Below are 72,089 nucleotides of genomic sequence, written 5' to 3' on the forward strand. Positions count from 1 at the left end.
AAAATAAATTCATTCATTTATTGATTTCTTACTTGATTTAAAGATTTTCTAACCTTACTTTATTGTAAAATAAATTGATCATGTGGATCTTATATACATTGAGATTATTGGCACGTGAGTTGTCCGTGCAGTTGAGATATGAAATGAGGGCACGAGGTGCCGGAAAAATATGATGATTTAATTATGGGCACAAAGTGCAGTGGAGATATGAAAAATGGGCTGAGACCCGTGTTTATGAAAAACATGAAAATGGACTGAGACTCGTATTTTTATGATTTTGAAATGAGGTGTCACATGGTGACTTTTTAATCGAAAGAATTATATTCAAAATATTTATTTGAAAGGATTTTTATTCGTAAGAATTATATGTGAAAGATAATTAATTGATGAACTTGATTTAACTAGGTGTAATTGTATTTATTAATTGTTGAGCGATATTAAATGGTAATCTTATTGTCTTACTGTGCATATCATTGGTTGTTTTATGTTGCCTTGTTGTGATATCACTGGTTGAGTTGTTGTTATCATTGCTAGTTATTTTCCAGTACTATTGTATACTGCTAGATTGCACAAGGTTATTAGACTAGTAAGTGTCTTGACTGTACCTCGTCTCTACTCCATTGAGGTTAGCCTTGATACTTACTGGGCACCGCTGTGGTGTGCTCACTCTACACTTCTGCATATTTTGTGCAGAGCCAGGTATTGAAGATAACGGACTTGAGCAGAGTTAAAGCGAGATCGTAAGGATTCAAGGTAGAGCTGCTTGGTCGTCGCAGTCCCTTGGAGTCCTTTCATTCCATTGTACTGTTAACTTGTAATCAAACAGTATTGTATATTCGATCCTCCTGATCATTCTATGTATTCAGTTAGAACTCGTGACTCAGTACTACCAGTCTTGGGAGGTTGTATATTGTAATTATTTTCGTTATTAGTTTTGATTATTTATTTAATTAAAACAAATGGCTTCAAAAATACAATAGAAATTGGCTTACCTAGTCTTAGAGACTAGGTGCCATCACGACTCCTGTGGTGGGATTTTGGATCGTGAAAAATATATCCATTTCAATCAATTCTTATAAAAGAAATTTCTCCAATAAATGCAATAATTAATATAAAACTATAAGACAACAAGCATTCAATAATTATGATTTAATTATGAAACAAACAATGACAAATAGCAAATTATTATGGAAATCAGGGAGAAAATAGGCAGTTTAATATTTAATATGCTAAATGTCAAATAACAATTAAAACACATAATTCAAATAGCATGTAACAATTAATGCAGGAATTCAAGAATTAATATATGACAAAGAATATGAGAGAAATAATTATTATAATAATTAATTTATGATTTAAAACAATTTATGATTTTTCAAGTAAGTAGGCAAACAATTAATTTCACGACGTATAGACACTCGTCACCTCGCCTATACGCCGTTCACATGCTTTTCACATAACAAATAATTTAAGGGTTCTATTCAAGTCAAGGTTAACCACGACACTTACCTCGTTTTGCAAATTCCAATCAATTACTCGACCACAACGTTTCCTTTTAAATATGTCTCCAAATGATTCAAATCTATTCACAAACAATTCGATATACTCAATATGAATCATAGGAATTAATTCCATATGAATTTACAAATTTTTCGGATAAAAATCCAAAATTTATTTAAATATTCGACAGTGGGACCCACGTCTCAAATCCCGAAAAAAATTGCAAAATCCGAACACCCGTTCTACTACAAGTTCAACCATACAAAAATTATCCAATTCCGATATCAAATGGACCTTCAAATCTTAATTTTTTATTTTTGGAAGATTTTATAAAAATCTGATTTTTCTTCCATAAATTCACGGATTCATGATATAAATGAGTATGAAATCATGAAATATAATCAATATAGGATAAGAAACACTTACCCCAATGTTTTCCCGTGAAAATCGCCCAAGAATCGCCTTACCCGAGCTCAAAAATGAAAAAGAGTTGAAAATGGGTCGTAACTCCATTTCCAGAACGTAAGTTCTATTTCTGGGATTTTTACTCATCGTGATCGCGAAAATTCGTTCGCGATCGCGTAGAACAACTTTTGCCCAGGTTCATTTTACTCTTCGCGATTGCGGGAATGGCTTCGCGATCGCGAAGCACATTTTGGTTGCACAGACTTTTAACTCTACGCGATCGCGTAAATGCTCATGCGATCGCGGAGTACATTTTTCCAGCCTTACGCGATCGCGTAAATGCTCATGCGATCACGGAGCACAATTGACGTGCCTAGCTCCTGCCTTCCTTCCTTCTACGCGATCGTATCTGGTCCCTTGCGTTCGCAGTGCACTCGAAGTTTACCTTCCGTGATCGCGTGCCTATATTCGCGAACGCGAAGGGTAAAACTCACTACTTACAATTTACTCTTCGCGATCGCGAAGCACAATGCACCAGATAACAGCAGAAGCTCAAAAACCAGATTTTCTAAGTTGAAAATCATCCCGTAGCCTATCCGAAACTCACCCCAGCCCTCGGGGCTCCAAACAAAACATGCACACAAGTCCTAAAACATCATATGAACTTGCTCGCGTGATCAAATCTCCAAAATAACACCTAGAACTATGAATCGGACATCAAATCAAAGGAAATTTTTAAGATAATTAACTCCAAACGCAGTTTGACCAAATGAATCGGACGTCTGAATCACGTCAAATCAACTCCGATTCTCACCAAATTCGGCAGACAAGTCATAAATATTATAGTGGACCTATACCGGGCTCCGAAACCAAAATACGGACCCGAGGTCAATAAATCCAACATTAGTAATTTCTTAAAAATCATTAAGCTTTCAAGCTTTTAATATTTTATCAAAATTCCATATCTTGGGCTAGGGATCTCGGAATTCGATTCCGGGCATACGACCAAGTCTCCAATTACGATACGGACCTACCGAAATTGTCAAAACACTGATCCGGGTCCGTTTGCTAAAAATGTTGACCAAAGTCAACTCAATTGAGTTTTAAAGCTCTATTTCATATTTTAATCCGTTTTTCACATGAAAACTTTTCGAAAAATTTTACGGACTGCGCACGCAAGTCGAGAAATGATACATGGTGCTTTTCGAGATCTTAGAACACAGAATTACTTATTAAATTTAAAGATGACAATTTGGGTCATCACACTATTCTTAGAAGCTCATGATTTGTACTACCGGTTCTTGGGGAATGTATAAGGTTAAGATAATTATTTACTTAAATTTCTTTAATAATTATTATTGGAACTGGATAGTTAAAAGTTGGCTTACCTAGCGGGTTGGGTTAGGTGCCATCACGACTAGTTGGATTTTGGGTCGTGACAAAATAATTGAAACACTAATCAATTGAATCTAATTCATAACTAATTAACAAAACCTAGAAATAATAAAGAAATGGGTTGTAATTCAAACCTAGAATTTTTAGGAGGTGGAGAAGGAGAGGGGCGGCAGTGGCAGCGGCGACGGCGGCAGCTGGGCGGTGGAGACGCGGGGTGGGGAATGGGATTTGTGTGAGGGAAATAGAGAAGGAGAGGGGAAGGTATTGAGTGAGGAGATAGGGGAAATTTGGAGAAGAAAGGTAAGAGAAATGGGGGTTCCCCCATTATTTCAATTCTGATTTCAGAATTACCGACCAAAGTTGGTCGGTAATTTTGGTCGGTACATTAAGTGTTGACCATTTGACCAAAATCCGACCAACTTTGGTCAGTTTTTTTTTAAAAAAAACTAAATTCTTTTTTTTTTGTTTTTTTAAAAAAATATTATAAACTATAAAAAATATTATAAACTATAAGCATTTATTTTATTTAACTATACAATTATTATAAATAATTATAAACTATAAGCATAATCTTTATAAATAATTATATTAACTATTTACTTTTAATAAATTATAATAGCATCTATCTAAGTAAATTTTCTAAGTTATAATTAAGTATATGAGTAATTTCTCACACACACTCTCACACACACACATACACTATATTGTAATTGATGCTAATAACTTCTTTTTTCATTCGTTCATCACTAATAATACATGACATAGATTAATCGATATATAGGTCGAGACGTTTTGATGAATCATCGATTAATATTCATCGATACATCTAAGTAAGTTATAAGTCGATGAATCAATTTACAAATAGATATATTTGATGATAAAGTATATATACTAATTAGTATCTTCCCAAGTCTATCCCTAAAAGAACCGGACCCTGTGGTTCTAGCGCTTTGTATATACGGCTATACCTATATATATATATACACACACACAAAAATACACTTTACTGTAATACTTTAACTATATATATATATATATATATATATATATATATATATATATATATATATATATATATATAGCTTGTTATAATATATGTTAGTGTGTATATATATAACTTGTTAAAGTTTGACCATGTTTGACCTATTAATTTAACTCGTTTACTTAATACTAATAACTTCTTTCATTTATTTAATATATATATATATATGTATATATATATGTATACTTCTTTTGTTTCTTTAATTTGTGATCCATATATATATATATACATGTCAAAGATGTTTAGTATTAATTCTTCTATTTTTCATTCATTCATCACTAATAATGCATGACATAGATTAATCGATATAGGTCGAGACGTTTTGTTTTTACTATTAGTCGATATAGGTCAAACATTTTGTTTTTAATAATCATCGATGCATCTAAGTAAGTTATAAGTCGATGAATCAATTTACAAATAGATATATTTGATGATAAATTATATACACTAATTAGGATCTTCACAAGTTTATCCCTAAAAGAACCCGACCATGTGGTCCTAGCGCTTCATATTCTTATATATATATACGACTATACCTATACATATACGCACACACAAACACACTTCATTGTAATACTTTAACTATATATAGAGCTTGTTATAGTATATGTTAGTGTGTGAATTTGGGTGTGGTAAAAAATTAGGTGTTCACATAAATTTACAAATAGCATGTTATATATAGTATATATTAGTGTATTAATTATTTGTATTACAAAAGTGTTAACGAATTACATTTATATTATTTAGATAGTAAATATAAAAGTAATTCGAAAGTTTGATCAATGTTGACGTAATAACCGACCAACTTTGGTCAGTTATTTTGCAGAAAATAATAATTACCGACCAAAGTTGGTCGGTAAATGCTTTCCCTACATTAACCGACCAACGTTGGTCGGTAATTTTAAATATAAATTCTTAAATTTTATAAAATATTTTAAATAATAAAATAATTATTAAAATTTAAAAAATTGGGTCCAGATTACTAACCAACGTTGGTCGGTAATCCAAAATTTTCTTTGGCTAACCAAGTTGACCAGCTGGGTCAATTTGTTGACCAATTTACCGACCACGTTGGTCGGTATTTATTTTTAAAAAAATGTAAAATATTTTTTTCCAGTTCCGTCCAAGCTAGATGATTTTTGGTCGCTTTTTTTGACCGACCAACTTTGGTTAGAAATTTTTGGTCGGTTTTTAGCGGATTTCTAGTAGTGATATACAGAACAAATTGGATATTAAGGATTCATATATTGCCCACCCGAACTAATTTTCTAGCTACAGAAAGCTAGCTTCCCCATCGAGCATAAGCATTCAGCGATGAGAAAAGAAGTTACTCTTCGTTTTTAGTAGATAAATGCATGCACACATACAGATTAAATTATTAAAAAGCATAAAGATTACAAAACATAAGAGTACGTAACATGCCTCACTTATTTACTACTACTACTACTAAACACTGGAAGTAGAAACAGTAGTGTACATCCATTTGATGAGGCGATAGTTTTTGCATAATTTTAGGGCAACCATTTCTTCAAGGTGCAGCCTCAACAGGACAGGTCATTTTGCCCTCGCGGCAGTATTCCATGCAGCAGTTGAACCTCTTCTCATCTGCATCATTAACAGATAAATCAAACGGGTGAAGAGAGGCATATTAGAGAAAGATCGTTTGACCCTTTTATTCTACTATTAACTAGGTCATGACCTCTTCTTTATCAAGTGCTGCTGCCAACATATTGAAAATGTACTCCCCATGGACTTTACAATTGTGACAGTTAAGGCAAAATTAGGCTTATTGTCAAGCAAATTATATTGCAACATCCAATATTAAATCACAAGATTGTGCGGATAATTGAAAACCTACCTGAAATTATAGAAATGTCGAGCTAGTTTGATTAACAAGCTGATCATAGGGGTTAGGTTGTCGAGAAGGCGAGAACCACTTTCACATGTTGACCCACTAACAACTGCACGTAACATTTTCGTCCTGAAAACTACAATTGTATATCATTTTACCCCAACTTCCTCAGTATAGTTTAGTTGAATTAATTTAGGCTGCTAAATGCTTAATTTTTGGTTTTAATTTAGTTTCCTGGACATCACTTCTTTTTCTTTTATATATTTATATCTTGGCCGGATTGTTTTCACCTTATGATATATATATTTCACTTGAGAATGCTGATAAACCTCTTTTGCTTCCTTTTCCTACTTATGTCGAACAAGTTTTAGTTGTGGGATTCTTGATTTTATAGCTTTACATCAATCAAATACCATAAATTTAGAAATTCATTTTCATGACAGTTGATGGATATTTAAGATGTGACAAGTGGATGCGGAATGACATTGTTGATACTCGAGAGTCGAAAATATTCTCATGGTTTGATCGATTCATTGGACGTGCAAAGAAACCAGAGGTGACATGGCCTTTCCCGTTTGTGGAGGGTAGGATGTTTATTCTGACTATTCGTGCTGGTATTGATGGCTACCATATCAATGTAGGTGGCCGGCACGTGACGTCATTTCCGTATCGAACTGTAAGCTACTTGCGCTCTTCCAAACAATTTTGCAGGCTTTCTTGGTAGACATGTGAATGTTCTGCTTACTGAGCATGTCTGTAGTGAAGGAGTGCATTTTTAAGACGTTGCACTTGAAATTGACTTGAGACTTAACACATTTTAGAGTCTTGGACTGCGTTCCAGTCATGATCACCATTGAATAGCCACTGCATACATTTTCCTTATACACAAGGGCACATTGGATATCAAACTACTATTCAAATCTTTTACCCATACAAAATGAACGGTAGACACAAACATGTCCTAGTATTTGATCCCTTTTCTGAAACCCTTAACCAGTTTACCGAATTTGTAATCCTTGGAATTAATATGATCACCAGATTTTCTGGAATTAATGTTTTAGTTTCCTCACTCATGTTATTACCCTACTATACTTGTGAGCCTTCAATAAATGTTCCCTATTCTTTCAGGGCTTTACACTGGAAAATGCTACAGGGTTGGCAATCAGAGGTGATGTAGATATAAATTCGGTTTATGCTACATCTCTACCAACCTCTCATCCAAGTTTTTCTCCCCAAAGAGTGTTGGACTTCTCAGAGAAGTGGAAATCTCTTCCTTTGCCCCAGAATCGCATTCAAATTTTTATTGGGGTGCTTTCTGCCACCAATCACTTTGCTGAGCGTATGGCAATCAGGAAAACGTGGATGCAGGCTTCAGCAATTAAAACCTCAGATATAGCAGTCCGCTTCTTTGTTGCATTGGTAAGTCACCCACATCACCAAATAAAAGATAGATTTGGCTCAACTGCATGTTAAGCATAACTGTTGATCCGCCCAAATAAGTTTGGACCTCAAATGCAGTCAAGTATTCCTCGTAATTACAACATTTTAAACTCCAATAAACTTTAATTTCGATGAGCTGATTAATGGAGATTGTCATAGGTTTAAGGAATAAGCTGTTTATTGAACTGCTTTCTTGATAAGTTGATTATTGGAATTAGCGAAACCAGACAAGTGTCTATGAGTTGAAAATCATTAATTTGTTGGATCATCTTTTTTCAGGCCAAATTTGTAAAAAACATGTCTGGAAGTCCATTAATTTTTGTCTAAGTCTCTTTACATATTTGGCCCAAAAAGAAGAAATACACAGTTGGAACAAATAGCCATTGCAGCTAATAAAGAAATTGAAAAACAAAGTTGAAGTAAAGCATGCATGGGATATTAATATAAGAAGTAAGTAGAAATACACAATTGGAACAAATAAATCACTCTCTATGACTATGTGCGAATTAACAGTTGAAAAATACCCTACTTGTCAGCTGATTTTTAAACTTTTATGCACTCCCACGTGCCTAAAAGAGTGTACTTTGTCACATCAGCATCCAGGGGACGAAGGCTATCAAACTGCCAAGTTAAGGGAGGTAATTAGGACAAAAAATATTGCCTGAATAAACGGTACCAAGTTTAGGGAGTCCTGGGGTGATGATCTATGCTGACCTTTCTAGGTGCTGAATCTTAGGTGAAAATGCTAAATGTGGCTAAATATGCAGAAACATTGTTATATTAGTGGTTAACAAGGTCTGGCAGACTACCAGTGATGAATGCCGAAGTTATAGAGAGGGAAAATGTATAGAAAAGAAGAGAACAATGGAGTATCATGGTAGCCCAATTGGTTAACTACCTGAACTTCCACCTTGCTGGTCGGGTTCGATTCTCCACCTTGTAATCCTCTCCCCTCAATGTAAAAAACAAAAAAAGAAAAAAGAAAAGAACATTTATCAAAATGCACTCTTTGGTTAAACTTTACATGTATTCCATATTTTACTAACATGTGCGACTGTAGTGGATTGATTACCCATTCTAGAACATCCAACTTTTTGAATAAAGAAAATAGAATTTGATGAGGGCAATTTTGCTCACCTGATCAGGAGGCACACTTCGTGAATGCTTTTAGAACATTTGATTATATGAATGATTGGTCTGAGTGGCATGATTGTGTTTGTTTACATGCAAAGCATGTTGAGTATTTTACCTCCGTAATTAATGACTTTGTGTGTGACTAACATTGTTTAAAGAGAAGAGCCTATAGAAAACTCAAGTGGAAGCAACGTATGGTGATGCTTAAGCATAAGGGAGAAGAGACAATTTGACATTATCATCTTTGCAAATAGCCAGTTTGGAGTTGAATCCCAATGCATCTGCTTATTTATGTATTAAAATTAACTTTGTAGAATCCACGAAAGGAGTTGAATGCTATATTGAAAAAGGAAGCAGATTACTTTGGGGACATTGTTATTGTCCCCTTTATCGACAGATATGAGCTAGTGGTCCTAAAAACTATTGCCATCTGCGAGTATGAGGTGAGTTCTGCACTTCCGCTCCATCTTCCTCTTCTTTCCTGAACTGCTTAGTCACATCCTAATATCCATCGACATGGCCCACAATATCTGTTGCAGGTTCAGAATGTTACAGCTACATATATCATGAAATGTGACGACGATAATTTCGTGAGGATAGATGCAGTCCTTAGAGAAATTCAACATGTTCCTCCTAGACGATCTCTTTACATGGGTAATCTTAATCTCTTGCATCGACCACTTCGAACTGGAAAATGGGCGGTATCATTTGAGGTACAGAGATTTAAATGATAATTGGAGTATAAATTCAAAATTCATGACTATTGTTTGTTGATTTCTTATAGACACTGATTTAATTTCAAAATATGGACTTGTGCAATAGGAGTGGCCAGAAGATGTATATCCCCCTTATGCTAATGGGCCAGGACATATAATATCAAGTGATATTGCCAAACATATCATTTCTCAATATCGGAACCGAAGCTTAAGGGTTTGTCACAGCTGAATTCTTTATTTTTTTTCCTAAATCATAAACATGATAAAAGTGTCAGTACTGAAATACGCATTTCCCCATCAAATTGACAGCTTTTCAAAATGGAGGATGTGAGCATGGGTATGTGGGTTGAGAAGTACAATAGTTCCGCTCCTGTACAGTACTGTCATAACTGGAAGTTTTGTCAATATGGATGTATGGAAGATTATTTCACGGCTCATTATCAGTCTCCACGACAGATGTTCTGTCTGTGGAACAATTTGCTCAAGGGTAAGGCTCATTGCTGCAATTTTTAGATTGACGAGAGCAATTGATGGGCGTCCTCCCCCAATTTGAATTGAAGCTTCTGACTCCCTAACTGGAGATCTTCCGCCAAGAAGTGAAGTTGTGCAGTTTTATCTGTTCAGATTACTGTTTTAGTTCAACAAATGATTTAACACCGAGCTTTGGTCATTCCCATGGATTTGTACATCTGGTTATTTACTGTCTACTACTTGTCTTTGTATAGGATTCGTGCCTCCTTGTACCATGAACGAACATACAGAGATCTAATGTTTTCCCCTTAACGCTTTGTATGAAGCTTTTACTCTGGGAATTCCAAGAAGTACTTTTTACTCCTTGAAATTTGCTTACTCTTCATAGTTCATACCTTTGCAGCCTTTGGTCTTCGTCTCTTTTAACTATTTGCATTTTGCACCCATACGCTTATTAAAAGTTATAAATGTTCACCAAAAAACTTAATAGTATTTCTTTTGTGTAGACTGGTTTACAGAAGAAGAGTTGAAAAGAAGAGATGGCCGTGACTCGTGAGCGATCAATGCACGCGTGTTACGCGGCGCCTTCCTGAAATTCCCTGGAAGGGCAACGTAAGGCTAGGCAACCGATGTCAGTACGGTTGATGTCCGCCAACTGAGGTCCCCTCCGTACGCTAGACTAGATTGTCAGTGCCGTACGGGAAAACCAATGTCATGAGCAATTGAAAGAGAGCAGAAAAGAGAATTGAGAATGAAAGAAAGCTTGATTGTATTGAATGAAAGCTATTACAGAAAAACAAGACGGTGTCGGGGGGGGGGAGAGACACCAGTACAGAGAATTGTTTGCTTGCTTGAAAGTTTTGATTGCTTGGTCCCCCTTAATAATGCTTAAAAAAAATAAACCAAAGTTACATGACTAGACCTATGAAAGCTGGAAAATCACACTTAAAGAAAATGCAGCAAAACTACTCTATATTTACAATGAAAAGGACTTAGTCTTCTACAAAGCAGCAGCAAGTCCGTTGGCAGCAACTTTGTCTTTAGCATCAGGGTCTGCGCGCGCGGCGCTGTTGGCTTTTGCCTGTGGCTGGGCGCTGGCGATGGCTATCGGTGGGGCGACAGAGGCACATGCGCGCTTGTCACTTGGAGCTGCCGAGACCACGGGGCCGACCGTGGCGACGGGCGTTGGGAGGCTGGCCAGGACGCCACGGGGCGCGTCCAAGGGATCATGGGGCATGGCTGGAAAGCCGCCCATGACATTCTCCCCCAACTGAGTTGGCGACGTCCTCGGCGCCTTCCTTGCAAGGTAATCATCAATCAGGCTCTTGTAGGCTTTGAGGTTTGTTCCCCTCTCCCAAGTATTCTCCTCTGCATCACATCCCTGCCATTTCACCAAGAACTCCTGGTGATCTTTTCTTGAGGCGTGAATCACTCGATCATCAAGAATAGCTTCAGCACGCCTTTTTCCGGTTGAATTGGGGCCTCGAATACTTGGTATTGTGAGTTGGCTTCATGAAGGATCCTTCATATCTTCCCGAAAAGGTTTCAGGAGACTGACATGGAAAACAGGATGGATTTTCCACCAAGCTGGGGTATCCACCCAGTATGCAACTTTCCCAATGCGCCTTTCAATGGACAAGGGTCCAATATATTTTTGCAATAGGCGAGGGTCATGGACCCCTGCAAACAAGTACCGCTTTGGGATTTTGACCATCACTTTGTCTCCCACCTGGTATTCCACAAAGCAACGATTCTGATCAGCATGCCTCTTCATCCGCTTTTGGGCTTTGACAAGATAGCTCCGCACTATCTCCAAATTTTGCTTCCATTCTTTTGAGAAGCTAGCAGCCCGAGGAGATTTTGACATGTTTGGTGCGTTCACTGTGTGTGGGAGTAGCGGTTGCTGTCCGGTAATAATTTCAAAAGCGCTTTTGTTGGTACTTGAGCTCTTTTGTGAATTGAAACACAGTTGAGCAGCATCCAGAAGCTTCACCCAATTCTTCTGCGATCCGGTCACAAAGTGCCGGAGATATTCCTCTAGTATGCCATTGAATCGCTCCGTCTGGCCATCAGATTGCGGATGAAAACTTGAGCCATGACTCAATTTTGACCCGAGGCACTTAAAGAGTTGGGTCCAAAAATTGCTAGTGAAGCGTGAGTCGCGATCACTAACAATGTCTTTAGGTAAGCCCCAATACTTGACGACATGAGAGAAGAATAGTCGAGCTGTATCTTCTGCTGATATATATTGTGGGGCTGCTATAAAGGTAGCATACTTGGAAAACCGATCCACCACAACCAAGATAGTTGTGAGATCTCCGACCTTGGGCAATCCGGTGATGAAGTCCAGGGAAACGCTTTCCCAAGGTCTTTTTGGTACAGCTAGTGGTTCCAAGAGCCCTGCCTGCGTCAAGCGGTCTGACTTATCTTTCTGGCATACTAGACAAGTCTTCACATACTGAGCGACATCATCGACCATTTGAGGCCAATAATATGCACGGCGAAGTAATGCCATGGTGCGTTCCTCGCCGGGATGACCGGCCCACAAAGTATCGTGGCATTCTGCAAGAGGAGTCCGTCGCAGATCTCCTCCTTTAGGAACATAAAGTCGGTTCCCTTTCACCTTCAGGAACCCATCTTCGGTGTAGAACTGGCGAGTCTTGCCCTGTCCTACCAAATCAACCAAATACTGTGCAGCAGGATCCTTGATGAGTAGATCATGTATCTGGTCTTTTATGGTGGTGGTTACTTCGCTTCCCTTTAGGGCGGCGAGTACACACATCGATGCTAGATCAGCTCTCCGACTGAGTGCATCAGCAACATGATTGGTCTTTCCACTTCGGTACTCCAGGTTGAAGTGAAATTCCGCTAGGAGTTCCTGCAACTTTCTCCTGGCATTGTACTCAACATTTTCGGGGAAGAACTGTAGGCATATGGCTGCCTTCAGTTCCGCCCATGTGTCGAGGGCATCTTCACCTGCCTTGATGGCTTCGTACTTCACCCGCCACCAGAGTTTGGCATCACCCTGAAGATACATGGCAGCAGTTGCTACCTTCTTAGCTTCTTCCAGGCTTCCCACGGCATCGAAGTATTGCTCGATGTCGAAAATGAAATTTTCCACTTCTTTGGCATTCCGAGCTCCACTGTATGGCTTTGGCTCAGGAATTTTCAGCTTTTGTGCCATGGGGGCGAGGTTCACACCACCCCCAAATTGGTTTCCGCCTCCTCGAAGTAGGCCTTGTAAAGCAGCATTGACAACACTGAGCTGGCCTGTCAAGTTGTCTATGGTTTGTTGCATGGCAGTCACCCTGTCTGCCTCTTGTTCCCTGTTGGCTAAATCCTCGGCACGCTCCTGCTGGAGGACCTCAAATTTACCAAAAATTTCAGCTGCCTCTGTGGCTGCTGTTTGCCGGTCTCCTTCAGAGTCGCGGCTGATGTTTTCTATGTCAACTTCGGCCTGGATGAGTCTGCGGTCCAGGTCGTCCAACCTTTGCACTAGGCTGGTCTTTAGATCGGGCACCATTTCCACGATGGGCCGTAATGCGTCAACCGTTCCCTCAAGGGTCGCGATGCGATCCCCATAATTCACCATGGTTAGAAATGGTGGTAATTGCAATGTGATCCCTCGTCCGATGTCAAGCCTAGGCTCTGATACCAACTGTTACGCGACGCCTTTCTGAAGTTCCTGGGAAGGGCGACGTAAGACTAGGCAACCGATGTCAGTACGGTTGCTGTCCGCCAACTGAGGTCCCCTCCGTACGCTAGACTAGATTATCAGTGCCGTACGAGAAAACCAATGTCATGAGCAATTGAAAGAGAGCAGAAAAGAGAATTGAGAATGAAAGAAAGCTTGATTGCATTGAATAAAAGCTATTACAGAAAACAAGACGGTGTCGGGGGGAGAGACACCAGTACAGAGAATTGTTTGCTTGCTTGAAAGTTTTGATTGCTTGGTCCCCCTTAATAATGCTTAAAAAAAATAAACCAAAGTTACATGACTAGACCTATGAAAGCTGAAAAATCACACTTAAAGAAAATGCAGCAAAACTACTCTATATTTACAATGAAAAGGACTTAGTCTTCTACAAAGCAGCAGCAAGTCCGTTGGCAGCAACTTTGTCTTTAGCATCAGGGTCTGCGCGCGCGGCGCTGTTGGCTTTTGCCTGTGGCTGGGCGCTGGCGATGGCTATCGGTGGGGCGACAGAGGCACATGCGCGCTTGTCACTTGGAGCTGCCGAGACCACGGAGCCGACCGTGGCGACGGGCGTTGGGAGGCTGGCCAGGACGCCACGGGGCGCGTCCAAGGGATCATGGGGCATGGGTGGAAAGCCGCCCATGACAGTAATAGTGCTCGTGTCAATTATATCACAACTAGTGGATATGCCCCCGCTCCGCGCTGTGTATTTATCCATTTTTAACTCACAGCTATTTGTATATATATATCAATTTTTAACTTACAACTATTAATAATTTGTATTCAGTTCTAAGTCAAATCCCGAAAAATTTTGCTGGTTGCTATTTCAATATTTCCATCACTGAAAGTAACTATTATCATAAGCAATCTCATTTAGAAATCATTTCACCTAAAAATGTAGCTTCAAAAAATATCATATTTAGTATCGGCGAATATTATATTCAGCACTGAATACATATGCAAGGACGTATAGAACACTTCCTCACAATTTCATCTTTATAGACCAAAAGAAATAGGCACTATGTCCATATATTAGACATGAAAAGATACAATCAACACTAAATATATCAGACAGGGAAACAATATTATTTCTTTGATCATCATCCCAAATACACGACAAAGTAGACATAGCTACAACCAGATCAATCAACTGCAAAATAATTAGCAATCATGACTACGAAATGGTGCAATGAGATGTCCTAATACATAAATAAAATATAGAAAATTCATATCTTGAGTTTGGAGTTCTATAATCTATAGATATTCTGCATAGTAACCTTGAAGGAGGATGAGAAAAGGCATAGAAATGAAAAGCTTTCTCTTCAAAAATGAGGCCGAAACCTCCATAACTTTGGTAGCACCTATAATTTTTTATCTTGAATTTACAGGTAAATTATCATTGAGATTGGAGGCCCTTCTTTCATGAATTGTAAGGCTTGTGCCTATGTAGAAATGTTGGATACTCTTGAACAAACCGAGCAATTTTCAGAAACAGATCTATAACTCCTGCCTCACTGGTAAATGTTTACATGTTGACCGCCTAGCCATTTTCCGACCACTCAAGGATATCTCTTCAGATAAGCTCCTGTGCAATAGAATCGAATTAACAACAATCATTTTACATAGCAGCCATAAGCATTAGAAAGTAAAAGAATAGATGTTCAAAAGTACATAAGATAAATTGTTTAGAGAATCGCCAACAAATTCAACAAATTGCAGCGCAAATATATGAGCTCAAGCTTTAACGAAGTAAATAGGTCCTCCATATTGCACCAGAAGGAAAATGTATTAAGATCGTATGAACTACAGAAGAAACATACAATGGATCATCAAATATACTCATAAATCAGATCAGGTAATTCAAGAACTGTAAGAGATATCTGCAAAAGAAAATATTACAATAAATATTCAACGTTATAATTCTCAAGATTTGAGAGGAAATACAATATATCAAACTTAAGAACACCGATGTAAGCCAAAGATGACATTAAGAGCGAGGATTTTTCAATATATAGATATATTAATCTCCCGTACCACATTCAACACAAAGAGAACATTGTTAGCCAAATTTAAGTAATAATAGATGTGAATTCAGTGTATCCAAGGAAAAGTAGACTCATTTCAACACAAGAATAGTCATGAATATAACACGACAATTCCTAAATAATGGATGGAAACTAAGAAAAGGTACAAAACTATTTCTTGAATCTCAATATTCATCACTGCCAAACACTATTTATGAATAAAACTAAAAGAGAAAGCTAAGGCCATCAATGTTTTAATTTCTAGAAGGCAATCAGGTCCTTCTAAGCTACTAATGAAAAGGACTACATATAGGTTCTTGAAGCAATTTACCCATCAAATCAAATCGAACAATTTTGTCGATTTCTTCATTCATACATAGTCCCAAACTCTGTCCCCACTAATGACAAAGTAAAGTGAAAATACCTTTGAAAAAGTGAAGAAGTGAAGGATGGCGATAACGTATAATAACGCTAAAAACGTAAAAACCTACCATCTTTGAGAAATTTCTTCACAGTCAGATCTGGATTTTCATGGGAAGTGGTAAAAACCTACGATCTTTGAGAACCTTCTTTGCAGGTCTAGATTTTTATCGGAAGTGGGAAGGTTTCTTGACGCATATGCAATAAAGAGAAACGGTTACAATAGAAAAAAAGGAGGGCAAGAGAGGAAAGGTGCAGCGTTAATGGAACCGGCAGTGGTAAGCCAATAGAAGTAAAGAAGCGACTGTTAGTGGAAAAAAGAGAGATAAAAATGATAAGCACATTAAGCGGAAAAAATAGGCAAAAAATGGGAAAGTGGCAAAAAAAAGAAGAAGAAATGAGATAAATGTAATTACTGGGATTGAGAAATGCCACGTAACCGGTCCAAGGACCTTCAATTATATATATATATAGATTTTAAATAACAAAGATATAAAGCCTATAAAGGTTGTGCGCTTTCTAACAGCTTAATTAATCTTTTAGATAAGATGGTAATACATTACTTCAACATCATACCAAAGAAATAAACTAGCTAGGCTCGAGTTCACCGTCATCCATGATATGTGTTTGACCCATGAAAAAGAATAAGACACGCACATGAAGAAGCATGCTAAAGACATAAAGTGAGATCCATCTTAGCACCAGGCACCAGCTAGTAGCATTCCTCTAATCCACATCATGGTGCATTAAACTGTAAGAATTGCACCCATTTATGTAGAAAGTTTTACCATTAACAAAGTCCATTAATTTCTCTCCACAAAATTTAGATTAAATTCTCTGTTGTAATTGACCCACAAGATCCCGAATGATAAATAGAGAAAGCAAGAAATAATCCGAAGTCAATGACTGGATAAAACAGGCCAGCATTTCTTGCTAGGGTTCTGATCATAGGTGATTTAACCATTTCATGAAATGGAAAAAAGAACCAACCAAAATGGGGAAAACCATAGAGCCGAAAAAATAGCTTTCTGATAAAGTAGCCATTTTGAGCCAATTCTCTCCGTCAAAATGGGGGAAAACCATAAAACTTCGCAGATAAAATAATGGCCATTCACATTAATTAACTTGTAATTGCACTTATTAGAAATGACCACATTTGAAAGAGAGTGCAGTAGCACGTTCAAGGGATAAATTCAGGAAGGTTGCTAATTGAGATGGTTTAGTCAATTATCCTTACATAGACCTCTAGATACATCTGTCCATATAAGTGTGAAATCATGATGCATGGTTAGAGGTGTTAAAACGAGACGACTATTCCTAAAAAATACATGAAAAAAGTGTAAAAATTGCATGGGGCGCCCTATTTGGTCGTTCTTTTTAACTTATATCCGTTTTGTTTTTCCGTTTGCATCCGTACCCATTTTGTTTTTGTTAAAAGCGTTTTAAAAAAATAATTTTGCCCTCCTTTAATAAAAGACTATTGACAAAACTTTAGACTGCAGGGCAAAATTTCAGCATGTTTTGGTATGAAATTTTAGCAAATGAACCAAATAACTTCAACATGCATTAGAAAAAACTAATTAGAAAATTACATACAGCAAGACAAAATCTTAAGCATGTTTAGTCTGATGTTTTAGCAAATGAACTAAAAAACTTCAGCTTGTTTAGTCTGATGTTTCGGATAAAACTCATGACAAAATTGTACGCTGCATGACAAAACTTAAGCATGTTTTGGTATGAAGGTTTAGCAATTGAACTAAATAACTTCAGCATGCATTAGCAAAAACTCATTAGAAAATTACATACTGCAAGACAAAAACTTAAGTATGTTTAAAGTGATGTTTTAGCAAATGAACTAAAAAACTTAAGTATGTTTAGTTTGAAATTTTAGCAAATGACCTTTAATTTCATCAAGATGCAACCTCAACAGGACAGGTCATTTTGTCCTCGCGGCAGTATACCATGCAGCAGTTGAACCTCTTCTCATCTGCATTATTAACAGATAAATAAAACCGGTGAAGACATGCATATTAGAGAAAGATCATTTGACCCTTTAATTTTATGCTACTATTAATTTTGAATAACAAAGATATAATTAAAGCCTATAAAGATTATGTTCTTTCTAGCAGCTAAATTAATCTTTTAGATGAGATGGCAGCGAGGGGCGTATTTATAGGCTAATATGTGGGGCCCGTGAACCAATGATCTTTTCGCGAAACTAGGTATTTTAGAAAGTTCAAGTCACCGTGGGAGCTAAGTGAGAAAGAGCCACTATTGACTCCTGAGCCACGGGGGTTCTTGGCCGGGGTGGGGTTGGGGTGTTGGGGCTTGGGAGGATTACCTAACAAAGTAATGATAAGTATTATGCTTTGATTCAATTATTTTAACATATACCTTAAGGATCCAACCCTTAAATTTAAGAAACGTAAGACTCGGAATTTACATTGTTTTAGGCCATTTGCAGATATTTTCCTTGTTAAAGTCTCTGAAGTTAAAAGTACCTCGCTTCGTTGCAAAAATTTGGAAAGCTTGTTAACAGATTTGGTTGCTAATAAATTTCCCCTTTCTCAAATAGTGATTTCTAGCGGGCCATTGTATATGGTCTCTGCATCGAAAAGGGATACGTAGAGTAATTTGATTGACATATGCTATATCTTGCTTATTCTTCAGGTAATCTGTAAAGTTACTGATAGCTTAATTTGTAAGAATTGCAGGATTTGATTTTACTGCCGAGTCTGAATTAGTTGGAAATGAAATTGCTAAAGGCATTGATTTGGCCGATGATGGTATCCATGCTGTTCTTTTGGTTTTGTCTGTACGAACCAGCTTTTCAAAAGAAGAACAGGCTGCTATCCAGTACTTTAGGGAGTTCTTTGGGGACAAAATCAGTGATTATATGATTGCCATCTTCACTCTAGCTTTATATGATTGCCATCTTCACTCTAGCTAGAATATCTAGTGAGATTGCTCTGACACCGTGAAATAATAATTTAAAGAATTGTAAATTGGGAATGAATCCTAATTGATGAAGATGATAGACTAGCAGAAGAGAGAAGTAGAAGAGAGAAATAGGATGTATTTCTGTTATGTTCTCTTGACCGTAAGAATACACTTACACGTACATATATAGTATCTGAATTCTTAACTACCTTAACTTATTAGCGTCCTAGTGGTTAACACTGTACATAGGAAAAATGACTAAAATAACCTTCTGTAATGTATCACTTCAATTCTCTTAACAAATGAACCTAATAGCTTTTGCTTAGACTTTATATTTGTATTAGAAAATTTATTAAATTGTATCAGAACCCATAACCTTTAAATCCTGACTTCGTCTCTAATCCAATGCAAAAGTAAGTAAAATTATTGTTTTCCCGTTACTTGGATTGTCAGAGGAAATGAGAGAAATTAAAATTGTACTACAATCTTTTTCAATAAAAACAAGAAACAAATAAGTTGCAGTAAAGATGAAAAAGTTCTTTGCAGCTTTATTCCTATCCTCCTCTGTTATACAAACTAAGTAACTAGTAAGAGAGACGGGGGATTTTAGACTGTATTTTCTTGTCTTGTGATTCCAAATAAAAAGATAAGCAATGTCGTGAATGGATAGGCCTCCCATTTTTCAATTTTCCCCGCACGGAAGAAATGGGCAAATAGCCACTTTTTCGGACCGCTAATTGATATTGTTGTTTTAAAATTATTTAATATTTAGCCGCTTTTTAAGGCAAAAAATAAAATTTGAACAAGAATGCCCCTAGATAATACACGAAAAAATTCCAGAATTTTTCTTTTAAAGTTTGAAGATTCGGGAGTTTGAACCGCACATTTGAACTTTAGGAATTTTTCAAACTCCAAGGCATTATATTGGAGTTCCACTTGTCAAAGTTGCGAATTCCAACACCTTGCTAGCGGTGAAGTACACAAATAATCCTCAAAAGTGGATGGTATTGAGTTTTTGTCCCTTCCGGCCCATGAGCAATACATTTAACTTTTTACTTTGAAATTCTGCTTATAGGACAAGCAGAGTTAAAACTTAAAGACCATCCAAAAAGTGTCATATTTCTACAATATTTTTAATTCCAAAATCTGGCAATCCGGGCTAATTTTTACGTTTACTAGTATTTTGACATGGTGTGACAACATACTCACATAATTAGCATAAAAAAACCCTAGTTATAGATATTGGCACTAGGTAGCCAATAAATGTATATCACAAAAATAATATGTATATCAAAGTGTGTATCCGAACATTTATTTTTCTTCTTTTTGTATATCAAAATGTATACTAAGATTTAATTTTTCTTCCTTGTATATCTAAAATACGAAATTATAAATATAGTTGCATAAAATTTATTGTTGTCTCTATATTAATGTATATCACAATGGAAATAATTTGTGTTGTTTATATATCGTAGTGCATAACCCATCAAATTAGCAAAATATATATTACAAGTTTATTTTCCTTCTTTGTGCGTATCAAAATTTATATTAAGATTTAATTTTCCTTGTTTGTATATCTAAAATATGAAATTATAAATATAGTTGCTTAAAATTTATTGTTGTCTCTATATCAGTGTATATCACAATAAAAATAATTGTATTGTTTGTATATCGTAGTGTATAACCCATCAAATAATAGGTATACCAAAATATATAATACAAATTTATTTTTCTTCTTTGTGTATATCAAAATGCATATAAAAAAATTATATTTCTTCTTTGTATAGCGCAATATATAACACAAAATGTTTGTGAGAACATTATCTCAATTCTCAAAACTGAAGAGAAGAAACTTCCAAAACGTCCCGAGTCAAGTCCTCCCTATGATCTCTACATCAGCTTTGTGCTTGATATTATGCCTAATAAGGCTACTTCACCCACCTAATTAATTTGAAGCATTTTTATTGAATCAAGTAATTTTCTGTTAAGTCTCCGACACGGGTTAGTCGTTGTTGTAAAATTCTGGCTATGGAGATTTCGCTTAAGGTCTCCAAGTCCGGTTTAAGGTTTCGGTCCTAATCATTGGTGAAATCCAAACTCTCAAACTTTAATTGAACACCTAATCAATTATATTTATTTATTTTATGAAAGAAACAGGACAGATAGAAGAAGAAATATGGGAAGAGAAAGAGAGGAAGATGAAAAAGAGAGGTAGAGAGGAGGTTACAGCGGGAGAATAAATTGGGAAGTAGGCATTTTTTTTAGGATATGGCTATACAATACTAATTTTTTGGGGCTACCTTTGCTAAATGTAATTTAAGGCCAATTTGCAAATTTCTATTGTATGTTGTCACGGGGTGACAATTTCTCAGGTGAAAGTTAAAAATAGCCAGATTTACAAGTGGTAATTGAAAAATAGCGATAATTTCAAAAGTAATCGAAATTTAGCCACTTTTTATGTAAAGATAAATCTGAACGAAAATATTGTTCAAAATCCAGAAAATATTCCAGCATAATATACTGGACTTCCAATATAATATATTGGAATTCCGGCATAGTATACTGGACTTCCAAGATAATATAATATACTGGAGTTTCAGTATAATTTGAGCAATTTTGTATTAGATTCACCTTATAACAATAGATTTTCATCTTTTAATCTAGAATTCCATCATAGTATACTAGACTTCCAGTATAATATACTGGTCCAGTATAATATGCTGGAAGTAATACACATGTTCAAATCTCCAATATATTATGCTGGAACTTTCCGCGTGTTGGAGTTTCAGCATAATATGTTGGAAGTTTATACATAGATGCATCAATCTTCAGTATATTGTGGTGGAACTTTCCGTGTTGCGGCAAAATAATGGGCTATCGGTTATCGGCTTTTAGATATACTAATCCGCTAGCCAACCAATAAGATATCGGGCGGTTCGGTATCAGATTAGCAATTATCGGGCGGCCTATCATCCAAATTAAAGAAACAATGAAAATAAAATCAGTACACTCTACTTATAATCAAAGAAGTGACAATGCAATTACTTCCTTCGCAAATACAAGACGACAACATTGAAATACTTCTGGTCGTCGGTTAGTGTGGAGGTGTGGAGTAGACGGCTGCAAGAAATGTGAAGAAATTGGCCAACCGCAAAATTGGCTTATCGGGCTTATTGGTGTCGGATTATCGAATTAATATTTAGTACAGAATTCTGAGTCATTCTCATTTCCTTTGAAGCTATAGAAATTTATGGTTCTTCCACTGTTTGTCTCATGCTTTGTTCTTGTCAGCATATTGTAAAGTTCTGACTTTTGTCTTCTGGTTTTGTTTGATGGACGAGTTAGGGGGACGTCATTCATACAGCTGCTGCCAATGTCGAAGTCATCTCTCATTTGAAGATGATATTATCTCTAAGATATTTCAGGTGAACGATTTCATCTGTCCATTTATAGTTACTTGATCACTATTGCCATGCACTTTATCTGCGATCATCTGGTTTATGAGCATTAACTATAGAAATTAGAAAAGATATAATTGTTGTTTTACAGGCAAGTAGTGGCAAAGCTTTCCTTTTTTCTCTCGTGAAAAATATTGTTCTAGGAACCAAAGAAGATAGACATCTTATTACTGGTCTTCACACAGTTGCTGACATACACTTGTGAGAAATGTAATGATGTATTGGGTTGGAAGTATGAACGAGCTTTTGAGCCAGCGCAAAAGTACAAGGAAGGGAAATTCGTACTCGAGATGTCCAAAATTGTTGAAGTTATATATATAAATGAAAGCCCATAACCAAAGTCATCTTTGATTTTATATCTCAGTACTTTATGTAAGTTTTTTTATCCTGTCTATCAGTTTTCACTCTCCACTTTCCTACAGAATTATAACAATCGTCTGGTCACTTTCGTTTCGCGTAATAACATCCGTTGTTTCTTACTCCCTGTTTTAATTTATGTGAACCTATTTTCTTTTGAGTTCGTGTCAAAAGGAATTACCCATTTCCTTATTTAGAAACAATTTACCTTTATGCAATAATTTATAGCCACACAAAATATATGTGCCTCATTCTACACCACAAGTTCAAAAATCTTCTCTCGTTTCTTAAACTCCATACTCAGTCAAATGGGTTCACATAAATTGAAACGGAAGGAGTTAATTCACTGAGTAATTGGTTACTTTGGTTTCTCGAGTTCTTCTGCATATTCACAATTATCTTCAGATGTACAAGTACGAGATTATGTTTGCGGTATCTTCTATTATCTTCATAGTAATAAAGAGATTTTTTGGTTACTGTGTGATAGTTTTGTTGGGTTTTATATAATAAGAGGTGCGAATCAAAAATGGAAGGAAAAGATTCGGAGGGAAACGAAAAATTTGAAATTGTTTCCTTTATTAATGCACTTTGTCTCTCATCGAAAAAAGAAAAGAAAATTTTTGTGCTTATATAGAGAAGCACATCTTATAGCTGTTAAATAGTTGAGAAGAAGTGGTGCCTCGCGTCGTCGTCATCGCTCGGCTTATCTTCGGCTTCGGCTTTGGACTTGGACTTGGACGCTGATTTAATTCTAGGAATTAAAATCTATTGTACTCCTCAAGGACTGACATTATCTCAATACTACTAGAAATTCGGTAAAAACCGACCAAAACCCGACCAACGTAGGTTGGTAATGACCAATAACCGACCAAAACGCGACTATTTACGTGTGGACGATATTTTAGAGGTCGGAAAAGCATACCGACCAAATTTGGTTGGAAATTACCGACCAACTTTGGTCGGTCAATTAAATTAAAAAAAAAGTATTGCAAAAAAACCGACCAAAGTTCGTCGATTTTTTCCGACCAAAGTTGGTCGGTATTTTAATTATGTAATCAAAAGATTCACCATCTGGGAATCGAACCGGGGTCTGTACTGTGGCAGGATACTATTCTACTACTAGACCATTGGTGTATTTTGTTTTAAGACTGTCTTTTATTTGATTTATACTCTTTAATTATATTTTCGCATGAAAATAACCGACCAAAGTTGGTCGGTTTTTTAAAATGACCAGCCGAAATTGGTCGGTTTTTTTAATATTAATTTTTATTTATTTAAATTGAAAAACCAACCAAAGTTAGTCGGTTTCTTGAAAAATATATTTTGCGGGACTCAAAAATAGTTTCCCGCATTTTTGCGCCAAAGAAAATCGAACTTTGGTCGGTTTCGTAAAAAAAAAATTAAAAAATAAAATATTTTGAAAATCGACCAAAGTTGGTCGGTCGACCTTGGTCGGTTTTTGCCGAATTTCTAGCAGTGCAATCTCATTACGTTAGTACTGGAAAAATTCAAGTATTTGGATTTCAAAGTCGCAAAGACACCGATTGATGTAAATATGGCTCTTACAAAGAATCTAGGTCAAATCCAATCTCAATTGGATTATGCTCGAGTGTTGGAAAGTTTAATGTATATCATGAATTGTACACGACCTGGTATAGCTTGTGCAGTAAGTAAACTGAGTTGTTACACAATTAATCCCGACCAAACTCTTTAGATGGCAATGAAACGAGTTTTGAGTATCTAAAACATACCTAAGATTATGCTTTGCATAACAGTAAGTATCATGCGGTAATTGAAGGATATAGTGATGCAAATTGGATCACTGGGTCATTAGAAACAAAGTCCACAAGTGAATATGTTTTTACAATTAGTGGAGGACCAGTTTCTTGGAAATCATCAAAACAAACATGCATCGCTTGCTCTACAATGGAGTCTGAGTTTATAGCTTTAGATAAGGCTAGAGAAGAAGCTGAATGGCTCCGAAATTTCTTGGAAGATATTTCATTTTGGCCCAAACCAGTGGCTCTTATACCCATACATTGTGATAGTCAAGCGGCAATAGGAAAGGCTGGAAGCGTTATGTATAACTGATAGTAAGTAGGGATCCACCAGGTTCTCTATTAGTTTCTACAGAATGCACGCACACAACAGTAAGTAAATGACACAATAGAATTTTACGTGGAAAACTCCCAGCTCATGGGATTAAAAATCACGACCTACCCTTGTAGGATTTCAACTTCACTACTGAGCAAACTTCAGATTACAACCTATTATAACCTAGGAATTAACCTTTTAATCCCTCACTAACTTGTAACAATTCTATTACAAGCCACTTTGTAATAACTCTATTACAAAGACTTACACTCGACTAATTCTAGCCAAGACACAAACACAGAGTTTATGGTTTAATAAAAGTTTCCTACACAATTACTTCTAATTAAGATAGGTAGGAATTACAAGTAAAGAACTTAAACAAAGGTGCAACACAACTAAGGACATGTAATGACTCAATGTTGTTCCTTGTTATGTTGTTCTTTGTTCTTGAAGCCCTTGAGAATCGATTGTTAGATTGATGCACAGACTTGAAAGAGTGCTAGATGTATTTTTCAATCTTCAAGTCATGTTTTGCCTTTGGTTTAATATTAATATAATATTGGTGACATCACTTGAATGATGCAAGCATGTCTGGTACAGGGACATTCCCAATGAAGTTGACTGTTGCACTGTTTTATACTGTTGCGTGTGCAGGCAGCAATTTACATCTATTGGGAAGTTGACTGGTACGGTCACCAAGGGAACTAGTTTTCATCTGTTCCCTTTATTGTTTATTTAACTTTTGAAGAGTTGATTTTCGTCTCCAGCTTGAGACTTATTATTCCCACGTACTTGAGATATCTGGTTCTTATCATTAAGTTTGTTAGATCATCAAAACATAATAAGAATGCATATATCTTATGCATAAATTCTATCAATTTCTCCCTTTTTGATGATGACAAACTTATAATTGAGGTTCCTCCTATGAACCAGAATTCCCTTTTAAACTTTTAATTGAGGTTCCCCCTAAGAACCAGAATTCCCTTTGAAACTGTTGTTCTCTATCTTGTTCCCCCTCAAGTTAAACTTCCCCCTTTTGGCATCATAAAAAGATTAGTAGCAAGCAATAAGCAGAAAGAAGTCTAGCTCAGTTAACTCATGCCACATGTGTGCACACAAACATGACTAAAAACAGAGCAGAAGATCAAGATATGCATAGGAAAAGGACAAGAAATTCATTAATTTTGGAAATAAAACAGGAAGCAGTTCCATTGTTACCACATATCCACAAAATAAAAATAACAAAAAACAAAAAGGAGGTACGAGCCATAAACATCACTAAGCATAAGAAAAGGAAATAGAGGACGGACACTAAGAACTAGACACTAGCAACGGGACAGCTATTAAGGAGCACTGGAAGGGGGAGCACTGGAGGTAGAGGAAGAGGCAAGGGTTCTAAAAAGGATGTACATGCGAGCATTTACAAACCCGAGAGCAACATTTTCCTTTGTCAGGCGGGCAACCTTTGTGTTTTGGGCACTACTGGAACTAGCTGCCTCCTAGGCCTGACTGAGCTGACCTTCAAGAATGGCATTCCAAGCCTTCAGCTTCCTTATTTCTTCAGTGGCACTATTTTGAGTGCTGATCAGCTGAGAGATGGTCGAATTGCTACCGAATTGCTGCCAACCCCTCCACTCCTATCAATGCACTCACACTCTTCAAGGGTGGTTTTGGAGAAAGATTGTTTGTGAGTTCCTACTTTAGCTTGTCCCAAGGTAACCTTGAAGAATTCAAATACTTTAGTGAGGAGAAACCCGTAAGGCAACCCATGATTACCATCCTTGAACTCTGCCACTTTCTTCATGTGCTCTATCATAAGACCAGGCAGGTTTATAATGGTGTTGCCATCCAGTGCTTCCATGAGAACCAAGTCTTCTCGTGATGTAATGGAGCGTCTTTCGGCATGTGGGAGCAGAACTTTATTCACCATTTCGAATAGCAGTTGGTACATTGGAATGAGGTCCTTCTTGTGTACCCGTTCCTCTTGCTGCACTGACTTATCCTTCACAGAGGCATTTCTGAAATTTGTAGAGAAGACCCCCTCAATGGAGGACATCCCATCAGTGGGAACACCCAAAATAGCTCCCAGTACAGTAGTGTCCATCACAAAATCAACACCGTTCACTTTCAGACAAATGTTATCATCCTCAACTATGAATAAGTCAGCATAGAATCTATGCACTTCTGCCTCATATATCTTGGGATTGTCACTTGTGAACAAATGTGTCCACTATTGGAATTCACAGATCTCCACCAATTGGCACATTCCTAATATATCCAGAATATGAGGGGCAAATGTACGGCCCAACAGTACTTTTTGGATTCTCAAATTTTCCCTTCCAGTGGCATCCTGGGTTGCACCAACATTGGACTTCTTGGAAGAACCAGGTTCCTCATTGGCACCATCCTTCCTTTTCACTAATTTCCTACACTTTTTCTTTTCTCAACAGATTTCTCAGATACCGTTTTCTCAGACACTTGTTCAACCAACTCTTCAGTCGCTTTCTTCCTAGACTGGGCAACTGCTTTCTCATCAGATTTTTCACCCTCAACATTGCTCAAACCCATCCCACTTACATATGACTCTTTCTTGGACATTGGAATTGTAAGTTTATTTGAGGAATTACTAACTAAAGAACCAGGTTCCTCATCTACCTCATTATCAATATCGACAACTAGTTCTAGAGGCACTACCTTATCATTTACAATCTTCCCATCCTTTACCAATCTCCTTTTCTTCTATTTTTCTTTGCTTTTCCTAAGAATTGACTCAAGAGCTTCCTCCTTCTGCAACCTAACAATATCAAATTACCAAATTACCCTCGGATTCAAGCCTAAGAACTTCTAATCTTTCGAATTCCACAAATAATGCCGAAACCTACCAAACCACGTACGAATGACCTCAAAATTTACACACACGTCACAAATGACACCACAAACCTACTCCAACTTCCGAAAATCGATTCTGACCCCGATATCAAATTTTCCACAACCGACCGAAAATAGCCAAATTTCCAATTTCGCCAATTCAAGCCTAATTCTACCACGGACCTCCAAATCAAATTCCGGATGCACTACTAAGTCCAAAATCACCTAACAGAGCTAACGGAATAATAAAAATTCAAATCCGAGATCGTTTACACATAGGTCAATATCTGGTTGACTTTTCCAAGTTAAGCTTCTACTTTAGAGACTAAGTGTCTCATTCCAATCCGAAACTACTCCGGACCTGAACCAACCAACCTGGTATATCATAATATAGCTGAAAAATACAAAAGAAAGCAGAAATAGGGGAAACGGGGCTATAACTCTCGAAACGACCGGCCGGGTCGTTACATGCACGAAGGGTGATGACGTGCCATATTGTGAGTGTTAATGCACGAAGGGTGATGCCGTTCCATATTGTGAGTGTTAATGCACGAAGGGTGATGCCGTGCTATGCCGTGCTATGTTATGAGAGTTAATGTATGAATGATGATGTCGTGCTGTTTCTATTGATTTTATGATGAGGCTGAGAGTAAAAGCACGAAGGGTGATGCCGTGCATTTTTCCCTTACTGTGTTTACTTATTCCTATTGGTTCATAGTATATTGTCTGTTCAAGTTACCATTCTACTGTAGTTCTCTATCTCATATTCCCCTCAGCATGTTCCCCCTCCTAATAGCACATGTTTAGCTGTTATTTGTACATATACTGTTAAATTGCACATGTTTGTAATGTAGGTGTCTTGTCATAGTCTCGTCACTACTTCATCGAGGTTAGGCTCGACACTTACCAATACATGGGTTCGGTTGTACTGATACTGCACTCTACACTTCCTGTGCAGATTTTGGTATTGGTCCCAGTTGATCGAGAGGCGTAGCAGCTCAGACCGGTTCATCGGAGACTCAAGGTAGATCTGTTGGCATTCACAGACCTTGAAGTCTCTGTCTATCTTTTTATTTTCTTATTTTTTATTTTTTTTACTGTTTCTTTCGTTCCAACAGTTGTATTTCTTTCAGACTTTTACTTGTAGTAACTCCTAGAGGTTCGTGAATTGTGACTCAAGATCCGGGTGGTAGTAATTAATGAAGTTTTTATATTATTCCGCACTCGCTGTATTTTATTTTAGCTTATTTGCTGTTATTTATTGAATTGAATAAGGATTGGCTTAATAATTCTCTAACGTCGGCTTGCCTAGCAAGTGGAATGTTAGGCGCCATCACGGTCCCGGCGGTGGAAATTTCGGGTCGTGACAAGTTGGTATCAGAGCACTAGGTTGCCTAGGTCTCACAATTCATGAGCAGGCTTAGTAAAGTCTGGAGGATCGGTACAGAGACGTCTGTGCTTATATTTCAGAGGCTATGAAGTTTAGGAATCATTTCACTTCTATTCTTCTCTGTCGTGCGATTTTATTCTATCATTGCTGATTGAACTCTTTTATTCTTGTCCTTCCGTGGATGGCGAGAACACGTGCCGCTTCTTCAGCTGAGTAGTAGCCAGAGTCTCCAGTAGAAGCTCCTACGAGGGGCAGAGGTCGAGGCCGAGGCTGTGCCAGAGGCAGAGGCAGGGGCAGGGGCAGGGCTCAGCCTAGAGCCCGAGCAGCAGCCCCAGCAGCGGAGCCTCACGTAGAGTTTGACGAGGAGGTTTCAGCCCAGACTATTTCTGCTGGACCAGCTCAAGTTCCGGAGGGGTTCATTGCCACCCCAGTACTTCAGGACACTTTGGTCCGTTTGGTGGGCCTTACGGAGAGTGTGGCCCAGACTGGTGCATTTCCCATGGCACTAGCCGTCTCTCAGGCTGGAGGAGGAGCCCAGACTCCTGTGTTTGTGAAGAAGAAGGATGGATCGATGAGGATGTGCATAGATTATCGGCAGTTGAACAAAGTTACTATCAAGAACAAGTATCCATTACCGAGGATTAATGACTTATTGATCAGCTTCAGGGTGCCAAAATGTTTTCAAAGATGGATTTGAGATCTGGCTACCATCAATTGAGAATTAGGGCATCCGATGTCCCTAAGACAGCTTTTTAGACTCGGTACGGGCATCATGAGTTTCTAGTGATATCCTTTGGGTTGATAAATGCCCCCGCAACATTCATAGATTTGATGAACCGAGTGTTCAAGCTTGGACTTCTTTGTGATTGTGTTTATTGACGATATCTTGATCTACTCCCGTAGTCGAGAGGAGCATGAGCAGCATCTTAGGATTTTACTTCAGACTTTGAGAGCCAGCCAGTTATATGCTAAATTTTCAAAGTGCGAGTTTTGGCTGGATTCAGTCACTTTTTTTGGAGGCACTATCTTTACGGCATGTCGTGTGAGGTCTTCACGGATCATCGGAGTCTTCCGTATTTGTTCAAGCAAGAGGATCTCAATTTGAGGTAGAGGAGGTGGTTGGAGCTATTGAAAGACTATGATATCACTATTTTGTACCTCCCCGGGAAGGCCAATGTGGTAGTCGATGCCTTGAGTAGAAAGGCATCGAGTATGGGCAGCCTTTCGTTCATTCCAGTCGGTGAGAAGCCGTTTGCATCAGATGTTCAGACTTTGGCCAACAAGCTTGTGAGGTTGGATATTTCAGAGCCCATCTGTGTTCTAGCTTGTACAGTCGCTCGGTCTTCCTTGTTTGAGCGTATTAGAGATCGGCAGTATGACGACCCTCATTTGTTGGTCCTTAGGGACACAGTGCGACATGGTGGTGCCAAGCAAGTTACTGTTGGAGATGACAGACTTTTACTACTAGAAATACAGACTTTTCCCACAAAAGAATCAGTGAAAAATCTGTGTGAAATTTTAATATTCCCAGGGGAGACGCTCAGTGGAAAAATGGCTGGTGGAAAAATAGTTTCCCAGAATATTCGTGGGTAATTCTCAGGGAGTTTCCGACTGAGGGTTTCACGAGAACTTAGTGGGCTCACCTAGTGTAATTTCCCACGAACGTCATGGAAAAAGTAAGAAAATATAATAATTTAATTTTCTTAAGTTTTCCACCGAATCTGTGGGAAGTATTAAAAATAATTTAGATATTTGTTTTATTTTACCTATGGAAGCAATGAGAAATATTCATAACTTGAAAATAAACATATAAACATTCCCACGAAAATCAGTGGAAAATATTGAAATTCTGGAAAAAAATATGCACAAAATTCCCACGACGTCGGTGGAAAATCCGTGGGAAATTTGAAAAATATTTTCATGGCCAAATCTACTTTAAGAACTACACCACCTGCCAAACAGAAAGTACAACCAATAATACAAGACTAAATACAATTAAGCATTCAAATACCAAATTCAACATGCAATCCAATTCATTTCATAAACAATAACTAATCAATCCATTTCATAATCAACATCCAACTAATCAGAAAGTAGAACAAAAACTAAAAAAATCCAACATTCAATATTAAACATCCATGTACCATCCAAGACAAGCTAATAAAAGAAACTACTCCTTAGTTATCATCACATGCTGGAGAACGGGGCATAGGAAATACACCAAATGCACCACATACTCTATTTCTAAAATCTCCTCGAGTACACCATAATAATCAATATCTCCATCTTGGTCACCGTCACCACCTTTCACCCAGACTCCGCTATTAATGGTTTTTTTATTCTTAGACCATTCTTCCGTGTGAAACTTGTACCCATTGACAAAGTACTTGGACATAGTTTTGACTTGAGGTATAGGTCCCCAAGCTATATCACGTAAAAATGGATCACCTATACCATTGTCTGGATTATGAACCTATATAGAGTTGAAGAAAATTGAGAAGTTAGAAAATACAACTTGTGCAATTTATAATGAGAATCTGGTAATATATTAGTTAACACTTACATAATCTCTAAACTACTCTGAAAACCTTGGATAAACAGCCAAACACACTCACAAAATAATTGTCCGACATATTTATAAAGTTTATTAGTTAAAATACGGATAGATCATGCAAGTAGGTCAATAATATAATTTCAAACCTACTTGTAAAATTGTTGAACTTCGGGGCAATTGAGCAATACATGTGTTGTAGCCGACTTTTTCTCCATCTCAATCCAATTTATTTTTTGATACTTCTTAGAACTTCTACCGGGTTGATTGAATATGGATATAGGCGGTGCCAAAGGATCATTATCACCTTCATCGTCATGCCGATTTTGGCCTATTTCTCAAACATGGCACGCGATGCTCAAAATAATATGAACAAAAATGAGAAGTTTCTTTAACTAGATATGCTTTACATATTGATCCTTCAATCTTGGATTTTTGTTTCACCATCCGTTTACATTTGCTAATAGTCCTACATAGCATAATTTTAGATGGGAAGAAGTATAATCAAAACATATAAAGGGAAAATAATTAATGGTTATTACCTCTCAAATGGATACATTCATCTATATTGAACATGCTCTCCATGAACCGTCCACACATAGTAATTTTCTCTAAACCCCTTTCTATAAAGATGAACTTTAACATCCCCAAGTATCAACAACTTTATACAATTGTACTTAGCACAAGGACACCTAATTGTTCCTTCATTACGGAATTCAGGAAGTATTTTTGCATAAACAATAAATCCTTTAACACCTTCTACAAATTCTTCCTTCAATCCCCCACGATTAGGATGATTTCTATCATACATCTATCTCCGATCTTGTTTCATCTATTACACAATAGCAAGATAAAATAATTAAATAAAGAAATAAATAATTTATTTTATTCAAGTTAGTTTACAATTAAACTTGAATATAGATCTTAGATAATTCACATTTCTTTTTTCTTTTTATTAAGTTAAGAAAAGTTATGGTTGTAAATAAAATTTTTGTAAATGAACAATTATTTTTAATAGAAGTGCTCTCAACAAGTCCTTGAAATCAGTTTTAGAAATACCAAGTCAAATCAAGACTCTAACAGACTTATCATGCGTCAATATCATGGTTCTTAAAAAAAATATAAGTAATTAAAGGAATTGGTAAAAACGTAATTCTCACTCACAAAATTCTAATAGATTGCAATGTCTCTCAATAATTAACTTAACATGTAAATGGATGAGAATATAATATCATATAGGAAACTTACTTCAGTTTCTTAATGGTCAAAGTATATATATTGGGTTTAAGCTTAACTGCCTCCTTTATCAATATCTCCTTGTAGCAAAGAAATGATAACCTGGCAAAACAAGTTTTACAAGGAATATTAATTCCAACTTGGCTTCTCATCCAAATGTCTGTACAATACAAACTAACTACTGTAATTTTTATATTAGAGCATATCATACAAATGATAATTTCACCTAGAGGGGGAGCAGCTAGAGTTTGCCTTGAATACATTGAATAGCCAATGAGAAGGAAAGTTTTTTGCTTCAAGAATTCTTGTAGCAGCATCAACGATGAGATTGACCTTGGATGCTTTTTTCTGGATACGGATCCAATTGTGGGCTTATGAAACCTGCACAAATAGCATGAGAAATTTGAAAATTTTACTAATAAACAAAGGCAGCCTTAAACAAATGTTATAGTATCCAATTTCTCCATACTCTTTATATATCAATAAAGAATTATAGATTTCTATAGTTTCACATTGCCAGAAAAGTGATAAATTCCCTAACAAAGCCTCCCCAGAAAACCTTGAGGACGAAAAGCTATTCTTTCTTTAAAGTCAAATGGTAATGAAAAGATGATTTGCAATTATTTTGTTGTTTCATTAGGGAAAGTAGCTAATTTTAATCCTTAAAATATTGTGTTATCCCAGTTTTGATCCTTGTGTTATCCAACGTATCACATTTAACCTTTAATTAAATTTAGGTGCGATTTAACTCCAATAATTGATGGAAACTTTAGAAAAAATATCAAGCCTTGAGGTGCACTACAATTCCAGTGCTTCTAATGCAATACAAACAATATCAAGCCTCAAACAGTCTCATAATAATAAAATCTTTTTAATGTATACATTACTATGATATGCAGTAGTTATTTCAGACTTCTTCAGTACATTAGTCTTAAGATCCCACCTTTATGACAAAGTTATATTATTTTTAAGCACTTCAAAATCTCTTAACCCAAAAAAAAAAAAGAGACATCAGAAGGATTATGCACTAAACTTGAAAAGAGACCTAAGCAGCTAAGCAAAAGGCTTACCTGAAGTGTTAGCTCAGCAGCCGCTATATCAGGACAAACTTTGGTATCCAAGACCTGATACAAAACAATAAGGAACAATAACTATACTTACTACTTAAAAAGTCACAAAATGAAGAGCAAAGTTGACAAATTTATAACTACAATAAGGAATTCAAGCCGCACAAAAGATTGACCATTATAACAATTGCCTACTTAAGAACAAAAACATGAGAGTGATTTGATTGCTAGGATCAAGAAAAATGAAACCAGTATTAGAATCAATTTCTTTTTAGTAAACCAACACTTCCCATATCATGTGCTTCATACATTTTCTGTTTTAAGAAAAGGAAAAAAGTAGTACGCAAACTACGACAGGTCTAACAACATAATTTTTGCCTTCTCTCCTATTTGTAAAAAAATTGTTTAACTCTTCGGCTGCATTCTAGGTTCTGCGTGTCTTCTCTTCATTCACGCGACCAAAATCTCTCCAGGAACAAGACATTTAGATGATAAGTTCATCAAACTGAACAACAAAAAAGCAATAGAAGTGCTTTGCCTAAGTCTACTCTGTAGGGTAATTAGTAGTAAACAAAATTAACATAGTAAGAAGGGAAACTGATTTATATTTATAGTTCATCTGTTCTCGAAGATGCACAAGTGCAACCATAAAAATTGGACAAGGGCGAAAATTACAACGACAAAGAAATCAACAAGAGACATGCAACTGAGAGACTAAGAAGAAAGGAAAATATGTATATCTTTAAGAAGAGGCACAAGTGTGAAGAGGACATAAACATTGATTTTAATGTTAATAAAGGAATTATTATGTCAAGAAATGATATTTTGAGGTTCTAAACTTAAATGTACTCATATTTACTAATTTTTACAAATTATTGACTTTACTCAATGATTAAAATCATAAGTATTTTCGGGTGATAACACTTCTGAAATCCAATGTCATTTTGTAAAATAAAAATTTCGAATGGACAGATATAGTCCAACCATAAGAAAATACAAACCAAACTCAAACTTTAAAAAGAAGCAAAATCTAGAAGTTCAATAAAAATTAATTTCTTTCAATAAATTCATCGAACACCTAGTATAGAGATAGGTTACCTAAGGAGTTAACAAACTCAATTCTTGACCAACAAATTCTTGCATGCAAAAGAATTGGAATGAAGCAGACTCAAGCTTCAGGTGACAGTGGCAAAATCCGAAATCGGAGAAAGGAGAGAGAGAAAAAGAGATTGACTTACCTACTCATCGGAGTGAAGGGATTCCCGAAATCGCAAGCTTGTATTGGATTTGGAGAATAGAGTAGTAGTCGAAGTGATGATTGTTTATCCTTTTGTCGTCGGCGCTTAAAGTATCAACCGATGCTGAGTATTCGATCGGTAGCAGGTGCTAATGTCGGGTCGGATTCACGGGCACAGGTCGCGAATGATTTGTTGCCAAATAGGTCACGATTCGTTAAGAGCTTTTCAGTGATGGATAGCCAATGCAATGCTTTAGGTCGGTTAGAGGGGAGGCCATTGGAGAAGAAGGGATGCTTAAGTTTACAAAGAAGAGAATGGGAAAATAGAACAAAGAAATTTCTGAATGAGAGAAGCGATTGTGACCTAATTAGAATGTGGGAAATCTTTCTTTTGCAAAAAATAAAATAATATACTAATATTTACTTTCCCAGAGAATGTGTGGGAATATTAAAAATATTTCATATACTTTTTTTAGTTTGCCACTGTTTTCCTTGGGAACTTCTTTTTAATTTTATGTAATTAATTTTCAATTATTTTTCCACTGACATAGGTGGGAAACGAATTTCGCAGTTTTAGGTGCTAAACAGTTCCCACGGAGAGTTTGTGAGAACTATTGAAATTTTGGTAAAATTTTCGTGTCCCCACTTTCCCACTGATTTTGTCAAATTTTTTGTTGGAATTACTATTAATATATTTTCGTGGGAAATATCCGTGGAAAATTTGCATTATTCTAGTAGTGTTTTGAGGATGAAGGGTCGTGTTTGTGTGCCTAATGTGGATGGACTTCGTGAGTTGATTCTTGAGGAGGCCCACAGTTTCTGGTATTCTATTCATCCAGGCGCCGCCAAGATGTATCAGGACTTGCGGCATCATTATTGGTGGAGGAGGATTAAGAAGGATATAGTTGCTTATATAGCTCGGTGGCTAAATTGTCAGCAAGTAAAGTACGAGCATCAGAGACCCGGTGGTTTACTTCAGCAGATAGAGATTCCTGAGTCGAAGTGGGAGCATATCACTATGGACTTCGTTGTTAGACTCTCACGGACTCAGAGGAAATTCGATGTCGTTTGGGTCATTATGGACAGGCTGACTAAGTCAGCGCATTTCATTCTTGTGGCAATTACCTATTCTTCGGACAGGTTGGCAGAGATTTATATCCGCGAGATCGTCCATCTTCACGGTGTGCCCGTATCTATTATTTCTGATTGAGGTACGCAGTTCACCTCGTACTTATGGAGGGCAGTACAACGTGAATTGGGCACGCGGGTTGAGTTGAGCACAACGTTTTATCCTCAGACGGACGGACAGTTCGAGCGCACTATTCAGATCTTGTAGGATATGCTCCGCGCATATGTTATAGACTTCGGAGGATCGTGGGATCAGTTCTTGCCCCTTGTAGAGTTCGCTTACAAGAAAAACTACCAGTCGAGCATTCAGATGGCTCTCTGTGAGGCATTATACGGTAGGTGGTGCCGGTCGCCAGTTGGGTGGTTCGAGCCGGGGGAGGCTTGGTTGTTGGGTACAGACCTAGTACAGGATGCCTTGGATAAGGTCAAGATTATTTAGGATCGACTTCGCACAGCCCAGTTCAGACAGAAGAGTTATGCCGACCGTAGAGTTCGTGATATTGCATTCATGGTCAGGGAGAGAGTATTGCTTCGGGTATCACCCATGAAGGGTGTAATGAGGTTCGGAAAGAAGGGCAAGTTGAGCCCTAGGTATATCGAACCTTTTGGGATTCTGGAGAGAGTGGGAGAGGTGGCTTACAGGCTTGCGTTTCCACCGGGGTTATCAGCAGTTCATTCGGTGTTTTACGTGTCCATGCTTCGGAAGTATCACGTCGATCCGTCCCACGTATTAGATTTCAACTCTGTCCAGTTCTACAAGTATTTGACTTACGAGGAGGAGTCGGTGGCTATTCTAGCCCGACAGGTTCGACAACTGAGATCTAAAAGTTATCCTTCAGTTCGAGTGCAGTGGAGAGGTCGGCCCATTGAGGCAGCTACTTGGGAGTCCGAGTCAGCTATGCGGAGTAGATATCCACATCTTTTTACCAGTTCAGGTACTTTTCTATGTCCGTTCGAGTATGAACGGTTGTTTTAGAGGTGAAGAATATGATGACCCGATAGGTCATCTTATATTTCAGAACCTAATTTTATATTTTGAAATCTCAAAAACCTCATTTTAGCCTTCCTCGATTTGCGTGCACAGTCCAGATATTCTTCCGGAAGGCTTATATGTTAAAAACTAATAAAAATAAGAATTTTACCTTAGAAATTCATTTAAGTTGACTTCGGTCAATGCTTTGAGCAAAACGGACACAGATCTGTATTTTTATGGTCCCGGTAGGTCTGTATCATAATTTGGGATCTGAGCGTATGCCCGAATCGAATTCGGAGGTCCCTAGCCCGAGTTATTAGTTTTTGTTGAAAATTAAAAGTTTTAAAGATTTATGATATTTAAAAATCGAATGATGTTTGGATTTATTGATACCGGGTCCATATTTTGGTTCCGAAGTTCGGTACAGGTCCACTATAATATTTATGACTTGTCTGTCGAATTTGGTGAGAAACGGAGTTGATTTGACGTGATTCGGATGTTCGGTTGTGAAAATAGAAGTTTTAAAGTTTTCTTAAAAGTTTCCTTTGATTTAGTGTCCAATTCGTGGTTCTAGGCGTTATTTTGATATTTTTATCACACGAGCGAGTTCATGTGAGGTTTTTGGACTTGTGTGCATAATTGGTTTGGAGCCCCGAGGGCTCGGGCGAGTTTCAGATAGGCTACGGGTGTTTTGAAATTTAGAAAATCTGAGTTTTTTGAGCTTCAGCTGCTATCTGGTGTCTTCTTCTTCGCGTCCGCAAAGATACTCTCGCGAACGCGAAGAGTAAACTGGGGTAAGGTGATTTTCTTAAGCACGAACATGATAGCTGGGTCGCGAACCGAAGCAATGGGGGCCTTACCCTTCGCTAACGCGACCAACTTTTCGTGAATGCGAAGCTTTAGGGACCTGGGGGAGGGGTCAGTCATTCTTTTACGCGAACGCGAGCATTGGCTCGCAAACGCTAAGGCCAGGGGGGAGCAGCCTTCGCGAACGCGAAGGAGGAATTGCGAACGTGAAAGCCATTTAGGCTGCTGCACATCGCGAACGCGGCAGGCCCTTCGCGAACGCGAAGAAGGCCTGACGCCCAGACCTTAAAACATTTCAAAAACGAGATTTTACCCATTTTTCATAAACTCTCCATTAGAGCTCGGCCTAGGTGCGATTTTGAAGGGAAAACTCAACACCAATTCATAGGTTTATACTCTTTAATTCATTTTCTTTCATTTCTAATATCACCCATTAAATTCCTAACCCTAATCTTTGTTCTTTCATAGTAGAAAACTAGGGATTTAAGAAGGATTGGGGGGCTTTTGCAAATTGGGGATTTAGACCTCAATTTAGGGTCAGATTCCGAAACTAATTATATAATCAGGATCGGGGGTGAATGGGTAAGTGGATTTTGGTCCGAACCTCGGGTTTTGACCAAGAGGGCCCGGGGTAGATTTTTTACTTTTTTGGGGAAAGTTTGGGGAATCTAAATTTATACATTGTAATTAATTTCTTTAGCAATATTTGATATTATTGAGTCGTTTTTGATTTGATACAAGTAGTTTGGAGGTGGATTCTAGAGGAAAAGAGGTAATTGAGCATTGAGTGGCCTTTGGAGCGAGGTAAGTGTCGTGGTTAACCTTGACTTGAGGAAATATGACTTGTTTGTCTATTTGCTACATGTTTAAATGTTGGGGAACAACGTATATGTGAGGTGACGAGTACTTATACGTTGTAGTCGGGTTAAAGCATGCAGGTGAGGCTTGGTTTCTTGCAATTATAGCTTCCTTTATTCATGTTATCCGTGTTTAGACTAGTATTGTTAAATTGATTGTTCTTATCATGTTTACGGATCTTCTAGTGATAATTGAGTATTGATTCCGAAGTTGAGGTTGGTATTGTGGAACCAAATGGTTGAAGTAAGGCTTGTACTTGTTATTCTATCTCCCTGTTGTTATTTGTTCATTGCATTATGGTAAGGGAGAGTGTTAATGCACGAAGGGTGATGTCGTGCCATATTGTGAGTGTTAATGCACGAAGGGTGATGTCGTGCTATATTGTGAGTGTTAATACACGAAGGGTGATGCCATGCCATATTGTGAGTGTTAATGCACTAAGGGTGATGTCGTGCCATGTTATGAGAGTTAATGCACGAAGGGTGATGTTGTGCCATTTCTATTGATTTTATGGTGAGGATGAGAGTAAAAGTACGAAGGGTGATGCCGTGCATTTTTCCCTTGTTTTTATTGGTTCATAGTATATTGGCTGTTCAAGTTACTATTCTGTTGTAGTTCTCTATTTCGTATTCCCCTCAGCATGTTCCCCTTCCCAATAGTACATGTTTAGCTGTTATTTGTACATATAATGTTAAGTTGCACATGTTTGTTATGTAGATCTCTTGTCCTAGCCTCGTCACTACTTCGTCGAGGTTAGGCTCGACACTTACTAGTACATGGGGTCGGTTGTACTGATACTGCACTCTGCATTTTCTATGCAGATTTTGATATTGGTCCCAACTGATCGAGAGGCGTAGCAGCTCGGACTGGTTCATCGGAGACTCAAGGTAGATCTGTTGGTGTTCGCAGACCTTGAAGTCCCCGTCTATCTTTTCAGTTTTTTTTTTACTGTTTCTTTCGTTCCAACAGTTGTATTTCTTTCACACTTTTACTTGTAGTAACTCCTAGAGGTTCGTGAATTGTGACTCAAGATCCGGGTGGTAGTAATTAATGAAGTTTTTATATTATTCCGCACTCGCTGTATTTCATTTTAGCTTATTTGCTGTTATTTACTGAATTGAATAAGGATTGGCTTAATAATTCTCTAACGTCGGCTTGTCTAGCAAGTGGAATGTTAGGCGCCATCACGGTCCCGACGGTGGAAATTCCGGGTCGTGACAGTAATGCAGTTTGATTGGACACAGAGTTTAAGAAAAAAATATTTTTGAAATATTTGATCAAAACAAGCTATAGATATTTATGAGGCTATAAATCATCTCATGATAAATTAGAAAGCCTAAAGGTATATTATTTTTAAATATTAAAAAATATGTATTTTTTGGGACAAACTAAAAATGAAAGTATCACATAAATTGAGATGAACAGATATTATATTGCTCATTTTGCCCCTATCAGGAAAAGTTATATTTATTTATATATTTGTTTTGACAAAGGATTGTGATTATCAAGGACGATTATGAAATCAAATACGCCCTGTATTTATTATTATTTTTTATTTTCAATTTTGTTTTGTGGAGAAAATATGCCCTCTATTTGATTTGGAAAGTGCACAACTAAGATCCTCCCTAAAACTCACGAAATAAGATACGAATAAAAAGGGGGATTTTTGGAAAAAACAAAACTTAATCCCTCCTAAAATGATGTTGTAAGAGACTAAGAGTATTCTTCATTCTTTCTTAAGCATAGACTTGCTAACTTGTACGTGGAGCTCAACAAAAACCCTAATTTTCACTTCTATGTGCAGTTCTACTAAAAAACCTAATCCGTCAACCCCTCAAAGAGAAACTTCACATTACCTATATGCCCGATAGACATATTTATATGAGTTTAAGTTTTGTACATTAGTATTATATCCTATAAGTTTTTCACACCACTAGGTTATATTACAGTCTCGAACAAGTTATAGCTAGTCGACTATACGAATTTTTACTGTCATGGTTCTCCATTTAATTAAATTAGTTTCAGACCAACATTATGCTGAATTAAAATAAAAATAAAGAGTACTTGAAGTTCTCGATATTTTCTAGCTACTAGCAAAAAGTTTCTAAATTCTAATGCCATCCGGTTAAATATTACTCAATGATATCTGTATCAGCTGAGTGTTGTTTGTTTAATTGAAAAAAAAAAAAGAGACTTAGGAGATGTAAATTAAATAGAAGAAGGGGCATATTAGTCAAGTTGAAACCAAGTAACACGCTTTGCAATTTTTGGTGAAATTTTGGTCTGCAATAAACCAGGCCACAACATCACGTCTGGTTTATATCTGGAAAAAAGACATTTCAATGTCATTTTCTTGGCCAGCTATCTCTTCACTTTAATTTTAAGTGATAGTTAAAACTTAGGGTAGGCATATACAAAGAAAGAAAGGCATATAAGTATTAGGGGTTTTTTTCTGAGTACTACTAGTGTTGTAATTCCAAGATTATAACAAAGTCTTATTGGAAGTTGTGAGAGCTTTCCGAAAGGCTTTGAAGTCGCCGGAAAATAGCAATATTTTCCATTGAAGCCAATCAGGTCTGTTTACGTTGGTATTTTACATAGCATAAAGGAGAGGAAAATTTAGTAAGAAAAGTAATAATGAAATTTGCCGTTAATTTCCTTTCTTCCATGCATTTTTTATGCAGTGTGTGAAATGTTTTTCTCTCTGTTCATTATGGCAAATTAATTTGAGTTACGTATGGAAATGAGTCAAGCTAATTTAGATCTGCAAACTTACGTGGATGAACTTTGTTTTTTCTTACTTGAAAGATCTCATTTTTTATTCTTTCAATTCTATCATTTTTATAACGAGCTTTCTTCATACCATTTTGCCTTTTAAAAAAAAAAGAAAAGATGTCCTTGATACATGGATATATTGTGTATACCTTTGTTTACACAAGATTATTCTTGTATGCGTCTTTCTTGCATATGTATATATCGATCTGGAGAAAAAAGAAATTAAGGAAAATGGACAAGCACTGCTTTTTATTATATTAATTTGGAGCGCTTCTCCAAGATTTTTTTTTCTAACACTAATTTGGATGATATTTCTCATCTTTAAAACAAGGTACTTCTTCTTGATCTTTTGTTTTTGACTTTTTAATTTATATCTGACTATATTAATCGTTTCTGCTCATGAGCTGAGCTAATATTAGCATTAATGGAAGAAAGGGATAATGTAAGTTATTGCTTAGATTCTTGATTTGATGCTTTATATAGTACGTTCACACCCTAAATCTTGTAAGTGCATGCCTCTGAGATCTAGAGAGAGAGATTTTAAAATCATTTCTCAAGTCCAGTGATAATACTTGTATTGTACTGAAATAAATTTGCCTAATTAAAAGCATCTAAACTAAGTTATTCTTAACATGATATAAGTGAAGTTAATTTCTTTTTATTATTTCACAATTGGAAGGAATTTCTTACTGTTTTCTTCTTTTCTTCTTCTTCTTCTCCTTTTTTCTGTTGTTAAATATTTTCCCTTTATTATTTATTCTCAAAATCAAACATAGTAGATTTTATTTTTATATCTCTTGCTAAGTTTTAGATCTTTCTAAGATTGAAAGAACATTTGACTAATAGATGCAATTTGCATAATTTTCCCCTAATTAATTTAATTAAAGAGAAAAGTCTACAATTAATTATGACAAAAATGTTGATTTTGGTTGCCTAATGTACTAATAATCAGGATAAATATATTGTGATCAACAGATGGGTCGAGGAAAGATAGAGATAAAGAGGATAGAGAACAACACAAACAGGCAGGTGACATTCTGCAAGAGGAGAAATGGACTCCTCAAAAAGGCCTATGAACTCTCAGTACTTTGTGAAGCTGAGATTGCTCTTATTGTTTTCTCCAGCCGTGGCCGCGTCTATGAGTACTCTAACAATAAGTAATTCTTCATTCCCTACTCATCTTCCTCTGTGTGTGTGTGTGTTTTTCTCTGTGTGTGTGTTTTGTTTTTCTTAATAATCATATCTGAATCTGCTATCTAGCTTTGTCTCATCTCATGGACATATATTCATTTCATTAGTATCCGTTTCTTTTTGTCGTTCATTTCCTTGATATCAGTGTAATCATTCGCCCATCTCTTGCTGTCTGATCTTCAAGGAAGCCAACTGAGTAACAAGTGCTTAATTATTGAAGTAACACATTGTAGAGGATATATAATTATATTATAAGGCAAGCTCTATATTAAGTTTACTCCAGAAATTAAAGGCTTAAAGAATGGAGTAAAATTTAATTTTTTAATATTTGTGTTTATAATGATGCTCAATAAGTCACACATGATTATTGAGTTTTAGCTATAAGGACTAAGAAAATGAAAACATGTCAAATTCGCCAGAAAGTTTAAATTAAATTTAAAAGTAGATATATTTATCCTCCCTTATATTTGCAATTCTTGATATTCTTTTTGCACATACAAGAAAACAATGAATGACTAATTAATTATCACAAATTAAAAAGTTTGGTTTATATAAACACGAAAAAGATAAGGAAAGACAGAGTAAACACTAAATTAAAGAAGTACTCTCAGTGACTTGTGATTCCTTTCCATTTTCATTGTTTGTGAGCTTCTGTTTCCAGGGGTTTCTTAGTTTCCACTCCTAGCTTATACACTGTAAAGTTCTCCTGCTTTGGCCTGTATTTTCCTAGTGAAAGTAAATTTATACTGCTCCACTAATGTTGAATATTCTCTGGAGTTTCTCTGTTCACTTTTATGTTAACATATACTAGAATTAAAAGATCGATCGAGTTGATGCATGGTAATTCTCCAGGATTTCCCTTTTGCATGGATATGGCAAATGCTGCTACCAGCTGGGGAATGATTTTTGTATAAAATAAGTACGTAAAAACACCCTTTAGTGAAAAATGAAAAAGAAAGATGACAATATCAAAGATAGTGAATTTTAAGAGAAGGAGAAAAGGATCAGGGAAGAGAACAAAGTCTTGGCAATCCTTCATTCCTTTTGTCATACATTATAGTCATTAAAAAATGAAACAAATTCTTTTCCTCTCTTTTCAAGACGAAATCTTATGCTTTACATCGACCAGAAATCCACCATTTAAATTTCATTTCCCTTTTAATGCTTTTTTCTGCACTTTGATAAATCCCTCTCTTTCACTTATCGTTTCTATTTATAACATTCTGTTTTATTAACATCTTTTTATGCATTAAAATACCTGAAACCAATCGCTTCCCAGATATTTTTTCCCATCTAGGAAAGATATGAACTTACACCATCAAATTATTCCCTTGTTTTAGTGCGGATATAGATTAAAATGCTTACATTCATGGTTCATTTATTTTACGAGATAAATTATATCTGCTGAAAAGAATTTATTGCATTATATGCATTTTTCTTACTCCTTGTTAACGAGTTTAATTTCTTTACTTTTTATTTTCTAAATATCTTTGAAGTTTATTATTATAAACCTGTTGAAACCTTTTGCTATACACAGCATTAAGGCAACTATTGATCGGTACAAGAAGGCAACTTCAGAAACCTCTAATGCTTGCACCACTCAAGAGCTCAATGCTCAGGTAATTAATTAAGCAAAACCTTTTATTCTTTTAATATTTCCAAGTATACAGAAACATCAGAAATATTATTTAATTAATTGTTGCCTGATTAACAATAATTCTTTTGGCTATCATGGACGTAGTTTTACCAACAAGAATCGAAAAAGCTGCGCCAACAGATACAGATGATCCAGAATTCAAACAGGTAATGTCATAATTATTGCATAATATTTGAGATGAACTTAGAACTTTTCCATTGTTTTGTAAAAGTTATAACATTAATTTTATATCCACAGGCATTTGGTTGGTGAAGGCTTAAGCTCTTTGAATGTAAGAGAGCTGAAGCAGTTGGAGAACAGACTTGAACGAGGCATTACTAGAATTAGGTCAAAAAAGGTACACTAAAATTGTTAAGAATACTAGTAAAAATTGTACATACTGTGTTTCAAATTGTAACCTCATAGCCGTTGAGTATCCTATAGTGACGATATTTATCCAACGTAGCAATCCGTAGAATCTTCTTAATAAATGGCTTTGATGTTTCTTATATATGTGGTTGAACAGCATGAGATGATACTAGCTGAAACTGAGAATTTGCAGAAGAGGGTACGTAATTTCTTGAAACTTGTTTTATCATATTTCCTTGAGGGTTCTTAATTAACAGATCTATCTCATTAATTATTCTTGGTTCTTTAATCGTGAATATGTTGTTCTAATAGGAAATTCAACTTGAACAAGAGAATGCATTCCTCAGATCAAAGGTACGTTTAGCATTAATAGGGAAGAGTCCAAACCTAAATTTTTCCTTCAGTTATTTTCAAACAAATAATCATGCCTTTTTTCTTCTTTCCAGGTAGCTGAAAATGAGAGGCTTCAGGAACTAAGCATGATGCCAGCTGGGGGGCAAGAGTACAGTGCAATTCAGCAATATTTAGCAAGAAATATGCTTCAACTTAATATGATGGAAGGAGGAGTCCCTAATTCCTATCATCATCAATTACCTACTGACAAGAAGTCCCTTGAGCTTCAGTAGACCGACCGAACGACCATCTTTTGGCTTCCCAAGTATGTCTTCAGAATTCCTCAAACATACACCTTTACCACTATAGACAGCGGTATGTGTCTAAGTGACACGACTTGTCTTTACTTCAAGTGTTCCTAGGTACTATCCTTGGTTTACGTGTCCAAGTGAGAAGTACTGTCAAAGTTTAGGAGACCGCCTATGTATTCTGCCTTAATTAATACAGTAATTGACAAATGAAATGAGCATGTGGTGCCATATGTTGAGGTCTGAGGATATGCTGGTGTTTAGGGTTTAGGAGAATTGACTAGATAGTCTTTCAACATAGCAAGTTGACACAAAGGACATCAGAAAATACCTACCTGGAAAATATGATTTAAAGAAACTTTGAAAGACCAAAAAAGCTCAAGTGGAAGAATATGGATAGCCAAAAAGTAAAACTACGTATCTGTTTCTCCACTGATCATTCTTGTTTCTTTTGATGCAGGTGAATCCACTAAACACTTTGAGAAATTTATTACGAAGGAATTTGGTGTTTAGAATATATAAAGTAATCTCTTATGATTGTGTGTTGCTTAAATTAGTACCTTATTGGTGTATTTGAATTGTTTGCCGTTATTTTGGGACTTGAGAATTTGAACTGGTGGATGTATCAGCTTTGTTGCATCAGACTTTGCAAAGAACAAGCAAGTTTTGGCTAAACTTTTTAGGCAATGTCCCTCTTGAATCTTGATGTATGTCTGTATTTAGAATCGCTGGGGGCTTCTTTGTAGATAAATTAACTTTTAAAAATAAAAAATAAAATAAAAAAGTCTATATTTAGAATGCAAGATTCAATTCTAGTTTAGCAATGGTCTACAAAGTTTAGCAAATCAATTCAAAGCATTGGACGCCCTCACTACCAAAATCATGAATATATATCCTGTTCATTCTTGAATTTCAAACTAGATACAATTAGTACAATCTATGTGAAGATGTCGCAAAGAGATTAGAAAGTCTAGTGTTCAACTCCAGTATTTACCAGCATTTGAGTTATCTTAGATCCCAAATCAATACAAAAAGGCACTGATAAACAATGCGAGAAACTAGGGGAGAAAATTGTTCTAATCTGTATTCAAAAATATAATTTCTGCAAAATGAAACGAAACCAGAAACAAAAGACAGAAATAAAATAAGATGAAGAACGTTTCGAGCCCAACAGAAAACTGTGTTTCCTTAAAGAATTTAATCCCCTCACTGTTGCCCAAGGTTGTTGGATTAATTCCTCCTAAGATAGAACGGAACAACTATTCTGTAATACTGACAGTGAAAATTACATAACCTCGTCGAACTCAACAAACGACAGTAAATCACACTGATGCTTACGTTTTTTCTTTTAAAAGACAGTGCAGAAATGCAGAAGAGAGAGGGGACAGTATGCAAATTTTTCGTGGTCTGAAAGTGAGGATAAACCTCTGAATTTATAGCCAGAAAGTCTGGGTTGAATAGATGCGAAAGTACCTGTTCACATGAGGTACTGTTTCGGTAGAAAACTTTTCTATTTGGTCGCGAATTTTAATTTAAAAAACGACCATTAGGCGTTAGGAAATTATTCGTAAAAATATATCAGGAATAAATAACGAAAAACGGGAAATAAAATTGGTCCAAAAAATTGGCCGAATCAATCAAATCAATTGACCGAAGCCGAGCCGAGCCGAGCGAGCGAGCGATGACGGCGCGAGGCACCACTTCTTCTCAACTCTTTAAGATCTAGAAGATGTGCTTCTCTATATAAGCATAAAGATTTTCTTTCCTTTTTCCGATGAGGGACAAAGTGCATTAGTAAAGGAAACAACTTCAAACTTTTTGTTTCCCTCCAAATCTTTTTCCTCCATTTTCCATTCACACCTCTTATTATATAAAACCCAACAATCCCCCACATGAATGGGGAATGGATATCTAAAAATATGCATGCATAAAAAACTGTGTGATTTACAATCAAAGATTAATTGCATCTGGATAAGTACGTTTCCCTTTGAACTTTCTTTAGTGAACTTATGTCGGATATACTCGGTCAATCAGTAGATTTGATATCTTTGAACCGTCGAACTTTGGTGTATACCTAGACAACCATAAGTCACACAATAAGCCCTTTAACCACCTTTGGTTCTCATTGTTGTATTCGTTTCAGCCATGAACACCGCCTGGTTCATAAGTGCGTAGCGAACTTTCCTTACAGAATTCTCCTTGAAGCGACTTACACTTCACACATATATAGGTAATTCCTAAACGTGTTATACCATAGATACACTATTTGACATACTCTGTATCAAACTTAGAAACCATTAAAACACCTTAACGCTTTATCCTTGGTACTGAATATTGTCTCATTATGAGAAAAAATAAAATTTTCATTTGACAATGTTGAACCATCATTAATGACTTTGTTTGATCTCCTTGAACCTAGATCTTGGGATCTCCAGTCTTCTAGGTAGAGTGTAATGACCCGACCGGTCGTTTTGAGTATTACAACCCCGTTTCCCTATTTACTGCTCAAAGTGGGCTTTATAGTTATTGTGTGACTTGACGGGGCAATTGGTTCGTGTCCGGTGAGGTTTTGGAATGAATTGGAACACTTAGTTACAAGGTTTAAAGCTTAAGTTAAAATAGTGACCGGATGTCGACTTATGTGTAAATGACCTCGGAATTTAATTCTGATGATTCCAATAACTCTGTATGGTAATTTGGGACTTAGAAGCGTGTCCGAAAAATTATTTGGAGGTCCGTAGTGGAATTAGGCTTGAAATGCCGAAAGTTGAATTTTTTGGAAAGATTGACCGGGGGTTGACTTTTTGATATCGAGGTCGGAATTCGATTCTGGAAATTGGAATAGGTCCGTAATGTGAAATGTGACTTGTGCGCAAAATTTAAGGTCAATCGGACGTGAATTGATAGGTTCCGGAGTCGTTTGTAGAAACTAGAAATTGCAAAGTTCATTAGGCTTGAATTGGGGTGTAATTCATGGTTTTAGCGTTGTTTGAGGTGATTTTAGGGTTAGACTAAGTCCGGATGATATTTTAGGACTTGTTGTTATATTTGGTTGATGTCCCGGGGGGCTCGGATAAGTTTCGTATGGTTAGCGGGTTGGATTTTGGACTTGGAACTCTGCTGGAATTTTTCCGATGCACCATCTGGTTTCCTTCATCGCTTTCGCGAGTGGAGCCTCGCGTTCGCGAAGAGGAACTGAGAGGCTGGAAATATTTGCTCTTCACGTTCGCGAAGGGTAGACTGGGTGTGCATCGCGAACGCGAGAGGTGTTACGCGTTCGCGAAGAAGAGAGGAAGTAGCTGAGGACCCCGTGTAATTGGTCTACGCATTCGCGTAGGGGGTGTCGCATTTGCGTAGTGAGGGGAAATGAAGCATCGCGTTCGCGATTGGTTGAACGCGTTCGCGCAGAAGGCATTGAGGCAGAGGCGCTTTGTGCTTCGCGAATGCGAGGGTGATATCGCGTTCGCGAAGGAGGAATTTGGACGGGATCTATTTTGTGCTTCGCGAACGCGAGGTACTGACCTCGTTCGCGAAGAAGAAAAGCCTGGGCAGTGAGTTTAAGTTCTAAAAATGGGACGAGGCGATTTTCCATTTTTGACGGATTTGAGCTCGGAAAAAGGCGATTTTTGGGAGTTTTTCAAGGAAAATAATGGGGTAAGCGATTCTAACTCGATTTTGGTTGAATTACACGAATCTAATATTGTTTTTATCAACAAATTAGTGTTTTGGGTTGAAAATAGTAGAAAAATTCATAGCATTTTAATTGAGGATTCGAAGGCCGAGTTGTGGTCGGATTTGAGTAATTTTGGTATGGTTGGACTCGTGGTTGAATGGAAGTTCGGATTTTGTGAGTTTTATCGGATTCAGAGACGTGGGCCCCACGGGTGATTTTTGGGGCGTAACTTTAGATTTTTGGAAAAAATTAATATTTTGAAATGGAATTAATTCCTATAATTTTTGTGAGATGAATCAAATTAATTGTGACTAGATTCGGGCCGTTTGGAAGTGGATACGCGCGGAATGGAATTTTTGGAGCATTGCTTAGCTTGCTCGACATTGGATTTGGCTTGTTCGAGGTAAGTAACTCTTCTAATCTTGGAGTTGAGGGTATGAACCCTGAATATATGTATTTTGTGAATTGTTGGGAGGTGACGCACATGCTAGGTGACGGGCGTGTGGGCGTGCACTATAGAAATTATGACATAATTATTTCTGTGAAATTTTTTAGTTAAATGATCTTGGCATTTTCCATGCGTTTTATGAGTTAGAGAAATTAAGTTGAAAAGCATAATAAAAATCATGATTGAGGCTATGTGACAGTATTATTGGGACCCACAGAGGTCATATTATTGTGAATTATTTGTTTTAAATTGAAAATTCATACTCAGTCATATTCATTTCATTGCATATCATAACTCAATTTTATGACTCTATTTTGATGCATATAAATGTTTTGGGTCGAATGCCCTGTTTTACTGAAATGCCGGAGTAGCTTGAGAGGTTTATGACTGAGTGAGGCCGAGGGCCTGATTTGTGAGGATATTTATGGGATCGGGTTGCACGCCACAACATGTTTGATATAGGGCGAGGGCCTGATTGATTATATTTGATATCGGCCGAGGGCCTAATTGTGAGGATGAATGTGGATCGGGGATGCCCGCCTGCAGCATACTTTATTATTATAGCATGTGAGTTGTCCGTGCAGCACGTTAGTTGTCCGTACAACACGTTAGTTGTCCGTGCAGATTATAACGCTTGGCTGAAAGAGCCCCTCCAGAGTCTGTACACACCCCTAGTGAGCGCAGGTACCTACTGAGTGCGATTGCCTAGTGACTAGGAGGCATGAGTGATTGTGAGGTATGCCCGAGTGGCAAGAGTGATTGTAAGGTATGCCCGAGTGGCACGAGTGACTGTGAGGTTTGCCCGAGGGGCTGTATATGAGTGATGTTCTGCCTGAGGGGCTATTTATGATTTTATCACTGAGTTGCATCGCATTGGCTTGCACACATGACATACAGGCATAGATATGTATTTTTCCTCATGCTGTACAATATCACATCATTCATGATTTCTCACATATTTTGACAGATGGGCATAGTGATGCATTTATTTTACACGGGTCATCTGAAAGGAAAATGAAACATATTATTTATTATTGAAAAGATTTTTGGAGAAATTTATTGTTTTCAAACTATTCATATTATTGGAAACTTCGGCAAACGATTTGGGTTTTCAATGGTGTATTTGAAAGAAAGAACTACTATTTTTGAAATCATTATTTGGCTGAGTATTTTATCCCTGAGTTACTTCTGGGTTTTTTTGCTTTATGTTGTTATGGATTGTTGTGGACTATTGGTATTGGACCCGACCTTGGTGGAAACTCGTCACTACTTTCAACCTACGGCTAGGTTTGTTACTTACTCAGTACATAGGGTCGGTTGTACTGATACTACACTTCTGCATATTGTGTGCAGATGTTGGCTGTTGTTGTTGCTGTGCTCGATAGTTGCGGGACTTGAAGATGTACCCGCATTTCTGTTGTAGCTGCCTCTTGTTCAGGGTAGCCTTAGATTTTATAAAAGCTCTGTTTATGTACTATTCAAACAGACTATGTATTTATTTCATTTTCGCTTAAGATAATTATTTACTTAAATTGCTTTAATAATTGTTATTAGAATTGGATAATTGAAAGTTGGCTTATCTAGCGGGTTGGGTTAGGTGCCATCACGACTAGTTGGATTTTGGGTCGTGACAAGGTGGTATCAGAGCTCTAGGTTCATAGGTTCTACAAGTCATGAGCAAGTGTCTAGTAGATTCTTGCAGATCGGTATGATGACGTTCATACTTATCTTCGAGAGGCTACAGGGCATTTAGGATATATACTTCCCATCTTTCTTTCCTTGTCGTGCGAGATTGATTCAGCTTGAAATATAACTCTTTGAATTCCTTCCACGTATTCGTATGCGCACATGAGCGCTCAGTATCAGTTGTGTATCGTCGGCTTGTGATTTCAGGGATGATGTGCGAGATGTGTATTCTATGTTTTGGTAATGGGCCGGTCTGGAGGACTTGAGGCCAGGCTTAGACCGCAACTTAGGCTCGGTAGTTTCAGTCGAAACCTGTACATTTGGACTCATATGTCCGGTAATATCCCTATGAGTGGAAGTTATGGCTCGATCAGCGGCGGAATGGCTTTGTGATGAGTATGATGTAAATGCGGGTTGTGTTAAGACAATTTGAATATGACGAGAAGTGTTTCCTTGAAATGTAAAGGAAATGCCATTGGGTGCTTGATTTTCGAATTGATGTGGCGTACAATCTCCAGTATGAATGTTTTGAAGGATCTTTCACATTGTTAAATTTTGGGGTAAAACTAAATTCTCACATCTAGTTAATGAGTTTGGACTCAGATAGGCTAAGTGATTGCATAGTAATTGTGACTGCGAAAGGGTATAACAAGATACCAGATTGAGGCTAAGAAGGTGGATTATCCCCTGCGGAGTAATCTACGTAGGAGTATTCCTTATGATGTGAGCAGAGAGTTTCTTTCTGCCGACGGGGTGTATGGGTGGAGATTTGAATCTGAATCTGGTGGAGAAAGTTGACTTGTGTGTTAAGAGGATGAAAACGAGCTTAGCGGATGATTGAGGTATATTTATGGTTGGCGTTGTATGAACTTGGGAAGAAGTTTCGTTGGAATGACTGTGGCATTATGTCAGTAAGAGAGTATTGGTATTGTGAGTTATGGAATGTTTTAACCTATGGCTTTGAGCCAAGTAGGGGAGTCCGCTATTGACCATTTGATTTCATGGTTAGGTGTTAAATTTTAATTTTGGTCTGAGGCATACTTGTGGGTTAGCTATGACTTGCAGAAGTTGATATCGAGGATGACTCGAATAAGAAAATTCCTGGTTAAGGATTATATTGCACGTATGAGTAAATGAAATTCACGGGATGAGTGAGTTGTTATTGGTAAATGATGTAGTGCGCACGGAGTATGAATTTGATATGTGTGTTAAAGTAGAGTTACTTCTTTGAGTATTGTGGTGCTAATGGGGCACGTGTCTTGGGGCCCATTTGGGCGGTGCAATTAGATTTGAGTAAAGTGGGTGACTCCCGAGAAAATTCCAGTGGGTTTGAGAATTATATATAGCAATTGAGAATATTTTCGGACTTGTGTAGGGATAAAATCCGAGATTTGCGTTTGATGGTGCCTGGACTTGCGAAAATTCTATATAACTATGGATTCTACATTTTTGCATAAGGAAGGTAAGAAGAACAATTTCAAATTCACATAAGGTATTCTCAGAGTGAGTGTTATAGTTGTAGTATTTTTGAAGGTGCTTAAGAAGAATACAATTGCTTATGGGCCGTAGGGCGTTGTGGTTCTATGCTAAGGTTTGTAGGGTAAGTTGTGGTTAAAGATCGTGGTATTTTAGCAAGAAGAAGTATCAATCTGAAGACAAATTCAGAAGGGACTTGGAGAAAATAGGACAACTGGGTAGTAGGTTGGATCAGTATGGTAATGGATATGATCGGTTCTTTGGGTGCTTATGATGTGGGGGTTTTCTACAGGTTCTTTGTGGCAATACACCTGGACTTGGAGACCTGCGCGGCTTGGTCGAGTTAGAGGAATTTAGTTTTAAGGGCTTGATTATGTGCAAATGGATTCCAAAGTATTCTTGATGGTTTCTACCGGTGTGGAGAACGTGTTGTGTATTGTGATTTCCTCTTGGAAGGAAGCAAGATAAAGGTTTCTAACTAACCGGATATGTAATTTGCTGGTGACCAGAGTTGATAATGAGATTCTTGTGCTTTTCACATGATGGCAAGATAGATGTTATGTGTTGTGCGGAAGTTAGATTTATATGTACAAGGTGGCAGTTCAGTCTTAAAGGAAGGTAACGGAGTTTGGGAAAAATGGTCATGAATTCTTAGACATCATAGGCGGTTCCAAATGACTAGATGAATACGATTACTACTTCGTGTATGAGAGAGGTGTTAGGCATTCGGGCGGTGGAGATGGAATCAAATATGGGGATTCGTGTGTTCAATGGATTTGGAGATTGGGAGTTCCCAGGAGCAGATTGTTTCATGGTTGTGGACTGTGAAGTTGTGGTCGGAGGTAGCTAGATGATGAAATGTGTTATGATTCAGTCATTATGGATTTTCGGAGTGATTTTTATCTATTTATGGGTAACCCGAGTTGATCTGGGGGTCCATAGGTAGGCCCGATTAAGATGTGTATTCTACACCGAGCCAGAATAGTTGGCTCCATACTGCTATTATTGAGGGATGTGTCATTTGGTTGATGTTGAACTTATTTGTGTTCTCAAATGATCTGTGAGTTACTCTTTTATGCTACGAAGAGCTGTGATTCATTGGTTATGTGCACAGATGGTGTGGTTCTATTTGAGCTTTATAGCGGAATTTGAGTGTGATGAGTATTTGGGTATTGCATGATCGATAGCGTAATGGTTATGTTCTTTCAGGTTTTGTGTGGCATTTATTTTGTCATTTGCCTCTTTGTGGTTATTGATTTTGAGCGGGGTGGCTCGAGGTACATATTATGGACCAACGTTTGGATGGGGTCACGCATTGCAGCGGATTTATGTTAAGGTATGAACCTTGTGTTAGGATCGGGTGATGGTTCTATGGTATATGATGAATTTTTAGCATTTCGTTGTGGCGGTACTTGTTAATCTGGTGGGGCAGTTCTCTCATTTGAGTCATTTTCCATGACTGGGTACATTTGAATAGTTGCGTATTGGTGCACGGATGGCACGGGTTGTGGCTCTGAGTTATATTGGTACGGTATGCCTGTGGAACAATTATGTTTAGTAATATAAGGTCATTGGACCTGGAATGGGTACTATCAGGATTGATTCGATATATTTGGGAGTATAATATTGAAAGTCAGCTCAAAAAGCAATTATGGTTCTGGTTGGGACAAGAGAGCTCCGTGACTTGTTGATCTGGTAAGTAGTCATGAAATTTCGCGTGTTTCTTTTACTATCAACAGTGTACGAAGGTTTTGGGATGAGGTTTGGTTCGATATGGTTTTAATACTAGTATTTGGTTGGTTTTGGAGTAGTCACTGTGGTCAGGAATGGTGCTATGAGCATGCGAGTTGTGTAATATGTTAGGTGATTGTGTCCGTGGTTATGGTTATGGTTATGGCTTGATACAGCTTGTTCAGACTCATACCGGGTGTAAATATAAGATTCGTGTCTTGAAAGAAATTCTAAAGGTTTATGGGCTAAAGTTAAATCAATGATTTCAGTTGTATTGTGTTGTCAAGCTCATATGGAATAGGGTGACGTGGGTTCAACCCCAGGTACATATGTGGTAAGATGGAACAGTGATTTGATGGCTTGGAAACAACTCTTGGCACGTTCGAGGATGAACGTATATTTAAGTGGGGGAGAATGTAACAACCCGACCGGTCGTTTTGATATTACAACCTCGTTTCCCCATTTACTGTTCAAAGTGGGCTTTACAGTTGTTGTGTGACTTGCCGGGGCAATTGGTTCGGATCCGGTGAGGTTTTGGAATGAATTGGAACACTTAGTTACAAGGTTTAAAGCTTAAGTTAAAATAGTGACCGGATATCGACTTATATGTAAACGACCTCGGAATTTAATTCTGATGATTCCAATAGCTCCGTATGGTGATTTTGGACTTAGAAGCGTGTCCGAAAAATTATTTGGAGGTCCGTAGTAGAATTAGGCTTAAAATGTCGAAAGTTGAATTTTTTGGGAAGTTTGACCACGGGTTGACTTTTTGATATCGGGGTCGGAATCCGATTCTGGAAATTGGAATAGGTCCGTAATGTGAAATGTGACTTGTGCGCAAAGTTTGAGGTCAATCGAATGTGAATTGATAGGTTCCGAAATCGTTTGTAGAAACTAGAAATTGCAAAGTTCATTAGGCTTGAATTGGGGTGCAATTCAAGGTTTTAGCATTGTTTGAGGTAATTTGAGGGTTCGACTAAGTCCTTATGATATATTAGGACTTGTTGGTATATTTGGTTGAGGTCCTGAGGGGCTCGGGTAAGTTTCGGATGGTTAGGGGGTTGGATTTTGGACTTGGAACTCTGCTGGAATTTTTCTGATGCACCATCTAGTTTCCTTCATCGCGTTTGCGAGTGGAGCCTCGCGTTCGCGAAGAGGAACTGAGAGGCTGGAAATATTTTCTCTTCGCGTTCGTGAAGGCTGGACTGGGTGTGCATCGTGAAAGCGAGAGGTGTTACGCGTTCGCGAAGAAGAGAGGAAGTAGCTGAGGACCCCAGGAAATTGGTCTACGCGTTCGCGTACGGGGTGTCGCGTTTGCGTAGTGAGGGGAAATGAAGTATCGACTTCGCGATTGGTTGAACGCGTTCGCGTAGAAGGCATTGAGGCAGAGGCACTTTGTGCTTCGCGAACGCGAGGGTGATGTCGCGTTCGTGAAGGAGGAATTTGGACGGGAACTATTTTGTGCTTCGCGAACGCGAGGCACTGACCTCGTTCGCGAAGAAGAAAAGCCCGGGCAGTGAGTTTAAGTTCTGAAAATGGGACTTCGTCCCATTTTTCATTTTTGACGGATTTGAGGTCGGGAAGAGGCGATTTTCGGGAGTTTTTCAAGGAAAACAATGGGGTAAGCGATTCTAACTCGGTTTTGGTTAAATTACACGAATCTATTATTGTTTTTATCAACAAATTAGTGTTTTGGGTTGAAAATAGTAGAAATATTTATAGACTTTAATTGAGGATTTGAAGGCCGAGTTGTGGTCGGATTTGAGTAATTTTGGTATGGGTTAACTCGTGGTTGAATTGGAGTTCAGATTTTGTGAGTTTTATCGGATTCCGAGACGTGGGCCCCACGAGTGATTTTTGGGGCGTAATTTCGGATTTTTGGAAAATATTAATATTTTGATATGGAATTAATTCCTATAATTTTTGTGAGCTGAATCAAATTAATTGTGACTAGATTCGAGCCCTTTGGAAGTTGATACGCGCATAATGAAATTTCTGGAGCATTGCTTAGCTTGCTCGACATTAGATTTGGCTTGTTCGAGGTAAGTAACTCTTCTAATCTTGGAGTTGAGGGTATGAACCCTGAATATATGTATTTTGTAAATTGTTGGGAGGTGACACACATGCTAGGTGACGGGCGTGTGGGCGTGCACTATAGAAATTGTGGCATAATTGTTTATGTGAAATTTTGTAGTTAAATGATCTTGTCATTTTTCATGCATTTTATGAGTTAGAGAAATTAAGCTGAAAAGCATATTAAAAATCCTGATTGAGGCTATGTGCCAGTATTATTGGGACCCACAGAGGTCATATTGCTGTAAATTATTTGTTTTAAATTGAAAGTACATACTCAGTCATATTCATTTCATTGTATATCAAAACTTAATTTTATGACTCTATTTTGATGCATATAAATGTTTTGGGCTGAATGCCCTGTTTTACTGAAATGCCCGAGTGGCTTGAGAGGTTTATGACTGAGTGAGGCCGAGGGCCTGATTTGTGAGGATATTTATGGGTGCAGGCTGCACGCCGCAGCATGTTGCATATTTATGGGATCGGGCTGCACGCCGCAACATGTTTGAGCCAAGGGCCTGATTGTGAGGATGAGTGTGGATCGGAGCTGCCCGCCTGTAGCATACTTTATTATTATAGCACGTGAGTTGTCCGTGCAACACGTGAGTTGTCCATGCAGATTATAGCGCTTGGGCTGAAAGAGCCCCTCCGGAGTCTCTACACACCCCTAGTGAGCGCAGGTACCTACTGAGTGCGAGTGCCGAGTGCTGAGTGACTGGGAGGCATGAGTGATTGTGAGGTATGCCTGAGTGGCAAGATTGATTGTGAGGTATGCCCGAATGGCAAGAGTGATTGTGAGGTATGCCCGAGTGGCACGAGTGACTGTGAGGTTTGCCCGAGGGGCTGTATGTGAGTGATGTTCTGCCCGAGGGGCTATTTATGATTTTATCACTGAGTTGCATCGCATTGGCATGCACACATGACATACAGGCATATAGATGTATTTTTCCTCATGCTGTACAACATCACATCATTCATGATTTCTCACACATTTTGACAGATGGGCATAGTGACGCATTTGTTTTACACGGGTCATCTGGAAGGAAAATGAAATATATTATTTATTATTGAAAAGATTTTTGGAGAAATTTATTGTTTTCAAACTATTCATATTATTGGCAACTTCGGCAAACGATTTGGGTTTTCACTGGTGTATTTGAAAGAAAGAACTACTATTTTTGAAATCATTATTTGGATGAGTATTTTATCCCTGAGTTACTTCTCGTATTATTTGCTTTATGTTGTTATGGATTGTTGTGGACTATTGGTTTTGGACTCAACCTTGGTGGAAGCTCGTCACTACTTTCAACCTACGGCTAGGTTTGTTACTTACTCAGTACATAGGGTCGGTTGTACTGATACTACACTTCTGCACATTGTGTGCAGATGTTGGTTGTTGTTGTTGCTGTGCTCGATGGTTGCGGGAGTTGAAGATATACCTGCGTTCCTATTGTAGCTGCCTTATGTTCAGGGTAGCCTTAGATTTTATAAAAGCTCGGTTTATGTACTATTCAAACAGACTATGTATTTATTTTATTTCCGCTTTTATACTCTATTCTTAGAAGCTCATGATTTGTACTACCAGTTCTTGGGGAATGTATAAGGCTAAGATAATTATTTACTTATATTGCTTTAATAATTGTTATTGGAATTGGATAATTGAAAGTTGGCTTACCTAGCGGGTTGGGTTAGGTGCCATCACGACTAGTTGGATTTTGGGTCGTGACATAGAGTTACCGCCATAGTGATTTTTCCTCGTCCATAGTCCCATTCCCTTTGATATTTTATCAAGTGCCTCTCTATTTAAGCCTTTTGTAAGTGGATCCGACACATTATCTTTTGACTTTATGTAGTCAATTGTGATAATTCCACTAGAGAGTAGTTGTCTGACGATATTATGTCTTCGTCGTATGTGACGAGATTTTCCGTTATTGATAGGATTTATTCATAGGATATATGCATTCTTGTTATATTTTGATGATCTAACAATTTTAATGATAAGAACCAGATACCTCAAGTATCTGAGAATAACAAGTCTCAAGCGGGAGACGAAAATCAACTCTTAAGAAGTCAAAGAAACAACAAAGGGAATAGATGAACACCAGTTCCCTTGTTGACCGTACCAATCAACTTCCAACAGCTGTAAAGTTGCTGCATGCACACGCAACACTGCAAAACAGTGTAACAGTCAACTTCATTGGGAATGCTCTCGTACCAAACGTGCTTGCACCATTCAAGCGATGTCACCAATATTATATTAATATTGAACCAAAGGCAAAACATGACTTGAAGATTGAAGAATCCATCTAGCACTCTCTCAAGTCTGTGTATCAATCCAGCAATCGATTCTCAAGTGCTTCAAGAACAAAGAACAACATAACAAGGACCAGCTCCCTGCATTGACTCACTACATATCCTTAGTTATGTTGCACCTTTGTTTAAGTTCTTTATTTGTAATTCATACCTAGCTTAGTTAAAAGCAATTGTGTAGGAAACTTTTATTAAATCATAAACTCTGTGTTTGTGTCTTGGCTAGAGTTAGTGAAGTGTAAATCTTTGTAATAGAGTTATTACAAAGTGGATTGTAATAGAATTATTACAAGTTAGTGAGGGATTAAAAGGTTAATTCCTAGGTTATAATAGGTTGTAATCTGAAGTTTGTTCAATAGTGAAGTTTAAATCCTACAAGGATAGGTCGTGATTTTTAATCCCAAGAGCTGGGAGTTTTCCACGTAAAATTCTATTGTGTCATTTACTTACTGTTGTGTGTGTGCATTCTGTAGAAACTAATAGAGAACCTGGTTCTCTATACAGTTTGGTGGATCCATAGTTTCTATCAGAGCGGGTTCTTTCTATCAGGCTAACACTTAGAAAGGATCCCCATGGCTGCTCCACCAAACTTTGAAGAAGGTCAATCTACCTACAGACCACCTAGATTCAACGACCAATGCAATGGATGGTGGAAGACAAGGATGCATGATTTTATCATAGCTGAAGATTCAGAGCTCTGGGACGTTATATGGGATGGAACCTTCGTCCCTACGAAGACCATTGGTGACCCAGCAGTAACATTTTCCAAAACAAGAAAAGAATTCAATGATGCTGATCGCAAGGCCATAAAGAAGAACTTTTGAGCAAAAACAATTCTTGTCTGTGGTATTGGTCCAGATGAATACAACAAGATATCAGCATGCCAATCTGCTAAAGAGATCTGGGAAGCTCTTCAAATAGTTCATGAAGAGACAACCCAAGTTAAGCAGTCAAAGATTGACATGCTTACCACAGAGTACGAGCTTTTCAAGATAAAAGACGATGAGTCCATCCAAGACATGCATACTCGATTCACCTCCATCATCAATGAGCTCCATTCTCTGGGAGAAATCATTCCAAGGAACAAACTTGTCAGAAAAATACTTAGTGTTTTACCTAGTTCCTTTGAAAGCAAAGTAAATGCTATCACGGAGACAAAGGATCTACAGAAGCTGACCATTGATGAACTCATTGGGAATTTGAAAACTTACGAAATGAAGAAGAAGAAGAAGAAGAAGAAGAAGAAGAAGAAGAAGAAGAAGAAGAAGAAGAAGAAGAAGAAGAAGAAGAAGAAGAAGAAGAAGGATAATGAGAGAAGAGAGCCCAAGAGGGAGAAGAACCTGGTCCTCAATATAGACAACAATGAATCAAGTGGTGAGGATGCTGATATGGCTTACTTGACAAAGAGATTTTAGAAAATGGTTCGCAGAAATAGAGGTATTCCAAAGCGGGGCAGCTCCAGCAAGCCAAGAGGCTATGACTTATTTCATAAGTGTGGAATGTTAGGGCATTTCATTAAAGATTGTCCTCTCCTAAAACAATATCAGTACAAACACAACTCAGAAAAAATAGCTAAGAGGAACCAGGTTCCTGACAAATGATTCAAAAGAAACGATGTTGCTAACAACATTGTGAAACAAGATCTTGTTGCATGTGGAGACTCCTCCAGTGAATCCGGTGAACATGATGACAAATATGACATCTCCATGATGGCAGTGGAAAGTGAAGCAACTGAATATGACTCTATCTTTGCCCTGATGGAACAATCTGACGATGATGAAGATGATGACGATGAGGTAAACTTTCTAGATGTTCAAAGAAATCTGAAGTCTTACTCTCCAAAAAGATTTATGTCCCTGGAAAATATTTTAATTGATGCTTACCACAGTTTTATAAATAATAAAAATGCTTTAACTATGGAACTAGGAGAAGTAGAACACGAGAGAGATGATCTAGCAACCATTGAGAGTTTGTAAAGGGAAAAAGATGCCTTGACTGAAATAATTGCAAACATAGAACATGAGAGGGATGACCTAATAGTTGTTATGGTTGATCTAAAAGAGACAATCGAGAGTCTTAAAGTTGAGAAAGAAGCCTTAACTGAGAAAGTAGCTAACGTAGAGCATGAGAGAGATGACCTATTAGTGGTAGTAGTAGACCTAAAGGAAATAATTGATGAGCAAAAAGTAGAAGGAAACCATGATATTTTTGAAAGGGAAAGGAAGTTGCAAGTGAGGAACATCTTAATATTGAAGACGAGTTAAAATCAGTGAAATCTAGTCTGTGTGCTGAGCTTGAGAAAAATAAGCAACTTCAGGAAGATCTAGGAAGGGTTAAGAGTGATCTAGAAAAATCACTTAAGTGGACCTGGTCCTCTGATGCTATCACTTCCTTGTATAAAAAACAATGGAGGAGACATGCTAGGGATAGGGTTTCAAAGGGAAAAGACTCCTTACAACCCTCATAGTTGCTGTACCTGATAATTGGCTCTGCACTCACCGTGGTAACAATGGACACTTTAAGGATACCTGTAAGGCCAAATTTCAGTCCCAACAGAAAACAAAATTTTTGCAAAAAAAAAGGGTAACTACTGCTATATAACCTGGTTCCTTATATAAAAAAAGTGTGATGCCTGCTTGGACCAAAAAGGTCCTGATTCATCCCTTTCCTCGTTACAAGGGACCTAAACTTATTTGAGTTCCTAAGTCTTACCCTTGATTTCCTTGTGCAGGGAGCAGTGAAAGGGAGTAGCCAACAATGGTGCATGCATAGTGGCTACTCAAAGCACATGACTGGAAGCACAAATGATTTTCTTTCACTCAAAGCCCTGCAAGGAGGGAGTGTATCTTTTGAAAACGACAAAAAGGGATATATTCTGGGAGTTGACAGGATTGTGAAGTCTCTTTCTCACTCAATTGAAAATGTGTACTACGTGAATGGGTTGAAGTACAACTTGCTAAGTGTCTCCCAAATCTGTGACAAGGGAAACAAAGTGGAATTTGTGTCAAACATATGCACGGTCACAAATCTTGTGACTGATGAAGTGGTTTTGGTAGCCAAAATATACAAAAACATCTATGTTGCTGACTTTGAATCTCTGAAAAATGGATATCTCAGTTGTCTGAGTGCTATAGATGATGATGTTGAACCATGGCACCGAAGATTGGGTCATACAAGCTTTATGTTGCTGAACAAGTTGGTCAAGAAGGACCTGGTTCGTGGCCTGCCCAACTCAAGCTTCACGAATCATAAAGTGTGTGATGCATGTGTAAGAGGAAAGCAAGTTAGATCTTCTTTCAAGACCAAAAAGGAATTCAGCACTTCAAGGCCACTTGATCTCCTTCATATGGATCTATGTGGACCTATGAGAGTGCCAAGTAGAGGAGGAAAGAAGTACATCTTTGTTATTGTGGATGACTATTCCAGATTCACCTCGACTCTATTTCTCAGATCCAAGGATGAAATATTTAAAGTATTTGTTGCATTTGTTAAAACGATCCAAGTGAAGATGAGCCATAATTTAATAAATATCAGGTCAGATCATGGCACAGAGTTTGACAATGCTAAATTCGATAAATTTTGTGCTAGAAATGGCATCACTCATAATTTTTCACCTCCAAGAACACCTCAACAAAAAGGTGTTGTGGAAAGAAATAATTGGGCTCTTGAAGATATGGCAAGAACAATGTTGATTGATAGTGGAATTACAAAAAACTTCTGGGTAGAAGCTATCAACACTGCATGTTACTTGGTGAACAGGTGCATGATCAGGTCCCTTCTGAACAAAACTCCATATGAACTGCTGAATGGGAGGAAGCCCAAGCTAACACATCTTATAACATTTGGATGCAAATATTTTTTCCTCAACAATGGCAAGGAAGCTCTTGGAAAGTTCGACACCAAAAGTGATGAAGGAATCTTCCTGGGCTATTCGTCACAAAGCGAAGCTTACAAAGTATATAACAAAAGAACTCAATGTGTTGAGGAAAGTATACATGTGATCTTTAATGAATCTCACCACTCATGTGGGAACGATTCATATGATAAGATTGATCAAGAAGGAGAACAATCAACTATTCCTCGTGAAGTCATTGACATGGCAAATGGAAAAGCTGACATAATGAGTTACGTTAAGAAATCAAATGATGATGGTGCAGTTATTTTTCCAACTTATGGGGAGGAACCCGGTTCCTCAATCACAATAACTGAAGCTGAAAACAGAGTTGCTGATGCAGTTCAAGGGATCCCACATGTAGAATCATATTCAGAAATACCTGAACCATCCCATAACGAGGTTCAATTATCTAACTGAAAATACAAAATCTCACATCTTCTTGAAAATATGATCATTCCTCTTGATTCAGGAATTCAAACCAGATCAAAGGTAAGAAACGCGCTTGCCTTCTCAACTTTTATCTCTCAAATTGAGCTCAAGAATATTAAGGAAGCATTAAAAGATGTTGATTGCATTACATCTATGAAAGAAGAATCAACCAATTTGAGAAAAACAGTGTATGGCACGTGGATCCACGACCTGCTGACATAACTGTTATGGAACCAGGTGGGTATTCAGAAATAAAATTGATGAGTTTGGAAACATAACCAGAAACAAGGCAAGGCTGGTAGTTCAAGGTTACAATTAGGAAGAAGGGATTGACTATGATAAATATTTGATCCAGTTGCTCGAATGGAGGCAATCAGAATCCTCATTGCCTTTGCGTCTCATATGGAATTCAAATTGTTCTAAATGGATGTCAAAAATGCATTTTTGAATGGCTTTCTAAATGAAGAAGTCTTTGTCAAGCAACCTCCTAGATTTGAGAATCATGAACATCCTGAGCATGTTTTTAAACTTGACAAGACACTATATGGGCTAAAGGAGGTTCCTCGTGCTTGGTATGAAAGGTTGTCCAAATTTCTTCTAGAAAATGGCTTTACAAGAGGAAAAATTGACAATACCGTATTTCTGAAGAAACGAGGAGGAACCTGCTCATTTTGCAAGTCTATGTTGATGACATCATCTTTGGAGCAAAAAATGATTCATTGTGTGAGGAATTTGCAAAACTCATGGGAAAAGAGTTTGAGATGAGTATGATGGGGGAATTAAACTTCTTCTTGAGACTGCAAGTTAAGAAAACTACTAAGGGGACAAGGATAAGTCAGCAGAAGTACATCAAGCAGCTCCTGAAAAGATTTGATATGGAAGGGTCAAAGATCATTGATACTCCTATTGCTACTGTTACTCGTCTGGACATGGATAGACCCGGTTCTCCTGTGAATGAAACTATGTATAGAGGTATCATAGAGTCACTTCTGTATTTCACAGCAAGCCAACCAGATATTGTTTTCAGTGTGGGACTTTGTGCCAGGTTTTAGTCTAATCCCAAGGAATCTCATCTGAAGGCTGTCCAAAGAATCCTGAGGTATCTCAAAGGCTAACATGACCTGGTTCTCTACTATCCCTCAGGAGATAACTTTGATTTAATTGGATATGCTGATGCTAATTATGGTGGATATTTGGTAGATAGGAAAAACACTTCTTCTATGGCACATTTTCTGGGATGATGTCTGATCTCATGGGGTACAAGAAAGCAAAACTCAGAGGCTCTTTCAACGGCTGAAGCTGAATATGTGGCAATTGCCTCATGCTATGCTCAATTGCTATGGATCAGGCAGCAGCTGGAAGATTTTTGTGTATTCTCTAACTGTGTGACCTTACTCTATGACAAAACTAGTGCTCTCAACATAGCAAGAATCTAGTTCAACATAAGAGAACAAAGCACATTAATGTGTGGCACCACTTTCTCAGAGATAATGTTGAAAAGGGCTCATCTGCATAAAATTTTGTAGCACAGAAGATCAAATTGCAGATATCTTTACCAAGCACTGAGCAGAGAGAACTTTGAAAGGAACCGCTTGGCACTAGGGTTTATAAAATCAAGTTGAGGATCTGGTCCCTCAATGATTGGCTATAAAAGAAATGTGCAAGTAAAATGGCTAAAAAGTATTTTTTGGCAAAGTCTAACTCATCTCTATACTGTTGCAGGTAGACACGAATGACGAATATAGAGCAAACAAGTAGCTAGTGATATCGCATTTAAGTTAAAAGGATGAAGTTCACATTTACAATATCTGTCAGGGAACTTGGTTCCTTTGACACAGGTTAGTAGTTTCTATGTACTCTCATCCACATCTTTTTAACGGTTGAAATGGTAATTTGGTGATTTGATGTTGTTTTGAGTGATTCGAAGGTTCGACTAAGTTTGTATGTTGATATATGACTTCTTGGTATTTTTGGTTGAGGTCCCAAGGGCCTCGGGTGTATTTCGGATGGATGTCAGATTTTGATAAATTTTGTATGTATGGACTCGTGAGTGAATGGGCTTTCTAGTTTTGTAAATTTTGTCGGATTTCGAGACGTGGGCCTGGGGGCCGGGTTTGAGCCAATTTTGGGATTTTGGGCTAATTTGATATTTTTTCTTGTGGAATTCATTCCATTAGCGTATATTGATGGTATTGTACTGATTGTGAATAGATTCGGAGCATTTGGAGGCCGAGTCGAGAGGCAAGAGCATCACGGGGTAGAGATTTGACCGGTTTAAGGTAAGTAACGATTGTAAATCCAGTCCTGAGTGTATAAAACCCTGGCATTCGTATCATTTTACTATTTTGAGATGACGCACATGCTAGGTGACGGGTGTGTGGGCGTGCACCGTTTGGGATTTGTTACTTGGTCCGTCCTGTAGCAACTGTAAAGTTGCATATTTTGTTGAAACTATATGATACTTATGTGTTTTAAAAAGAGTTTCTGTAAATTGGGTTGAATGCCATGTTTGGGCATTGTGCCAGTATTGTTTGGACCCTTAGGAGCCTTTTCTTACTATCCTCTCACTGTTTTCGATTGAAAATCTATACTCAGTCATGGTTATACCTGTTTACTGTATAACACAGTTTTTATTACTCTGTTTTGATGCATATAAATGTTGTTTTGGGCTGAATACCCTATTTTACTGAGAGCCCGAGTGGCTTGAGAGGTTTATGACTGAGTGGGGACGAGGACCTGATTTGTGAGGATATTTATGGGATCGTGTTGCGTGCCGCAACATGTTTGATATAGGCCGAAGACCTGATTGATTTATACCATGATTTGGCTTGATATAGCGCTTGGGCTGAAGGAGCCCCTCTGGAGTCTGTACACACCCCCAGTGAGCGCAGGTACCTACTGAGTGCGAGTGCCGAGTGCTGAGTGACTGTGAGGCATGAGTGATTGTGAGGTATGCCCGAGTGGCAAGAGTGATTGTGAGGTATGCCCGAGTGGCAAAAGTGATTGTGAGGTTTTTCCCGAGGGGCTGTATATTAGTGATGTTACCCGAGTGGCTAATTATGATTTCATTATTTTTCTCACCTTTGCATTGAGCCTTTGTTTGAAAAACTCTTGAAAGATGTATTTAAATGATTTTACTGGAACTGGATTTAAAAGAGCTAATTTGATTCAAACCCTGGTTTTAAAAGCATGTTGTGTCTTACTGAATTTTTGTGAACTTTACTTGCATTACTGCTCGTCACTACTTCTCGGTCTTTATTTACTGTTGTTGCTTACTGAGTTGGCGTATTCACGTTACTCCCTGTACCTTGTGTGCAGATTCAGGTGTAGCTGGACACGGTAGCGGCTGTTGACTATTTCGGTTGCAGATTTTCTCGGGGATAGCAAGGTAGCTGTCTGGCGATCACAGCCATGCTCTTCTCCCTCTTATCTTCCTTTAATTGTATTTAGCTATTTTTCAAACTATGTTAGTCTCGATATTGTCAGACAAATTATAGTTGATGGTCATGAGTAGTGACACCCCGATGTCGGGCTTTTCTTTCCGTACTTTTATTTTGATTCGAACTCATTTACGAAAGTTTTTATGTTAAGTAGTCTTGAAATTATCTTTGAAATGAAAATATCGGTTTGTTTTGGAAATGAGTCGGCTTGCCTAGTTGCACGATAGGCGCCATCACGACAGGGTTAGTTTGGGTCATGACGGTGCATTAACACTCATAATATGGCACGGTATCACCCTTCGTGCATTAACACTCATAATATGGCACGGCATCACCCTTCGTGCATTAACACTCTCCCTTACCATAATGCAATGAACAAATAATAACAGGGAGAATATAATAACAAGTACAAGCCTTACTTCAACATTTGGTTCCACAATATCAACCTCAACTTCGGAATCAATACTCAATTATCACCAGAAGATCCGTAAACATGATAAGAACAATTAATTTAATAATACTAGTCTAAACACGGATAACATGAACAAAGGAAACTATAATTGCAAGAAACCAAGCCTCACCCACAGGCTTTAACCCGACTACAATGCATAAGTACTCGTCACCTCACATATACGTTGTTCCCCAATATTTAAACATGTAGAAAATAGATAAACAAGTCATATTCCCTCAAGTCAAGGTTAACCACGATACTTACCTCGCTCCAAAGGCCACTCAATGCTCAATTACCGTTTTCCCTCTAGAATCTACCTCCAAACCACTCGTATCTAACCACAAACGACTCAATAATATCAAATATTGCTAAAGAAATCAATTACAATGCATAAATTTAGATTCCCCAAACTTTCCCCCCAAAAGTCAAAAATTAACTCCGGGCTCGCTTGGTCAAAACCCGAGGTTCAGACCAAAATCCACTTACCCATTCACCCCCGAGACCGATTATGTAATTAGTTTCGGAATCCGACCCCAAATTGAGGTCTAAATCCCTAATTTGCAAAACCCCAATCCTTCTTAAATCCCTAGTTTTCTACCATGAAAGAACAAGGATTAGGGCTAGAAATTTAATGGGTGATCTTAGAAATGGAAGAAAATGAGTTAAAGAGTATAAACCTATGAATTAGTATTGAGTTTTCCCTTCAAAATCGCACCTAAGCCGAGCTCTAATGGAGAGTTTATGAAAAATGTGTAAAATCCCATTTTTTGAAATGTTTTAAGGTCTGGGCGTCAGACCTTCTTCACGTTCGCGAAGGGCTTGCCGCGTTCGCGATGTGCAGCAACCTAAATGGCTTTCGCGTTCGCGAGTCCTCCTTCGCGTTCGCAAAGGCTGCTCCCCCCGGCCTTTGCGTTCACGAGCCAATGCTCGCGTTTGCATAGAAGAATGACTGACCCCTCCCTCAGGTCCCTAAAGCTTCGCGTTCGCGAGAAGCTGGTCGCACTCGCGAAGGGTAAGGCCCTCATTGCTTCGCGTTCGCGACCCAGCTACCGCGTTCGTGATTAAGAAAATCACCCTGCCCCAGTTTACTCTTCGCGTTCGCGAGAGTACCTTCGCGAACGCGAAGAAGAAGATACCAGATAATAGCTGAAGCACGAAAAAAATCAAATTTTCTAAGTTTCAAAACACCCGTAGCCTATCTGAAATTTGCCCGAACCCTCGGGGCTCCAAACCAATTATGCACACAAGTCCAAAAACCTCACATGAACTCGCTTGTGCGATCAAAACATAAAAATAACGCCTAAGGACCGTTTCTCACCAAATTCGATAGACAAGTCATAAATATTATAGTGGACCAGTACCGGCTCCGAAATCAAAATACGGACCAGGTATCAATAAATCCAATCATCAGTCGATTCTTAAATATCATAACTCTTTCAAACTTTTAATTTTCAACAAAAATCAATAACTCGGGTTAGGGACCTCCGAATTCGATTCCGGGCATACGCTAAGGTCCCAAATTATGATACGGACCCACTGGGACCGTCAAAATACGGATCCGGGTCCGTTTGCTCAAAATGTTGATCGAAGTCAACTTAAATGAATTTCTAAGGAAAACTTTTTATTTTTATCAGTTTTTAACATATAAGTCTTCCGGAAGAACACCCGGACTGCGCACGCAAATCGAGAAAGGTTAAAATGAGATTTTTAAGGCCTCGAAACACATAATTAGGTTCTAAAATATAGGATGACCTATCGGTCATCACAATTACATAAATTGGGAGGGACAGAAGGAGTAATATATATTTCACTGTATTGATTTAATGTTCGTTGACATATTTGAAATGTACTTATTCAAGTGATCTATATGAATTTTGTCTTCAAGAAATTTTAAGCAATAATTTCTAGCCATGAAGTTTCTTTTAATAAGCACTCAAAATTTTCTCTAGATGGTAAATCTTGACCGTAAATTTGGGACAGTAAAATCTCCGAAAGAACAAAAAGTTTATTGTGAAAGTCAGAAGTTAAATCCCTGAAAGAATCTAAGATAGATTGCTATCAATGTTTCGCAAGCTGTCACAAAGCTAGTCATGCACTCGTAGTAGTAAAATCAAATATGTCATCAAAATGAAGAATTAAATGTCTCCCTTATGTATTTTGAAAGTGGAAGATACTTACCTTTGTCATGTCTACTGTGAAAATATTTTCACTATCTAATATAAATTTACTTTCCCTTTACAGTAAGAAATCCGCAATTTCCTTTTCGATATGTAAACCTTGGGTTCTTTTTATCTTAAGAAAGTTTCCTACGTGATAAACTAACCTTTAACAAAAAAAAGATGGGGTTCAAATTTCCTTAACTATTCTTCGCGATAAGTGACCCCCACCCATGACCGTTAGGTCCTGGGCTCGAGTCACGCTAGGGAAAGGGTGGAAACACTATAGATCCTCCTAAATTGGGAGGGATTAAAAATAAAAATAAAAACTATTCTTCGCTCCCCATTCAAGAATTTTCACTCTCACTTTATGAATTTCTCTTTTGTTCCCCTTTATGAAATTTAACAAGATATATATTGCCCTCAAATAATTTTTCTAGTTCATTGTCCCATCAATTTGTTTAACGAGAAATAATTCTCTAACTGACGAACTAATTAAAAAAAGAAGATGACATTAATAAAAATTAAAAACAAGAAGGTTAAAGCTAGTTGATTAATTCATGAGTTATTCTAAAGAATAGTGAAATAATTATTCAAAGAAATGTATCTGCAGGTCAAATGATAATGAAAAGATGTGTGCTTTGAACTTTGAAGGAAAGGTAAAGGCAAGAGAAAATGAATTTAAATTTTATATACTATTTTAGAGCAAGCAAGCAATGTAGGGGAAAGCTTGAGGTGAGATAGACACGCTTCTTGCAATAAAAAGGAAAAAAAGAGTGACTAATTGTCTTGTATGAAGCCTACGGAACTGAAATAAAGATCTTTTCATGGATTTTCTCTGTCGGTATTTCATTTTTTTGGGTTTACCCTCCATTGTCCGGTACACATCGGACTCGACTAATTCGGATTCGCGTTGAAAAGTTCCATATTTGAGGTAAAACACTCATTAAAAAAGACGACTTCATACTCAGAATTATAATCCGAGACCTCTGATTAAAGATAAAGGAGTGTCACTCTACCACAACGGCCTTGTTGGTCATTTATTTCATTTCTTTCTCTTCATTCTTAATTTCTTGGACTTTCACGTTTTAGGACGTTTAACAAAAATAAAATAGAAAGAAATAGCATCATATTGAACTTGTTTTTCTACCTCATCCTCATATTTTTTAACGAAAGAAGAAAATATCAAAATTAATAATTTGTACCAAATCAACCTTGAACTAAATTTATAATTAAAAATGAGAATACTTATATGCATTAACCTTTCCTCTTATTCAAATCAAAGATAATATTATTAATGCTACACACATTGAGCATAGTTATGATAGTTAAAAGGGATAAGTCTAGTGAACTTAGCCCTTTGTTATAAGTTTTGTACAAAAACATTAAAAACAAAGGGATCATAGAACAAAACATATTCATAGGCAACTAACCGCGTAATGCTTCCTTTTCCGTACATGTCATTTATTTATCTATATATGCAGCTGAAGTGATTAAAAAACATAATAGTGGTTGCATCCTTTGTCCCAACCGCGCTTAATAATAGTATAATATTTGTTTCAAAGTTAATAGAGAGGTAAACCAATTGGATGATCAAACCATGATCTATTTTCTGATTTTCGTATCCAATTTTAATTTATAACAAACTTTTCAAATATTGCTTTTATTATTTTGTAAATTCTGATGCATTTTTTAAACATGTCTTTCATTCGAGAGCTTCCAAAACTTGCATAATTACAAGGTTCGATTTTATATTCTTGGAATACTTTCTTTTTGCAAAAACAGTGTATGGTGATGAACTGTGAACACATCAAGAAAAAGAGAATTTTCAATTGAATCCATGAGGATTATTAGCTCTCTAATTTTCATATATGGATTGGTATTATTCTTCTAGCTCAACTTTCCTCTCAAATATCATCCTACTTCTACACCATGGATGGTCCATGGGAAGAAAGCCACGATGATCTATATAACACGACTTACTACGTAAGGAAGTCGATTGTGTATCTTTATGCCAACAAGGTCATGCAAGCTTGCCTTTGGTTGACCATCCTGAAAGATTTCCATATGCAGGAAAGTCATTGATCATTCACATGATAGCCACACGCGTCAGAAAATTAGATTTTGTGTGCGCATCATAAGTCTCCACCCCGTCCCATAATTCTTTCAACTCTTCAATCATTGGTTGTAAATATACATCGATATCATTGTCTGGACAGTTGGGGCCTGGAATAAGAAGTTGTCATCATGAAATACGGATTTTTCATGCAATCCCATGGTGGCAAATTATACGTAGTTAGTACAACTGGCCAAATACTATGATTAGAACTCATGTTCCCATAAGGTTGGAACCCATCACTCGCCAAGCCTAGTCGAACATTTCTTAACTCAGATGAAAAGGTGGGATGTTGTGCATCAAAGGATTTCCATGCTATTGAGTCAGACGGATGTCGCAAGACACCATCATCAATATTTTCCTCCTTGTGCCGCCTCATCTTTTTAGCTATCTCTCTTGCCATGTACAATCTTTGAAGCCGTGGTTTCATTGAAAAATGCCGCAAGATGTTATGAGCTATTTTCTTGCCTTCGTGTTCTTCAGACTTCCATCTAGACTTACCGCACTTAGGATATGCTTGAATATCAGCATAATCA

General features: G+C 37.5%; 3 protein-coding genes and 1 long non-coding RNA gene across 5 annotated transcripts in view; 2 read left to right on the forward strand and 2 right to left on the reverse strand.

Moving 5' to 3' along the window:
* The first annotated feature begins 6,610 nt into the window (after positions 1 to 6,610).
* On the forward strand, positions 6,611 to 10,314 carry LOC107829354 (hydroxyproline O-galactosyltransferase GALT2-like). Its single transcript, XM_075244281.1, has 6 exons — positions 6,611 to 6,870; positions 7,323 to 7,613; positions 9,083 to 9,211; positions 9,308 to 9,481; positions 9,591 to 9,698; positions 9,794 to 10,314. Exons 1-6 carry the CDS (start codon positions 6,631 to 6,633, stop codon positions 9,995 to 9,997), a joined length of 1,146 nt encoding a protein of 381 aa, XP_075100382.1. The 5' UTR covers positions 6,611 to 6,630; the 3' UTR covers positions 9,998 to 10,314.
* Positions 10,315 to 31,340: 21,026 nt separating this feature from the next.
* On the reverse strand, positions 31,341 to 35,665 carry LOC107794004 (uncharacterized). Its single transcript, XR_001649853.2, has 5 exons — positions 35,293 to 35,665; positions 34,058 to 34,111; positions 33,214 to 33,368; positions 33,000 to 33,089; positions 31,341 to 31,673 (listed from the first exon to the last, which is right to left on the reverse strand). It is a non-coding gene; the product is annotated as an uncharacterized LOC107794004 (long non-coding RNA).
* A 5,804-nt stretch (positions 35,666 to 41,469) lies between these two features.
* Positions 41,470 to 46,367, forward strand: LOC107794002 (agamous-like MADS-box protein AGL11). Of its 2 annotated transcripts, XM_075242578.1 has the most exons (9): positions 41,470 to 41,631; positions 42,808 to 42,989; positions 44,561 to 44,642; positions 44,765 to 44,826; positions 44,918 to 45,017; positions 45,186 to 45,227; positions 45,341 to 45,382; positions 45,475 to 45,686; positions 46,130 to 46,367. In XM_075242578.1, the coding sequence occupies exons 2-8, from the start codon at positions 42,808 to 42,810 to the stop codon at positions 45,652 to 45,654; spliced, it is 690 nt and encodes a 229-aa protein (XP_075098679.1). In that variant the 5' UTR covers positions 41,470 to 41,631; the 3' UTR covers positions 45,655 to 45,686; positions 46,130 to 46,367.
* Positions 46,368 to 71,641: 25,274 nt separating this feature from the next.
* LOC142175783 (uncharacterized) overlaps positions 71,642 to 72,089 on the reverse strand; it is a 1,128-nt gene continuing 680 nt past the window's right edge. Inside the window, exon 1 of the mRNA XM_075242778.1 lies at positions 71,642 to 72,089. This exon is cut by the window's right edge and continues 680 nt beyond it. Coding sequence (XP_075098879.1) covers positions 71,642 to 72,089 — 448 coding nt within the window.

This window comes from Nicotiana tabacum, chromosome 22 (genome assembly GCF_000715075.1).
Source record: "Nicotiana tabacum cultivar K326 chromosome 22, ASM71507v2, whole genome shotgun sequence".
In the NCBI taxonomy this organism is placed as follows: Eukaryota; Viridiplantae; Streptophyta; class Magnoliopsida; order Solanales; family Solanaceae; genus Nicotiana; species Nicotiana tabacum.

Bases quoted from the DNA above. Each gene is read 5' to 3' on its own strand.
- LOC107829354 (XM_075244281.1), top strand. From the start codon at position 6,631: ATGACAGTTGATGGATATTTAAGATGTGACAAGTGGATGCGGAATGAC. The intron at 9,482-9,590 runs GTACAGAGATTT...CTTGTGCAATAG, and splicing joins AATGGGCGGTATCATTTGAG to GAGTGGCCAGAAGATGTATA. The intron at 9,699-9,793 runs GTTTGTCACAGC...TCAAATTGACAG, and splicing joins ATCGGAACCGAAGCTTAAGG to CTTTTCAAAATGGAGGATGT.
- LOC107794002 (XM_075242578.1), top strand. From the start codon at position 42,808: ATGGGTCGAGGAAAGATAGAGATAAAGAGGATAGAGAACAACACAAAC. The intron at 42,990-44,560 runs GTAATTCTTCAT...TGCTATACACAG, and splicing joins TATGAGTACTCTAACAATAA to CATTAAGGCAACTATTGATC. The intron at 45,018-45,185 runs GTACACTAAAAT...GTGGTTGAACAG, and splicing joins CTAGAATTAGGTCAAAAAAG to CATGAGATGATACTAGCTGA.